This window comes from Neltuma alba, unplaced genomic scaffold (assembly GCF_004799145.2).
Source record: "Neltuma alba isolate B1F8T4 unplaced genomic scaffold, ASM479914v2 tig00012763_pilon, whole genome shotgun sequence".
NCBI lineage: Eukaryota > Viridiplantae > Streptophyta > Magnoliopsida > Fabales > Fabaceae > Neltuma > Neltuma alba.
The window spans coordinates 872160-933107 of NW_021637174.1; the positions used below are offsets into that span (position 1 = coordinate 872160).

Below are 60948 nucleotides of genomic sequence, written 5' to 3' on the forward strand. Positions count from 1 at the left end.
TGGGATTTTTCTTTTTTAATTAGGCACCCAAAACTGTGTCTCGTTAAATTATAGTACCACCTCTGATGCTTATTTTCTATTTTTGTATGATAAATTTATTTACTGTACAGAAATAAAAAATAGTTAATATCTTTTAAATCGTCTCGTCTTTTTAAAATTAGTTAAAACCATTATTTTATGGATATTTTTGGATTTTAGATTAGAGTATTAATTATTACCCGAACTCCACAAAAAACTTAAGGTAAATTAGGAAACTTTCAAAAAAACAATGACACTGAAAATAAAGGCGCACCCCAAAACGCGTGCATAGAGTCCGATCGCCGCTACCTCTCATAAACAGCCGTCACCTCTGCCCACACCATCCTTTCTGGCCACCGCCGTCAATTACTCTTGTTCTCTTCTCCGACCTCACTCCTTTCTGTTCGGAACTTCTCTACTTCGAAACCATTGTTGGTACTCCTTGTTTCTCTACTTGGACTGCACTTTCGAGTTTCGACTTGTTTCCTGAATTCTGATTCTGATTGCAACGTGTGGCGGCTTCTCGCTGTTGTGGCCGTATTTTCATAAAGCCGCCACTCCCCTAACGGAAAGCAAGGAATCAAGCTCTCTCTGGCTTAGTGGCGCGCTAACGACTCCTAATAGCTAGTGAAATCATCCAAACATAATCCGAGGGCCATGAAGACGCTTAAGTCGTGCACTAAATCAACTTCTGTTGCGAACAAGAAGAGGTAATCGTTTGAAACGATGTTGTAATTGCATGTAGTATAGTAGGAGACAAATGTATGCGTGCGAAGGATGCTTTGCGTTGTTTGTAAATGTTCTCTTTTGTCGGGAATCGTTCTACGCTGAGCGTTTCTGGTAGTAGAGTGTCATTCAACTTCCACTATTTGGTGAAGGGAGCAAATGCAATGCTGTGGCTATTTTACTATATTGTTCGTATGCTACTGCTGTAACTTAGAAGTATTGTTCTGGTCTAATTAAATCAACTCTTTATGTTGTAGGAGTTAAAATATTTTAGATTTGGAGCAAGACATGGAATTCTAGTTCCATAGGGGTGCCATGGGCACTTAATGCTCTAATATAATGTTCAAGAACTCTTATATTCTTATTTAGTTCTAATCAACTGTTGTGACTGAAGTAAACCAATGTAACATATGCCCTTTTGTGCCATATAAAAGTTATAATTATGCATTTTTTTACCTTTTTTTCAGGAAAAGAAAAGAAGGCAGAAGTGATAAAAAAAGGAAAGAAACTGATATTGAAAAACATCATAGCAAGCTGAACAATGTGTATGACGACTTAGAACAAGGTTTGATGAAAGTTATAGTTTGCGTTCCTTTTATATCGTAAAGTTTACATATCTACTTGCCAAAGAAATTTAAATTTTGTAGCAAATTGTCTTTTTCTTTGTTTTTATCCGTTTGCTATTCTTTTCTATAATTTCCTTTGTTACGTATGGATCTTTATTAAGTGTTTATTTTAATTATTGGATGGAGGTCCTTGTGAAATTCATTAGTTATTCATTGATCCTATTAGTTTAATCAGTCTTTCCTGATTATATTCTTGGCCACTGATTACTGGTTCTCTGTGTTCTTCTCCTCTTTTAGAAAAGCATATAGCCTTTCCCCCCTATGTAGAATTTTTTAATTCGATTTTAATTTTTAGTGAGTGCAGATTATCCTTATTATTATGTTAACATTTTCCCTTCTAGCATCTGATGATGAGTCTCCTGAAAGCAAAGATGTAGAAAGCATGTCAGAAGATCCTGAAGTTAATGATTCTGGACTTGGTGAAGGTTCTGAAAGTGATGAAGATCTTGGCCCATCTCTTTTTAATGAAGAAGGCATAGAGATCAACGGTAGATCAACTTCTGGGGATTCAGGGCATTTGAGGTCTGTTAACTGTTTAACATTAAGTATCTTCTTTTGTTTCATTTGTTTTCTTCAAATTCATCCCATTTGAAATTACAATTCATTTGTAGCTATAGTAGTTAGTAGGAGAGATATAAACAAATTTTGAATTATTATGTTGATTTGATCGTTAAGTTTAAAGTCTCTCTTTGTGGAATTGAATTCTTTGTATCTTCTATGGTCCCATTACATTTTGTGTATTTGAATTGAGAAACAGCAGCAAAATTACAATTGGCAGTAACATGATTTTACTAATCTTTTTTGTGATGAGGCACGTAGGAGCATGTGAATAGGCCTTTTGTAAGGTTTTGACCTTAAGTATCAGGATAATCTATGCAAATGATTTATTTTTTAAACCTTCTGTTTTCAGTATTGTTTCATTTTAAAATTTCTGTAACTCTTTGGAATTCTGTACTTCACTACTTACTCTGGCGAAGGACATTTTTATAATAATAATAATAACGAAAAAATGATGGAGAGGGAAAATATAATACCTGCTGCTGTTCTTTTGATTCACCATAGCGCTATAGTTTGAATGGATTATTTAAATCTTGTACCCCTTATAATGATTTAAATTTCCATATTCTCTTGCAGCTCCTTTGATATACATTTACAGCATCATTTATCAAAAGAAGAAATCAACAACAGAAGAAATTGGGAATTTAAGTGGGAGGTGCCAGTGAATGGTATGTCAAATTGCAAGTGGACAGGAACAGGGCAGAATATTTTAGAGGTATATATCTGCATGATCTTTTCTTACTATTCTCAAATTGAATGCTGGTGACCTTTTTTCAAGACAAAATTTAATTCAATTAGCTTCCGCAAAGGTTGGAAAAGGAATGTCTTGCCACAGAAATACTTCTGGGTTCTGTTTATTTGTCTTGTTCCTCTATTCTTTTTCACTATTCTCTTGCCCTCAAATATTAGATAATGATCTTGTTTCTAGATCTTGTTCTTGATTGTAAGATCTTAAGACCCTGCCTATATAAATCTGTCTTGGTCCTTAAGAAGATCAAAATCTACTTTGATTGCATTAGGATTCATGATCCTAATCTGATGCCATTCTGATGTTATGATTTTGTCCTAGGAACCAGCCTTTTGTATTGGAAACGAAAATCAAATATCAAGCCAGTTGTTAAACTTCTCTTTTCAACCCACCACATCTCTTTTCCCTTTATTTTTGCTACACACCTGTGGCGGTAACAAGTTAGGAGGAGAAGAATTGATTTTGGTTTTCTGGTCTGGAAGGAGGAGGAGAATTTATTCTACTACCCCTGGCCGCTTATTTACTGAATGGATAAGTCACTTTAGAGAGACTTCTAAGTTGTTTATAATGTATGGAATTTTGTGATTTTTGCAACTTAAGACTTGTGTTGTTCATCTTTGATGATATTTTGATACTGTTATGCTGATTTGTGAAAGTTTATAAAGTTTATTATGCATATTTCATTTTCTCTTCAGCTTTTTGTATTCTTCTTCTTCTTCTTCTTTTTTCTGGTTTTTTTTTGGGGGGGGGGGGTTCCGATTGCCATTTAAAAGTGGACGATATTGAATGGAGTCATATGATGGATATTTTGCTGTTAGGTGTTCTTTTACCCCTCTTGTGAATGACATTATGTCTTGGCTTTGTCATAGTAATATATTCTGTAAAATTATAATATTACTTTTGCTAATGAAGAATAAGCTTGTTTCCCAATGGGTGCAACCACATATTACATTCTTCTTTCATTCTTTCTCATTTAGGCTCTAGATATCAATTCTTGTGATGGTCTGAAGCCAAAGTTGTACCAGCACTGGATGGATGTTTACCAGAGATCTGGGGGCAAGGCTGTTAATTCTTCTTTACAAAAGATGTTTTTCTCCCTGTGTAAGTTTATAGAAATTTTTGGATGAATTATTTAGATAGCATTATCCAGTTGCACCTGATGATATGTATTGTAATTTTTCATCTTTGCCATCAGTCTCTCTAGAATTGTGCATCTTGATTGTTTGCTTCTCTGATGCGTGTTCATGACATAATTCCTTTCACATTCCTTATACCTTGACAAAATTATTTGTTATTTATAAAATTTTCTGCATTGAATACACTTTAGTTAGATGAATTTTGAGTTTGAAGTAGGGATTTTAAATTTGTAATACTGTTGTATTCTTAAATACGGAAACTGTTGGGTATGTGAGTTATCAAAAAATTATCTCTGGATACCAATTTTATATTAATTGTTCCCTTGTATTCTTAAATTGTTATCTTGTAACTTTAGGAAGTAATAGGATAGGATCTGTATGTCTAATAGAGTTTCATATTATTTTCAACCTTAACAATTGAATTAGTAGGCCTCTATGATTAGGACCCAAAATGTTGGGACTTTGTCAAATTGAAGTGAAATTAATATAGTTAATTCTTCCAATCCCTGTACTTGAGGCAATCATAATTTTCATTTTTACTTATGTTATTGGTAATGAGCTCATGTTTCAACCCGGTTCCAGGCAGCAGCTATAGGGATATACTTCACTGTAACAAAAGACCATTCTATCACAAGGGTTTGGAAGACATGAGCATCATGGATGCATACATAATGCATTCAGTAAGCATTTTGTCCTGCTGTTTTATATAAAATTTTGCTGCTTGTATACATTAATGACACAGTGACTGTTGTCTATATACTCAGCTGAATCATGTCTTCAGAACTAGAGACCTTGTGAAAAAAAATGACGCCAAATTTGCCAAGCTTGGGGAGAGTGCTGATGGTGATGAACTTCGAGATCAAGGCTTTACTCGTCCAAAGGTGAGGACCCTTGATGTTTTCTAATCCGACATCTTTCTGATTATAATTTCATTTCAGCTTCTTTAATCAACGTTGATTAATTTGAGGTGACATTGTACTTGAGGTCTATGCTTCTATAATTGTTCTTATATTTTGAAATTCAAGTGATTAATTTAGTATTTGTTTGAGACAAAACTTGTAAACAGCATGACTTGTTATAAATTTTATATTGATATTGATCGATGCTGATGTAATGATTTTTTTTTTTTTTGGCTTTGGTCATACCTTTATGGTTGTTTGCTGGGTGATTCGGTGATTCTGATTTTGTTTCAATGTTGTATGTTATTTTAATTATCTGGAGAAGGGAGTTAAGTATTCCAATACATAATTAGAAATCTGACAGATGAAATTGTTGATTCAGCTTTGTTTCCGTGGATCAAGCTTTTACCTTAACACTTGCTAAGCACACTTGACAGGTCATCTCAATGCTAGTCTGTAATCTTTGTAATATATTTTCATCACTTTATTCCTCAGGTTTTAATTTTATTGCCACTTGCAAGCATCATGTTCCGTGTTGTGAAGAGGCTTATACAACTTACACCTCCATCTTGCAAGGTACTGTAGCCTGATCCTCTTACCTTTTTTATAATTGATGATAAAGTCTTTTCTTACAATAAATTTTTTAGCATGGTCCTAAACACTAACAATGTCATTGCATGTTCTAGACTCTGGAGGGTTGCTTCAACTCTTAATCTGTGGCATTTGAATTGGGATTTTGGCATGTAATGGCTCAAAATGACTAACAAAAGGCTTATTATATTTTTGCCTCAATCCTTATGCTCCTACCTAGTTGTAATTTTCCCTTTTTCTCTATTTTTGTTTCTTCTTCTTCTTCTTCTTTTTCAAAACCAGAATTTTCACCTAGAGTTCCTTCTGCATTTTCTTTGGGCGAGGGATCTCTTCTATGCCTGTCTCTGTTCATGGTTTTTCTTTGGGGGGGGGGGGGTTCTCTAATTGGATATTAAAGGATTACAGAAGTCGATTGAGCAAATCTTGTAATAAAGAGAGCTCCTTGATCCCTTTGCTTGACAACCTGAGAAGTTCCTTAAAAGAATTCATGGGATGAGTGCTATAGAAGAGGCTATAAACAAAATTAATGACTGGAATGATATGCCAATGAGTCATACATTACTGAGATGTTTTCAACAGGCTATAGCATGTAATTGCATATGTCAGCAGTGTGTGTTAGTCAAAAGAAAATAAAATATGATTTTTGATGATAACAAGGTAATGTGGGATGCTGAAGTCCAACCTTGAGCAATGAGCAGCAAGAGATGCTCAGTGGGTTACTTAAGTGGGTTGACTTTCCCACCTCAAGTTATCATTTGCAGGAAGGTTTTCCATTCCACTTAGATGCCCGTATTTAGGATTAGAGTTGATGGTTTGTGGCTTTGAAAAAAATCTACGTGCTAAGGTTTTCCATGACAAGGAAACCAAGTGCATGAAATGTGCAGTTTTAAACCCATTTATTGATATCAAGTTTGATATATAACTTCATAGGCTTGGTTTTATCCACAATGTTTGCTATGTCTTTATGCTCAAGGTTGTAATTATTGTTGTGATTGCTGAATACTGGTAATGTCCATCATTTAATCAGTAGTTAGTTATTATTATGTTTTTTTCATAAGAAGTAATGAGATGCGTGTGTTTTACTTGTGCTCTAGTTGAGAAGATAAACAGGCAGTTTAATAGTTCTGTTTTGGTTTTCTCAGCTCAATGTGGAGCATATGGACCGTTTTTCCACCAAATTTGGAAGTGAAGACGATAAAGGCAATGATCAAATGGATGAAAATGGGCAGGAATCTGGAAATGCAAAACCCCAAAAGTCATATAAAGGTTCCGACTTTCAGGCACTTTTTGGTGGCAATAATGAGGATGACTTCATGATTGGCATCAAGTTTACACGGTAAATTAAATTTCTAAATAGTAAGTAGCTTAATTTATTATAGATCTTTTTTCTGGGAAGGGTGGAAGTTTTACTAAATTGACCATCAGCATTTGCCATTGGACTCTTTGCAGCTGGATAGTCATGCATAATTTTGATTACAAGGCCAAAGTTATCACATATTTTTTTGGGGTGAAATTCTGTAAATTAACGATGGCATGAGTCCTTTTCACCTGAAAAATTGATGTTCCCCAAAGAAAAAGTTGGGTGGAGTATAAAATAGCATAGTACTGGCTTCAGTTAGTTGTTACAGAACCAAGTCAATCTGCCAGTGTCAACAAGAGGTGATTGAAATAATAGCTGTCCTTGACATGTTAGTTGACAACTCCGGCAAGCTTAAAGAATGTGCTTATGATGCATTATTTCCTGGTTATAATTTAATAATAATCGGCCAGCATTTAATCATTCTTTGTTGTTATTGTGGGTCGGTGGGCAATTCCATTGGTTGGTTTCTGTGACGTAGGCATAGTTACATTATGGTAGCCCTTTGTTTTATGAGGAAAAAGTGGAAAGGAGATTTTAACATCTGCCTGGTCTTTAACCACAGCCTTCAACGTTTAAGTACAAGCACAAATGGTCTATACGTTAGCCCCTCTGAGAATTAAAAACATGGAGAGAAATATTTTGAACAGTTTTACCTACTCATTCCCTGTTAAAAAAAGATCAAGAAATATGAAAATGGACCAAAAGAAAGAGATGAGAACCATAATAAGAAACCCTATCTTTACGCGTTCAACAAGAACAGAGGAGGAATTGTGTGTTTTATTCGCAGAGAAGAATGAAACATATATAGGGGAAGATGAACGACACTCCTGTTATTCAATCCCCATGACCCAGCTGAGAATTAAATGAGAGAGTAATGTGGAAAGAGATCCCTAGAAATCAGGGTTGATACCATCAAGAACATTTACAGAAATAAATAAAAAAATAGAAAGGAAATATTTGCAGAATATTATTACTGATATTCCGCCAAGGTGCCTCATTATTTTTTGAGGTAGTATGTAGAACTCTGACGTTCCTTAAAGAAATCCAATCATGGAAAGAATCTTTTTGCCCTCTTTAGACGCCTCTGTACTAGCATACTTTGTCTTTACCTTCTAGAATTGACTGTTGAATGTAAAAGCTGCCTGTTTTAATTTTAAAATTCTTACATATATGGCTTGTTTGTGAAGTATCTTGAATATAAATAAAAAGGAGATCTAAAAATGGTTTTTTGGAGTGCTTGTCTTGTCCAAAGTTTAATTCTTTAGTTCTTTTTCGAGGCTTCTGTCTTGTTGCCCTTGTATCATAAAGCAATGTGAAATGAATTTCTCATGGCCAAGATATATTCTATTTCTTTTGTGCAGGAAAACAATCAAGTTATTTAGTGATTTTCATACCTCAGACATCATTGTTGCTTCACCATTGTGCTTAGTTAATGTAAGAAATTTCCATTTAAAATTTTAACCTTTGTTTTTGTATTTTAAAATTTAATGACTTAACTATTCATTGACCTTCATTAAACAGCCTAAGCTTTGAGTTGAAATGTGTTCTACCATTTTTTTCTTTAGATTTTGAAACTTGCATGCATTTAAACTGTTTTTTTTATTAATATATTTTGAAGGACTACACTGCTTTTGTATGCTAATGACTTGAGAATGTTCTAAATGCTAGAAAATCGACGAGGCTAAGAGTAATAAGGAAAAAGATGTTGATTATTTGTCATCCATAGAGGTAACCTGTTACTGTTTTTGAAATTTATGTCTTGATAATTCTGAATACGTATGTTGGTACCTTTTATGTACGAAATATGCTGTAAAGTTGACCTGGCGAATGAATTATGAGCAGGTTCTGATTGTTGATCATGCGGATGTAATAGCAATGCAGGTATGTTAAGGCTATTACTTGATATAGTTGCAACATTCGGAAAGTTCATGATCTTGAGCCCATAAATGAATTTTGTCTATCATATATCCCAAAAAATGGCAGGATTGGTCTCATGTGCATACAGTTCTTGAACACTTGAACCGCTTACCTTCAAAGCAGCCTGGAACAAATGTCATGCGGATAAGACCATGGTGTGATATATATTATCTTTCTCATGCGTTTTGTTCTGCCCATGAAAAATGATATTTTTAATTGAATACTTTGGGATTGGTTTTTGCGTGCACAATGATAGTTTATGTTGTATTGGGTAGCAACCATAACTGTAAGAAACAAGGGGTGCACAAAATGGAACTCCTCATTTTTTTTTTTGGGGGGGGGGGTTTGAAAATACCATAAGCACAAACCCACACAGGAGCTGTCACGGCTATCCTATGGGAAGAATTTTGACTGTCGAGCTGCAGGCTGAAAATCCTCGCTCATTGATTTAACCAAATTCATATGAGTCTCAAATGTGCACGAACTTCACAAAACCTTGTGAGTCGATCAATTCACAAAGCTTCCTTTCTTTTACAACCCAGTGGAGAATAAACTCTCGATCAATTTACTGCTTTACAAAAGCGTTAAATAACTTTCCAACAAGTTCCTAGCAATCTCGAAGTGTAGAAAAAGATTATTGCCATTTTCCTAACTTGTGAGTCGTGACAGATAATCCAGGCATTTGGAGACAAGGTCTTCACTGGCCCAGTTATTTTCCTTTGCATACATTTTTGTTCCTTGTTTAGTGGAGAGCCTTGAATAACAAAAAGACCTACAATGATATTTGGAATTGGCAATCAAATGCCATATAATAATTAATTTGGATCTACACTATGGTTCACTTTTAATTATGTGAGAGTCAACAAGGCCTCTGTCTTTACACTTTACAGACGGAACTTTTATCTCCCCAAGATTTTCCGTTCTTGTTCAAAGACAGAAAGACATATGTATATTTAGGTTAGTGAAATTATTTGACTTAAACCAACAGATATGGAGATCAACATTGATTTTTCAAGCTTCATTCTCCTATAATGCAATAAATATGATACTGTCAGTCAAATAAATTAATGAACACAATTGAATAGAGTTAATTTCAACTTTCTGTTTTAAGCTGAGACTTGTATGTCAAAGAGATGTAGGACATGACAATTAGAATTTTAGTTTCTGTTCTTAAATACGCTATTAGTGTGCTCGGCATGATTCCAGTTCCATTGTGATATCTTTGAAGGGACTGCCCTACTTTGTGCGTGTGATGTCTTATTTCTTTGTCACGTGAATTATTTATTATATTTATGCTTCTTAGAAGCGTGAGACATATGATATGCATTTTCTTTTCTTATAATTTTGAAATGATTTAAACTGTTTCTTGTGCAGGTATCTTGATGATTATGCTAAGTTTTACAGGCAGACAATTATTCTGGGTTTTTATTCAAATCAAGGTAATGGGTTTTTTTCTTCTAGCCTATCTTTGAGAACAACTTGGCATTATTGGTTTGTCTTTATGCTCTTTAAAGAAATCCAGGTGATATATGTTGAATATAGGCCCTTTCATTCTTCTTTCTTTTGCTCTCTTTGGTAAATGGGGAAGATGTTAGTTTGCTAGAAAATTTTGGTACTTATCATGAGTTATCAGTGCTTGTAAGCTTTTTGTAGCCATTTGTCTTCTTGTTAGTATTCACTTTGAATTTTTCTTAAGATGTATAGAGCAGAGCTGAACTCTCTTTAATTTCTATATTTGTTCCATCTTCTGAAGGTTTGTGGTTGATTAACCACCAGGCTATTTCATCTAGTCATTTGCTTGCTATGTCGTAATTAGACTCGGCTAAGTTTTAAGTGCCTTGTGATTTGCTTCAGCATCCCATACAGGTATACTATAACCTCTGCTGGTTTTTTGTTGCAGATATTAATGGTTCATTCAACCACCAATGTTCTAATTACCAAGGGAAGGTAGGTTTCACAGGTGCTTTTGCTTTTTATGCTTTTTCATGAACGAAGAAGACTGTATGAATTCTCACTGTTAGATTTCAATTTAATGTTTTTGTGCACTTCACTTTAAAAAAATGTGTGTATATTTTGTGCACTTAGTTTTGGCTTTGTTTCATATAGAATTCAATGCAAACTTATATTGATTTGCCTTGTGATAGAGAACTGTATCGAAAACCTTCTTCAAAAAGTAATTAATTCAGCTACTTTTGCAATAACACATAATAAAATAGTAATGTAGAAACTTTTATTATCTTATGATGTCAATGTTATTAATTGATATGTGCAGGTGAAGCTGATCTGTGACTACAAAGGTTTGCTGCATAAAGTTTTACCCCATGTACCACAGGTTGTTTTTTGTTATTCTGGATGTTTTAACGAATTTTCTGTATTTGCTCAATTTACTCAATTTAATTTGGGGCTATTTGATGCCTAGTGGCTCTATTTGGGAAAGAAATGATGCATCCTTTCTAGTTTTTGCCAATCCGTTGGTATACAAAGTCAGTAATGTGGGGAAAGGCCCCCTACCTCCCCCGGAGCACCCAAAGAAGGGTCTAGTGTCCTTGTACTGCTTTTTTTTGGCTCACCGGGGGCAGGGGCCCGCCCGGGGGGTGGATTTAAGGAGTTTGTTCTGGTTTTTTTATTTTTCATGGTTATTCTCACCAAGAATCTTTAACTATGCTGTGTCCATCTGCTATTTCTTTTCTTTATCTTGTTTATTGAGAAGGATGAGCCCTTTCTCCTATCAATTTTTCAATTGATCTTCCTGAGAACTTTGTAATGGGTCCCCAAGTGAAATGTTCTTTTGGGGGTTTTCATCCTTCCTTGCAAATAGTGTTATTTCTAAAAGTAGAATTGGCCTGATAGACTTAACAGGCAATGCATTTACTTGGCCTATAAACAGAATCAGATAAATTAAAGCTCTGCGACAATTATATAATAAAATACAACATAAAATCAGATTTGAGTATTTATATAAATTCAGATTTGGAACTTATTCCTACAGAGAAGTTAGGAATTCCAAAATAAATAATTAGATGCAGAAAATCACCCAAGGATTAAGAACCATTTCTTCGCTGTGGTTTCATACTATGACTGCTGGTTGGATCATAGAGCAGTTATAAGTGGGCTAACCATGAGCTGATGAAATTGATTTTGATAAACCAACTTCTGTGAAGTTGCAAATTGTGATCCATTATCTTGATTATTTATGCTTGTCGTTATTGTTTTTTTTCCCCTTAATTTAGAAAGTATTTTTAAATTGATTAATTTCTTAATTGTTGAGGTCAGATGATTCATTTTTCTATTTCTGGTGAATATGTTTTAGAGTCGTTTTTGTAGGTTTATACTGTACTTGATTTAGCTCAGGCCAAAAAAAAAAACTGTATTTTATTTGGCACCATCTTATCATCTTATCTCTTCAACCCTGTAGATTTATGAACGATTCAATGTAGACTCAATGGTAGATGCAGATGCCCGCTTTGATTATTTTGTTCAAAAGGTATGTATTTTGTAATGATGATCCTAGAAATCCTATATTTTGAGTGGGAGTAGTATGAAACATCTATATATTCTTTATTGTTTCTGTTAATTATTCTCGTCCAACCTCACTGCCGGCCTTAATTTACTTCATTGCCATAATCATATCAATTATCCAATTCTTTCTGTTCCCAAATAATCCCTCGGCCAAAGGTGACAAGCATCAACCTAGGAAGAGCTAAATGAACCACTATGTGTACATGATACAATTATTCCCCGAGGAAGTGGTAAAAGGAGAATTTCGTGCTCTTCCTTACCTATTTATGACACTTACTGGATCACTTTAAGACATGACATTACTATGTATTCTCTTGCAGGTTTTCCCAAGGATCAAAGAATCTGATCAGGTAGCATTTTTAATCTATTTTTCTAAATGTGTTTTTCTTTATGAGTAAGCTTTAATATGGTTGTGTGATCATTTGATATCATAATGTATTGATATATATATTTTTTGCAATGAAATAATTATTGTTGCAGGGAGGAATTATGATATTTATCAGTAGTTATTTTGATTTCATTCGAGTACGAAATTTTTTGAAATCACGGGATGCCTCCTTCTGCCTTCTTGGGGAGTAAGAAGCTGTCTCCATCACTGCTCCTTTATGTTTTTAGTTTATTGTGCTCATGGTTATCCTTCATGAGGAGCGCTTCAAAAGTCTTGCTATATAACATCCATAAGTTTCACCTAATTTATTCAATGCATTCTTATGTTCATTTAGGTACACAACCCAGAGTGATATTTCCCGAGCACGTCTTTGGTTCTTTGAACAAAGAAGGAAGATTATGCTTTACACCGAGAGATCTCATTTTTACCACAGATACAAGGTTGCTCACTTTGCTCTTATGTATAATTCCCCCCATCTTTTCCTTTTATTTTTGTGTGTTGGAAGTGCCTTATTTGTTATTAGTCCCTTTTTTGCCTGCCTGCTGTTTGTTTGCCATGTTTTGGCGCATATTGAAGTTAACCTTGCAGATAGTTTACTATGGTTATTTGAATAGATGGGTCTACACGTCCCATTCCAAGCATGTTTGATGATGCAAATTTGTGTATGTTGTGTTTTTCTAATAAGGTTAAAGGGTGTTTTTGGTTCTTAAGACTATCTTTTAGGGGCACTGGGTATCATAATTCATAAACTGTCAAGTGGTGCAATATTTTCCCCTCAAGTTATCAGAGCTCACTGACCACATTTCTCACGTTTCATCTGGCCTTTTCTCCCTAGTACTTTTCAGTATTCTTAAGTAATAAAATTTCAGGGACAGGAAATATCTTCCAGAAAAAACAAAAAAGGACAAAAAATTAGCCAAAGAGGGTGAAGATGCTAAAACACAATGACATGTATTAGAAAAGAAATGGCATTTAAGATACGGGCCATCTTTCTCCTATCAAAATATGCCAAAGAATTGCGTCTGCATGCGGACAAAATTTTGTCTAATGCTCTCTAGAACTGAGGCTATAAAAGATAGGAGAAGTTATTATTATCCTCTATCTTGTTACTATTCTACACAATATTTACTTTTTTAATGTGGCAGATTCGTGGAGTCAAGAACTTGATCATTTATTCACTCCCAGAGAGAAAGGAGTTTTACCCTGAGGTGAGAGGTTCTTTATAAAGTAAATTTTCTCCCATCTATTTGTTGGGTCTCAAGCAATTCTTCATCATTTCACAGTTCATATTTCATGTTTTTGTTGGTATTGGTATAAATTAGCTTTACATCTGATTCTATTCATGTCCAGATGAGCAAAAACACAGATCAATAATTCTAAACCTTCTTCGTTGCCCCTTCTTTCCTGTTGCAGATTGTAAATATGCTTGAAGGCTCTGACAACAATGCATGCACTGTTCTATTCTCTCGCCTTGACAAGTTCAAAGTAATATACTTTATTATTATTAGTTATATCGCTAGTTATATAATGATTTTATTTTTATTTTCCTCTTCTCATGCTTCAGTTGAAATTTTATCTGAGATCTGTTTCTCCTTCTGGAATGGATGTTTCAGCTGGAAAGAATTGTTGGAACTACTGCAGCCATTAGGATGGTGCTTGCAGAGAAGGGTGTCTTTGTTTTCTCTCATTAGTAACTTCTTGATGGAAAGTAGCTTTGCTTTGGTCATGACTCGTGAGGAGGGGCTGGGAGGGATTTTGACCAAAAGATGCAAAAATGGCTTTCCCATTTATGCTGGATTTATTTTTCTTTATATTAAGTTATTTTTAGTTTTATTTAACTCAGCTAATGATAGAATAGTGTATATATAGCACTTTAATTAGTGTTTCTTAATTGAGATTTGCCCATAGCTAGCTTGAAAATTGTTAGTTGAAATACATGGGATTAAAGTGGTAACAGCAGCGGCATTATAATTGTTGTCTATGCAACACTTTTTTCAAAATAGTTGATATCAGTTTACTGTGTTTAGCCCAATTTCTCTTGTGACATTATCATTTAACAGGCTTCAAGTTTTAAAAAATATTAGCACTTCAATAGTCAATAGCTTGACCTCATTGATGCATTGACAAAACGTAGCATGAGACTGAGTACAATAGTCGAGTGAAAAATCAATTCAAAACATAGGAAGTATCATGTTATACGATACATAGGTAAATAGTTCATTTTATATTCCCTATAAATATACGTTGTTAATATTATTAAGTGTGTCGTTGGAAAATCATTATTTTGTGAAACAATTATTATACATAAATTAAGAGGGTGTTTGGTAACTCTCAAAGGTACTTCTCAGAAATACTTTTTCGCAAAACGAAGTAAACTCTTCCACATATTTACTTCGTAAATTGTAAGAGCACTTCTAAAACTATGGTTTGGATTCCATCCAAATATCTTTTAAGTGTAAAACCCCTACTATGTTGTAGTTATTTTTGGGACTCGAGCCCGCTCGCAAGAGTTTTTCACACAAGTTGCTTCTAACTGGGGTGAAAAATGCAAAATTGTTTATTTGGGTTGCTCTTAATTAGGGTAAACATACTAACAGGGTTAGGTCTAACAAAAGAGTTAGTCCCTCATAACGTAGTGAACCAAGGTTTTAATTCCCATCGGAAGGGGTGCCTATATTTAGTATCCGACAATATTTCGAATAAAATTACCTCTAATAGGAGGATACCTATGTTTTAACTATAAAAAAAATTAGGGCAAACATTTTTTAATTATGTTTGGAGGTTTGAGCACTGACACAGGAACAGCAACACTCTCAGTCAAGCTCAAGTAGCATTCAGAAGAACAATTTTAGGTCGTGAATTATATGTCATGGAGCTTTTATTTATCTGACGAACAAATATATTAATTAAATATTTTAAAATTTCTTAAATAAACATTTTTATTGAATGTCATAATTGATTTTATCGGGCTTATATAAGTACCTTTTTTTTTTTTCCCGGTACATTATACGAGTATGATGACTTCAAAGAAAGTGATGAAATGGCAAACAAAAAAAGCCATGACCATGGGCCATGTATTATGGGCTCACAGGGATTCCAGTGGAATACAAAACAATCAACATGGGTTAAATGGGCATTTCAATATAAATAGCAGCTACCTCATTCCAAAAAATAAGAAAAAACAAAAAACCCACAACTAGGGTTTCCAAGTGGCACCTGCTATATATAATCAAGTAAGTTGTTAAGCATGCGTCTCGAACTTCTCTGCGTCGTCCATTAGGTTTTTCTTTGTAGTTTGTACTTTGAGAAGTGTAGCTATGGGAGTCTTCACCTTTGTCCTCCGTAACTGCGACGGCGAATGGACCGGCAAGCAGCTCTCCGGTGACATCGAGGCCTCTGCTTCCACCACATTTGAGATCCAGAGGAAGCTTGTCCAATCCACCCTCGCTGTCGATTCCTCTGGACCCGTTCAGTCCTCTTTCGCTACCGTCTCCCCCACTTCCGCTGTTTTTCAGGTTCTTTTCTTCGTTCGTTTGCTTTTCCAAATATCTTACTCAATTAGCGTATTACAGTTTAGTGCTGTGATTAATATAATTTCTGATATCAAACTCTCGTTGAACTGATCTTGGGATTTTGCTTCGAAATGGATCTGCGTAATCTGAATCTTTGTGGAGTTTGAATTTTATATGAGATGTGATTTTGATAATTCTTAGTTTTCTTCTTGATTCTGTGAATTAGTAATATCTAGTGTCTATGATTTGTTGCTGTGGCTTCATATTAATTACTAGGGTGGGGATATGGACTTTGTCTATCTGCTTTATACTATAATGTTTATGGATTATATTTTTACTTTGTTTGCTGTTGAAATGCATTTGCAATAGAAGCGCGGACTAAATTTTTAGAGAAGTTTGAATGATTTCTCATCTGTGTTCTATATGAGTATAATCTCTTCCCTTTTAATTGTTAAATTAGTTAAATATCTTCAGAAGTGTTGGTGGGATGATGACCTTACGACTAGCTTAAATTTGCTGTTAAAAAGGGACCTTGGTTGTGTTTATCACCCGGACCTGTGTGAATGTACACTGATGAACTCTTCTCTTGCCCCATTGGTTTGTTTAGGTGGTCGTAGGTGGCGCGGTATTCGTTGGTGGTGCTGTAGCCGCTGCTGCTCCTGCAGCCGCAGCCGGCGATGCTCCTGCAGCTGAAGCAAAGAAGGAAGAAAAGAAGGAAGAAGAAGAAGAGGAAGATGAGGATATGGGATTGTCACTTTTTGATTAGAGCATCAGTTATATTATTGTAATTCTCTCTGCTTTTTAGCTCATTTTTGATGGAGAAGTCTTTAGTTTCCAAAGAGACAGAAATTGTGTATTGGATTTGATCAGATAATGATTAGTGTTGGTTCTATGAAAGGATTATGTTCAGAACTCAATGACGATATTTATAGCATGGTGTTTTATTTCCTTAAGGGCTGATTAAGTATTTGTATTCACCTTACAGAATAACTTTCTTTGTAGCTTGCTTTCCTCTTTGACATTCTAATTATCTCCAGCAAGCCTGTCATTCATTAGAAACCTCAGGCAACCTCCTAGTTAGAAGAGACCAATTAGAAATGTATCTTAATTACTGCTTCATTTGCTTACCATCTTGAGTTTCGTTCATAGGACTTGTCTGCTTCCCTTGGAAAATTACCTCATTCCCATTCACTATACTGTTACAAGCTCCAGCAAATAGACTTGATGAAAAATGTGTTCTGTTCTTTTGTTCCAGTCCATTCTACCCATTAAAATGTCAGAGGCAATTTTGGTTCTAAATATAAGATTTCAATATATTTTGTCTCTAATATTTATGTTTTTTTTTTTTCAAAGTAGTTTTTTTAATAACGATGTTTCTAGTCAACACATTTGATTAGTAAAGATATTTTTTTAGAAAAACATCTATTTATTACAAATAACTAATTTAATTTATTTTTTTAATCTTTTCAAATTAGTTAATTTGTTTTTATAATTAGGACCGGAGGTAGTATTATTCTCTTTATCATTTCTAGTTCTATTCGTTGGACGTAACACTTCCTCTTGTATGGTTTCTTTGTGAGTTCTATCTCCTGGTCTATCCCGATGTTCTTGAGAGTCCTAAATGTCCAGTTTTTGTTATGTACTTCTGTTCCGTTCCGCTCAGCATATTGTCAAATCGTCAAAAATAATATTCCGGTCTTGAATGTAAGGCTCAGTTTGCAGCATATTTTATGCTAAATTGTATATAAATTGAGTTTATTTAGAGGTTTAACAATATAGTGTTAAGTGACGAAAATTCTTCGAACAATTTTTGCATGCAGCTAAAACTAATCTCTAATCTCTATCTCTAATTAAACTAAAGCTCGTGTGACTTATTTAATTTATATATTATTTTTTTATGCATTATAAGCTAATTCGCGTTTGCCTGAGTAAAAATTAAGAGTTACGAAAAATTACGCTCTTAATATTTTCTTTATGCTATCAAATTGGGGCGCGCAAAGCAATAAGACAATCCTTTATCTGTTGACCGTTGTGTCAAGTCATTTATCCTATCTCTTAAATTTGATTAAAAAAATTACCTTGAACTTCTAATCTAAATTTATATAGATAACCTTTGTTAATCAATCCATTATTTGAGTATCAAAGCAGGATTTTTAATTGATCATGTACCTCTTTTAAGTTTATTTTCGAAGCAAATAACTTCTTTAAAAATTTAAGTGGTGCAAATAAATTTCATAAATTTTAAGTTATATATACATATGAACTCTTTATTTACATTTCATCAATAAAAATATATATAATTTAGTTGCAAAAATATTATTTATAGAAACTTAAAAGCGTGAAAGGACTCATTGTCATATTTTATTTTGGGAGGAGCATAAATGAAATCGAGAGGATATTCAGGCCAAAAAGAATTGAGAGGATATATAATTATATATACGATTGAATTTTTTAAAAAGAATTTTAATATTCGAAACGTGGTCGTTTTGTGCTTCGGCCAGAACCCCTGCTTTCCCCCAAAACCCTATAACTCACTCTCTTACTTTCATTCGCGCCTTCTTCATCCTGCCCTCGGTTCCCCCTTGACGTTGTCGGTGCTTGGCTCTCTCCTCGGCGTCGCTCCGTTCAGTCTTCACCATCGTTTTAGAGCAAGAGAAGAGGAAAGGACTTCCAATCATGGCATCCAGGCCAGAGCTGCTCGCTCCGCCTGAGATTTTCTACGATGATACTGAAGCTCGCAAGTACACATCTTCTTCGCGAATTATTGAAATTCAGGTGCTTTCTCCTGAAAATCACGTTATAAGTGCTGGCTTCCTTTGTTTTTAGAAATCCTGGTGCTTTTTCTACACTTGTTGAATGTGTAAACGATAATTCGAGTGTTATCTTTTCGGTTTTGAAATTCTTAGTGGTCTTCTTTCGTGTGTTTATAGGCGGTGCTTTCTGAAAGAGCTCTGGAGCTACTTGCTTTGCCCGATGACGGCATTCCCAAGTTACTCCTAGATATTGGTAAACAGTTACTCTCATTTTGTCTTCTGCATTTATTCGGGAAACATCTTATTGACTTGTTATGATGAGACTTCCATGCAATCACGCTTTTTTTTTTTTTTTTGGTCTGCCTTAGTAAAAGGACCATACATATCTTTATTTTGTAAGTGCAAAATTTTCTTTTTGACGTTTTCGTAGAAGGTCACGGGGGTTTCACTTAAACTAGTCCTTATAACGTTCTCTGCTGGAAACTCTTTGCAGTCTATGGTATGGAATTGTTGCTATATTGCAATGCATTCCCCTTTTATATAATATAATATGATATGCCTTGTTCCATAGTTTTTCCACGCATTGTAGCTGATATTTACGTCAGATTTACAGTGGCATACGTCCGGGTCTGATGTGTTATCCAGTACTCTGTATATGCTTGGAAGACTGGAGGATTTCAACCCGTTACTTGAGTTCACATTTTTAGATTGTGCCATTAGGACTTCCCTGACGCTTCACTATTTTAAATTTTGAAGTTGACGGAATGATTCTGTGTTTTATTGTATATTGAATAAGTAGGAATACATCATATATATATATATATATATATAACCGAACAAGGATAACTCAAGATAGGATATTGCTATCTATCCCTATCTGATCTAAGACGGAAAAGATAAATGAGTAAACTAAAAAACTACTTAACAAGTAACACTAAGTCTATTTGGCTTGGGCCTTGGGCTTTGTCTTTCCAACACTCCCCCTCAAGCTGGAGAATAAATGTTGATCATTCCCAGCTTGCTCTTTAGTTCTTCAAACGAATTTCTCGGCAATGGCTTAGTGAATAAATCTGCTACTTGACTTTTGGTTCTGACGTAGGACAACTTAATGGTGCCTTCTTCAATTTTCTCCCTGATGAAGTGTCTATCAATTTCAACATGTTTTGTCCTGTCATGATGTACAGGGTTTCTAGCCATTTCTATAGCTGACTTGCTATCACACCATAGTTTCATTGGTGCATTGTGTATGAGTCTCAACTCTTTTAGAACTCTGATTATCCAGATCCCTTCACAGACTCCGAGAGCCAAGGCTCTTAGTTCTGCTTCAGCACTGCTCCTTGAAACCACAGGTTGCTTCTTACTTCGCCAAGTCACTAGGTTACCCCACAAGAAAGTAGTGTACCCTGTGGTGGACCATCTATCCAACCAAGATCTTCCATGGTCTGCATCAGTATAAATTTCTATACTTCTAGGCCCATCCTTTCCAAAAAACAATCCTTTTCCTGGATTCATTTTTAAGTAGTGCAGAATTCTCTGAACCGCGTCTATATGATGCTCTTGGGGTTTATTCATGAATTGACTTACTACCCCTACAGCATAACTTATATCTGGACGAGTGTGGGCTAAGTAGATAAGTTTTCCTACGAGCCTTTGATACGTTCCTGTGTCGACAGGTACACCATCCGCTTTGTATTCTAAGTTGCAATCAGCCTCCATGGGGGTTTCTGCAGGTTTGGCTCCAAGCATCCCAGTCTCTTGCAGTAAATCAAGAGTATACTTCCTCTAGGAGACACTAATTCCTTTTTTAGATCTAGCGATCTCCATCCCGAGAAAATATCTTAGTTGTCCAAGATCCTTCATCTCAAACTCAGTTGCCAGGGATTTCTTCAGTCTTTGTATGGTAGCCTCATCATTTCCTGTAATTACAATATCATCCACATATACTATAATGACAGTTATTTGGTTGCCTGCATGCCTTATGAATAGGGTATGATCTGACTGGCCTTGTGAGTATCCCATTTTTTTCATGGTACGAGAAAATCTCCCAAACCAAGCCCGAGGGGATTGTTTCAGCCCATACAATGACTTCTGCAGTTTACACACCTTTGGAGAATGATTACTGGAATTCTGTAATCCGGCTGGTATCTCCATATATACTTCCTCTTCGAGATCCCCATTTAGAAAAGCGTTTTTCACATCTAGCTGGTAGAGAGGCCATTCTAGATTTGCTGCTACTGATAGGAGGACCTTAATGGTGTTGAGTTTTGCTACTGGGGCAAAGGTTTCCTGATAGTCGATTCCGTAAGACTGTGTATATCCCCGGGCTACAAGCCTGGCCTTGTACTTACTTATGCTTCCATCTGGATTGTATTTTATGGTAAATACCCATCTGCAACCCACTGTCTTCTTTCCTGGGGGCAAATCAGTAATTTCCCATGTTTTGTTTTTCTTCAAAGCTTCCAATTCTTCTTTAACAGCCTGCTTCCAATTTGGGTTCTCAATTGCCTCATGGAATGTCCTTGGTATTCTCTCATTTGAGAGATTTGTAGTAAATGCCTGCATTTTTGGTGATAATCTTTCATATGAAATAAATTTACTAATTGGATGCTGAGTACAAGATCTTACACCTTTTCTGAGAGCAATAGGCCAACCAAGATCATCAGGATTTAACATTGGGTCAGAGTCCTGGTTATGCCTTGGAGTGGAAGGGACTCTACTTTCTTGTTGCTCATCTGCATCATCTGACTCAGTGTTTTGCTGCTGTTCCGCACTTGTTCCCAAGTTGGTGTGGTTAGGTTGAGAGTTCTGGTGTTGTGGGATTGTTGATTCAAGATTGTTTATTGGCTCAGGTTCAGGGACAGTAGTAGGTGAATTGGTAGGGATGTCGATGTTTAGGTGTGTTGCAGTTTCTATTTGCGTTGGTTTGGCAGTGAAATCTGGAGTTAGCCATTCGTTATAATTCTCCCCCTGAATGGGTATTTTGGGATAATAGGCGTCGTCCTCAGAAAAAACAGCATCTTTAGTGACATAGATCCTTTTTGTTGTCGGATAATAACATCGATATCCCTTTTGAGACGGGGAATAATCAAGAAAGATACATTTTAGTGCTCGGGGCTCAAGCTTGTTACCATCATTATGGTGTATGTATACCACACAGCCAAATACTTTCAAGGGAATGTCCGAGACTAAGGGTGAACTAGGGTAGGTTTCAAGCAATTTTTGTATAGGGGTTTGGTAATTCAGGACTCTCGAGGGCATTCTATTGATCAGGTAGGTTGCAGTGAGAATGGCTTCTCCCCAGAATGAGTTTGGAACATTTCGGGCAATCATAATGGCTCGAGTTATTTCTAGGAGGTGTCGGTTTTTTCTCTCAGCAATCCCATTTTGTTGCGGTGTGTAAGTACATGAAGTTTGATGGTGGATTCCTTGCTGGTCAAGGAATTCCTTAAAGGCTGTACTAAGGTATTCTCGCCCATTGTCACTTCTTAATATTTTAATTACCCCTTGAAATTGAGTTTTTATAAAAGCATGGAAACCTTTGAAGACTCTAAGAATTTCAGATTTTTCTTTCATCAAGTATACCCAAGTCACTCGAGTGTGGTCATCAATAAAAGTTACAAACCACCTAGCATTAGAGGTTGATTTAATTCTCGTGGGTCCCCAAATGTCACTGTGTATTAGGGTGAATGGTGCTGTTGGTTTATAAGATTGTTTAGGATAGGAGGTTCTTGTTTATTTGGCAAGCTGACAGGTTTCACACAAAAAAGGAGCTGAATTTTTATTAAATAAGTCTGGAAACAAGTGTTTCATATAACCAAAATTGGGGTGGCCTAGCCTAGAGTGCCAAAGTAATACATCTTTATTCAAAGAATCTGAACTAAATAACGCCTTGCTCACATATTTATCTGTGCCTTCAAGATAATAGAGTCCATCCCATTCCTTAGCAATGCCAATCCTCCTCTTCGCTGTCAAATCCTGAAAAACACAACCAACATCGTCAAAGATCACTCTACATTGATGACTCTTGGTTACTTTGCTTACTGAAAGCAAATTACATGCCAGTTCTGGAACAAATAAAACATTCTGCAGTTCTAATTTCTCAAGAATTTTGACAGTTCCAACACCACAGACTTTGGAAAATATTCCATTTGCAACTTTCACCTTTAGGTTCTCGTGGTGACAATACTTTAAAGTTTGGAATAAGGATTTATTACCGGTCATATGATCTGTAGCTCCTGAGTCAACGATCCAAGTGTTATCATTGGTCATTATGGCATTTAGAGCTATGATAGAATTACCTGACTTTACCAGATTTGCCTTTGGAGTTACGGATGAGTTATTGTGTCTCTCAAGGATCCGTTTGAGTACTTGTAATTCTTCCCGGCTTAAGGTTTCTCCATTCTTCTCCTCATCAACTACTGCAGAATAGCTCTTGCTTTCAGGTCTTCTTCTTTGTTTTAGATTAGCCGGTTTGCCGTGCAGCTTCCAGCATATGTCCCTCGTATGACCATTTTTGTTGCAATGATCACACCAGCCTTTTGAATTCTTCCTTCCTCTTGGTTCAGGTACATTACTGCCTTGCACTATCAAGGCAGAGTTTTCTGATGGTGTAAATACATTCTGAGTGAGTTGCTTCCTGCTCTCTTCACATTTTACCATGTTGAATGCTTCAAACAACGATGGCAGTGGCTTCAGTCCCATAATTCTTCCTCTCACGTCTTCAAATGCATCTATCAAGCCGAGCAAAAATTCATAGGTCCTTTCTTTCTCAACTATTTTTCTATATAATTGAGCATCACCATTGCAACTCCATTCATGGACATCAAACATGTCCAGTTGCTGCCACAAGCGCGTAAGGGCAGTATAGTACTGAGTTACAGTCATAGAACCCTGTTTTAGCTCTCTTTGCAGTTTCTTGATATGAAAGAGTGTTGCAGTGTTGTCTATGGCAGAATAGGTTCTTCTTGCTGCGTCCCATATCTCTTTTGCTGTATTAGCAAGTAGGTAGCCTTCACTAATCTCTACAGTCATCGAGTTACACAGCCAAGTCATTACAAGGTTGTTCTCAGCAAACCATGTATTATAATTACTATCACCCGGTTTTGGCTGTGGGGCTTCTCCTGTGATATATTCCTCCTTTCTTCTTCCTCTTAAATACATGAGAACGCTTTGAGACCACTGTAGGTAATTGCTTCCATTTAATTTATGGGCAATTATCATTTGTTGTGTCTCATTAGAGGTTACGGACTCGGTTCCCATAGACGAAGAGGAAACGGATTGCTGTGATGATATACCCGTTGTCAGTGCCGTGGGTGGCGAGTTGGAATTTCCTCCAGTGCGTCTCATTGATCCGAACAGGGGTGGAAATTCCTCAAGTGTCATCGTCGTCTGCTTCTGGGTGCGTCGAAGAACAGTGGCCGCTGTAGGTTCACGTCGCTGAGTTCGCCGAGTAGCTCTGGTCGCGAGTCAGTGTTGTCCACGTCGCCGAGTTCGTCTTCAAGTCGCAACTTCTAGGTGCGTCGAGGAACAGTAGTCACTGTAGGTTCGCGTCGAAGGGTTCGCCGAGAACCTCTGGTCGCGGGTCAGTGTTGGTTCACGTCGCCGAGGTTGCCGAGTCGTTCTGATCGCGAGGAGATTTCAAGTCGCTGGTACACATCCCCAGGTCCCCGACACGTCGCCGAGTTCGCCGAGTCCCTCTGGTCGCAGGGCGGCTTCATGCGTCTTCTCCAGATCGCGATACACAGGGCCGAATCGCACCTGCTCTGATACCATGAAGTTGACAGAATGATTCTGTGTTTTATTGTATATTGAATAAGTAGGAATACATCATATATATATATATATATACCGAACAAGGATAACTCAAGATAGGATATTGCTATCTATCCCTATCTGATCTAAGACGGAAAAGATAAATGAGTAAACTAAAAAACTACTTAACAAGTAACACTAAGTCTATTTGGCTTGGGCCTTGGGCTTTGTCTTTCCAACAAATTTCTTTCACAGAGTTTGGTTTTATGACCCTTGTTTTTGGGGAAAAAAAATCTTTTCATGTGTATAATAGCTTAAATGTATTATCGTATTGCCATTGCATTCTGTAGGTTGTGGATCTGGACTTAGTGGGGAGACACTTACAGAGAACGGACACCACTGGATTGGCCTGGACATTTCACCATCAATGCTTAGTGAGTCAATTCTTTTATATTGTGAACCACAACACTTGCCATCTGAATGTTCCCTTCAGTTTTTTTTTCGGCTTTTTAATTTATGATATTTTGGTTAAGTCTAGATATTGCATCGGAGCGAGAGGCTGAGGGAGACCTTTTACTTGGTGATATGGGTCAGGTATTCACGGAATTGGAGATTTATGAGTATTCTACTGCATTGATACTTGATTCTTTCCATAACGGTTTTGGAACTATCTATTACTGGATGGTTTGGGATTACCTATATCTGTTCATAATTGTCTGATAATCCCTAGTTATGTGAAACTAATAACTTTCTCCAAGAAAACAAGATGCTTGCTCTGTAATTTGCTTTTTCATTTTTTCCTTATCTTTCTTTTAAAATGGTTTCAGGGTTTAGGGCTTCGTCCTGGAGTTATCGATGGTGCCATTAGCATCTCTGCAGTTCAGGTTTGCTGCCACTATCAAATTATAAATTGTGAGAGCTTGCTTTCTGTTATTCATTTTGCAAACCTGCTGTTTGCACCGACAAGACTTGGGTGTAACTTTTTTTTCCCCCATGATTGTTGTTAGGTTCTCCAATCGCTGCATGTAATATGATTATCATTTAAAGAATGATATTACATGGTTGACTCCATTAAAGAAGTTCCTCTGCATGATGTGGTTTACTTGGAAAATTTGATAACAACAACCTAAATAACTTTATTTGTTGTCACAAATAAACACCCTCCTTTGTGGAGTTACTAAAATACAAATTTCATAAGATTGCTGGCAGGGGGTGAGCTAAGTGATGCAGAATCGTATGTATGAATGAGGGTGTTCTTGGACTAGGGAAACCTAACAGAAGTAAGTGAGAAAATTATATTAAATGAAATTACCGAAGGATAAGTATTGTGTCACTCTTGAGAAAATAGAGTTATGAGAAAAGCTCGTTAGACTATGAGGGAAAAAGAATTGTGGAAGATAACAGCTCTGTTCTATGGGTGGCTTTTTATATTTCAAATATATATACCAATGAAGCTAATGCTCTGTTGCTATACTTGATTGGGCTTGTTTGTCATTTACTTTCTCACTTACTCTCATATACTTCTATTTGGTTGCAGTGGTTATGCAATGCTGATAAATCCTCTCACAATCCAAGATTAAGATTGAAGTATGTTCCTGCTCTTATGTTTTGTAGTTCAATTTTATTACTTCATCCCTTTCATGTATATTCTAGCATCTGTAGTTGGTTTCTCCTCTTTTGCATTTTACTGTTCTAAAACTAGGCTATGGTGAAATTTTTCACTGTTCCTCTATGGTACATAACAATGTATCTTTTGAATTTGTAGGGCTTTCTTTACATCTTTATACAAATGCTTGTCAAATGGATCTAGAGCAGTGTTTCAATTATATCCTGAAAGTCTACAGCAGCGTGAATTGATTCTAAATGCTGCAATGCATGCTGGTTTTTCTGGTGGTATAGTCGTGGATTTTCCTCACAGGTGGTAGAAATATGGTTTATTCGTTTTATAGAAATGATTTTCTAGCAAAACATTTTCTGCATTTAATGGCATTTGGTCTGTACTTAGCACAATATCTTTGATCTTCCAGTGTCTTGTAAAGTAATCATATTTTCTTTTCAACAATAAGTTGCTCTTTATCTCCTCTTAAAAGTGCAATTAATTTTCTGAAACAAAGCCAACCCAAAATAGAAATGCATCGGCTAACTGGTTATCTGTGGTTCATGGTAATGTGGTGTATTTGCTTTCACTATGAGATTCTGTGTGAAAAACAGATCATAAATAGCATGTTTGTGTTGAAGTTTATGTTGACAAGCTCATCAATCTTTTTTTTTTAAAAAAAAAAAAGAATTTATTGGGACAGCCTGTTACTAGTCATTTAAATCGTGTGTACAGTGGGCTACTAGAATATATAGATTGGGTTTTTGCCTTTTGTTCGTAAAATAATTATGATGATAATCACATTCAAAAGAGTAATGGAGTATTTGTTTTGTGGACATATTCTAAGAAGTAGTTATGTTTGAACCAGAGTTGTTCCCTGTTTTTGGCTTTTCCCGCCTTTTCTTATGAAGAGCATCTTATAGATCAGATATTCTTTTTGAGCATGTTTTTGGTGTTGCACTAGCTGACGAACAATTGCATTGTGATAGTTCAAAGAGGAGAAAAGAATTTCTTGTCCTCACATGTGGTCAACGAACGATAAACACATCAGTAACCAAGGGCAAAGGTGAAGATGGGGAGAGTTGCTCTGACGATGAAAGTGAGGATGAAGAGAATAAAACGGTATTTCTTTTCTGGCCCTTTTTACTTCTCAAAATTAGAAAAAAGAACTTCTTGCAGTCCAGAATTTATACTATAACTTTGGCATTGGTTCGTGTTTTATTTGATTAGTCAATCATGGCCTGAAATTATTGATCTTTTGTAAATTCTGAAATTTTCAGGTCTGTATCTCAGATAGGCATAGGCCTAAGAAGAAACAGAAGCATAACAAGAGTGGGAAGGGAAGGGAATGGATACTGAGGAAGAAAGAGCAAATGAGAAGGAGAGGAAATGTGGTGCCTCCAGACACCAAGTACACAGGTCGGAAACGCAAGGATCGCTTCTGATCTTGTTTGTTTGGCACTTGCCTCGGAATTAATCAGGCACTAGGCTTTGCGTCCTGCTAAGGCCCCAGACAAGTTTTGTTCATTCAGTATATTATTTAATATTTTATCGGAGCATAGGATTCGGAACAATTTTGTGGGTTTGGATAATGTGTTTTCTGCTTTACCCTTTTTTTGGCTAATTAAGAGATTTGTATTCTTAATTTACCTTCAAATGGTTTGTGATCTTTGACTGTCAGATACATATCAAAGCTCATAACCAGTTCTGATGTAAATCGAAATTCTATGGAGGTAATTTTTGAAGGGAATAACGGAAAAGTCAGGGATTTGCTCATTTCCCCCCAACCGTTCGGATTTACTGCACAGCAGTACATACGAGACGGCATTTTGTCGTGCACTTCTGTATGTGTCAAAAGAGATTTGTATTTATCTTTGCAAAATTTGGACAATAATTAATATTCTTATCCAACATCCAAAAATATCTCAGGAAATAGTGGTTTGAATTCATTTTTATTTTCTGAATCAAAAGTCAAAAGCATATAATTTTGCATAAAAATTTTAGTTAATCATGTATTATCCTATTTTTATTTGAAACATATACATTTTATTTATTAAGTAATAAGCCTTCAACAAGAATGTAAAATGTATCTTTGTTAGAGTAAAACTAAAATGAAAAGAAAAATCTGAACAGATAGTCTATGATCAAATAATCACATATTCAAAAAGAATGGTACGGAAGGTAAGGAAAAAATAGTTGACTTTGTAGCATTCCGGTTCGACACATGATATACTAAAACTTATACCAAAGTTGCTAACCCAATGATCCTCATTCCTAGTCATGTTACTCCTACCAATTTTATATATAAGCTTCAAATAACTAAATCATGTTTAACAAACTAGCAATTAAAATTAGTTAAAAATAATAAATAGATAAAAAATGTATTTTTTTCCCCTCAAATTTGCCCTTATTAAGAGGGTAAATGAGAGAGGCAGTAAATAAAAAAAATGATAAAAGAGAATATATGAGGGTAATGTTAATGAGAGGAGGAGTACTAAATATAATTAACTAAGCAAAATAGGGGGAAAAAGTAATAAATATTTAGACAAACTAAAAAATTAAACTTATATTTTAAACCAGACTCATTTTCAAAAGTGAAGCATATATATAGGCTGTAAGGAGCAGTTCATAGGGTTTGTTTGGAGAAAACTGAGGCAGTTGCTGCGTCAATCATGAGATTAGTGGTCAAGGATAGTCCAAAATAAAGTTGCCAGTATTAGCAAATGTGATAAATTGTGATAGGAACATATTTTCAATAAATTTTTGAATCAATCCCACAAACTATTTAGTGGCTCATCAATTTCTTGTGAAAAAAATTCAAAATTTCATTTTAGATATTTCATATAATTTCTTCATTCAGATATTTCATATCATTAACTGTGTTAATTGTATCATTTCCTCATTGATCCAAATATTTCATGGTGCATGCTTTGATAGGGTTCTCTAACTCATCTAGCTTCCTCATTACGTCCTACTCTGACTAGAATGTTCTCTTAACCAGTGAGAAGCCGCCAATAAGTATAGAGAAGAGAGACGAATAAATGATAAAGAAAAAAAAAAAGAAAAATGAGAGCACTCACGATAATCTCCAAGTGAGGGTGGTGGATGCTCCAAGTGCTTAGGCAGAAGGAAAAGGACTTGCAACTGGATAACATTTAAACAAATGTATTTGCCATGTTCTTCCAAGTTTTAATGCTACGAATAGGAAGATAGTGTAAACGCCTCTTAACATTGTCCTTCAAGTAAAATGGAAAAAACCCAAATTTATGTCTCCATTGGAAGCGCCATTGACCTTGAATGGGGCGCAGAGCTGGAGGAAACGAGTGAAGTGAGGATATGATGTTAGATATTTTAATTAGTATTATATATATTATATTATATTATATTAGTTATATGCATATAGTTTGTCTTAAAGGTGGTATCAAAACTAGTTGTTATTGGTATATAATGGATGGAATAAAGTAATGGGTCGTTTATAGATTAAGGGATAAATTCAAAGAATTCTTGTATCTGTTACCACCTTGTGTGTTAAATATAAAAGGATTCTTGACTTCAATAAAACTTTTTTTTTTCAACGGTGCAATTCAAATTTCAAAGTTTGATCGATTCAAATTCAAATTCAGATGCAAATAAACAAGATTTGAGTATGCCAAGACAGATGCAAGTTGTCTGCAACAAAAAGAGATGGAGATGCCGCAGCTAGAATATGGACAAAGTTTCAATCCTTATGAGCCTTCATTTGATGAACTGCATTCAAGCATAGGATTATCTCCCATCCCTGCACTAGCTTTAAAATCTATTATGCCATCATCACGATTATCAAGAATCACTTCAATTTGAAGGCCTTCCAAATGAGAACCCTTATGAGCATATTAGATAGTTTTTAGAGCTCCGCGTCACATTTAAAATAAACGACACATATGAAGATGTCATCCATCTTAGGCTCTTCCCATTTTCTCTTCTTGGTAGCATCAAAATATTTAGCGGATATGTTTCTTTTCAAGTACTACCCTATATAAAAGATTACGAAAACGAGGTTCGATATTATGAGATTTTTTCACAAAAGAATAATGAGCTGCTATATGAAGCATGAGGGAGATTAAAAAATCTACTTTCTACTCAACAGATGTCCCCATTATGGGTTAGATGACCAGGAGATATCAAAATTTTTATGAATGTCACTACTTTGTTACGAACTATAAGGTGATTCTTATATAAGGGTTGTTTATTCACTGGGGAGGAGAACATAAAGGTGACAATATACCACCAAGTCTCATATAGTGGCCCATCAACTCCTCGTGAAAAATTCAAAATCTTAGTTCTTACATTCACAATCATTGCAATAAGAAAATATTTAAATAGAAACATATTTGTCATATCCTTACAAATGCTGACACTAGCAAGAAGATCATGTAACCATCTCTCAGCATTGCCTTTCAAAGAAAATGGGAAAAGCTTTTAGTATATGGCTTATTAGCTTTATTAGAAGTTCCATTGACCTTGTACGTGACAGTCACAGGAAATCAATGATGTAGGCGTATGTTGTTAGATATTTTAATTATTATTATATATGGTATTATACTATACTACTTATATTAACATGTTTTGGTGACGGATAGATAATGAATAAAACAAAGGCAGTAGTGATTTAGGACAAATTTAAAGATTTTTATATATAACATATTTGCACAATAGCCTTGTATTCTTTTTATCTTTTAATTATTTCCACGTGATTTTCTTAACAATTTCTTTCTTCTCACAGTTGTGTCAACGCGTCTCCCGCTTCTCGGCTTGAGATGAGCTTATTATTTGACCAACAAATCATGCAAATTTCTGTAATTATTATATATTATGTTGATATTTATGGTAGGCTTGTGTTATTTATTGCTTGATAATACCATTATAAATTTTATTTGATATTGATGCTTTTCTAATATTATTATTATTTAAGTATAATAAAAATAATCTTATGATCTTACTGCAAAGTGTTTCCAACAATGAATTTTTTTTCATCCACAAGTTTTATCATCTTTAGGTTGAAAGTATTTGTGACTTGAATTATTAGCACTACCCTTTAAGCTCGGTTTCCCCACCCCTAGCCCATACAAACGGAAATAAGGACAACTGAATAGCTCTTTGGAGAGCCTCACCATTCCGATGCCAAGTTGTAATTTTATTCGATGGATTTGCTTTTGGACAAAATTCAATATTTGGTGAAGATTTTACCGTCAAGTGTACCAAGTAAAAACGACAACTACGTATTTTCATAGTTCTTTCTGGTCAAGAAAAAACACTGAATTTCGTCCGGAAGCAAATCGTCTAACTTAAACTCCCACAACTGTTACCTCTACCAACAGGCAAGAATTCGGCAGCAGATGAGCTTCAAAGAATCCTAAATATTTTGCTTGTATCTTCAGGAAAACCACACACTTAACAAAACAGATCTGGCATATTTTACATCAGGAAGCTTTTCCTGCCAAATAATTATACTCAGAATGATAGTTTGAACCAATATTTCTGGATGGCTTACAATTACATGATTAAGTCTCAATATTTTATGTACGTACTAGTGCTAATAGAAGCCATCAACTGGGAAGCTGTGAGGAGCATATACAAAGCCCCAGAGGTAATATCAATGATTTATTCAGTTGCAGGCCCAAAGCTATACTTTATCATCTCTCTCCGGTGAGTGACATATAAGTTAACCGATTGTCATTTCATGCCACAGCAGGAGTTTAACATGCCTGTATTGCCTTCATGATTCAAGTGTCTGATTCTCTGCATGAAACAAAAATATAGGATAAGAAGCATACAAGGCAATACTTCAAGGATGATGCAATCAAAAGGATAATGTGTAAGGCTAAAGTCCTAATCGTTCAGATAAGATATTTAGTGACTTGAAATCAGGAGTTTTGGTTGCAGCATGTCTTATTAATCTTACTGACATCTGATTTCTGGGTGAAAATCTTACTAACATCTTTAGTCGACAAGTTGATATTCCCAAGTAGCTATCCCTACAATGGTCTAAATACTAGTTTCTGAACAATAAACAGGAATTCAATGGACACTCGACATCCTAATGAGAACGGGCAGGAAATTTAACATTATATAATTGCGGAGAAAGAGCATCTTCAGAATCTGTGATAGACTGATAGTGTACCACTAGTGAAAGATGACTTCAGTTCTGCCAATAAATCGATCCCGGGCATAATCAAATAAATCAGTTGAAACGGTGGTTTCACAAACTTGAAAAACTAAGGCTGCCAGTCTCCCCGCCGTCCGTGATTCTCCCCCCATACCACCAATTACAAATACATGGCCAAGCATAGTTCATTTATAATGAAAATCAAAGCTGACACTTTAACATGGTTTCGCTTTTCACCACAAGGAAACAAGAACCAGCCTTATCATTTATATAATCACAAGAATTTCACTTTCTTTATCTAAAAGAACCAGAACATACTTTTAACAAAAGCTTACCTTCTCCAAACAATTGTTCCATTCGAGCCACAATGTGCTTTCCATAAGTGTATTTCTTCAAAGCATGAGCATGAGCTTTTATACGAGACACTAAAACAGATCTTTGATTTTCAGAACACATGTCAATTATCTTCTGGACTACATAGTTTCCAAACTGGTCTTTCATCATGGTCTGAAACAAACATCAAAACGAGATTTAGCATGCAAAAGTATAAGCTACAAATTACATGTAAAATACCAGACATAAATTGAGCCAATTAGTTAGCATAATTTGTGTCGCATCTAATACTGAGATTTATGCCCCCGCGCATTGTTGCAAAAAATGATTCGTGTAAAAATTGTGGACCAAAGTGTGGTTTAATAGATGAATGACGATTAGAATGATACTTGACAACTCCAACAACAAAATGGTATTGATAAAAGCTTCCCCAAAGTAGACCGCAGCCACCTCACTCCTTCTATTTCAGTTTGGAAAGTCCAGCCACCATTTTCCATCAGGTAAATGGTCCCTAGGTTGATACAATTATGAAATGGTGGCTGGCTGCATCAGCCGAAATGACCATTATTACAACCCTCAAGTTTATTTAATTATTAGTGCTAAATCCAATTCCCTTCAAGGAGCATAAAGTAGTTGTATACCTTAAAGGGCTGCAGAAATATTAGCTACATTTACTACTGGATGCATAAATAGAAAATTTCTACATTGATAGAAACGTGTTGTATCTTGTAAGGACCAATGACAGCCAATAACATTTTACAAGATCAAGAAGCAAGTAGGCATTATTTAGCAGCAACATGTCAATTTCCTCATATAACCACGGGAAAAAAGTATTCCAGGGAAAAAGAAAATCCCCCCAAACAGTATATCACCATCATGCTCTTCATTAAGTAAATAAAAATGTTATAAAAAAGTAATTGAAAAATATTAGAAGACTTGTAAAAATTAGCATCTCCATCGATGTGCTAGGAAGCAAATCAGCCCAGATTTCTTTTCTTCTAAGGAATAGTTGAATATTTTAGAGGACTAAATTTATACTCACCAACAAATTGTCGTCGTCATCGTGCCCAAGAATCTCATTAATCAACAACTCCCGTTCAGTTGCATCACCATGCTTCAAACATTTTTCAACAACATTTGATGCAAACTTATGTTGGCTCAACTGCACAATATGTCCTGACAGCTTGCTTATAATTTGGCTCCTCTCCTGAGGCTTTCCTCTCTCCAACACATGCTGCAACATCATAAGAAACAAACTGTAACCAAGCAAATGGAACAAAAATTTACATGAAAATTTCAGAAGAGCGATTGCAGGAATTAAGCAATGCAGGAAGAGCACTTGGAGTTAAATACAGTCAAGATGCTCCCTGAATAAAGCACAAGAAAGATAGAAAAATGAATTGGCCCTGTCGAAGATGCTTCAACTCTCTTGCCCTATAAAACTGAGCTAGCCCTTAGCCAGGCAGTGGTATGGCAACACCTTTGATGTTTTTGTGATACATGCAAGGCTTGCACCTCAGGTGACTGAGGGAAAAACTGAGGCGGAAAGGGAAGAGATGGCATTAAAAGCCAAGCACAAGTATTTTATCAGTTACGATTAAATAATTATTAAACTTGAACAGAAATTTTAGGGCTTCATTGGTGCATTTGATGATTATTATGACTTATTACTTGATTATCATAACTGAATAGCTCATTCATACATCAAGCGTTGTTCCATATCTGCTATTATTTACTTTTATATATATAACATATTTAGCGCCCCCTTCCTAAATTTTAGTGCCTCGCTTCACACGTGTGTACTTTTCAATACCTCTGACCCAAGGCAATTCAGGGGTTTGGCCCCCTATGTTTTCATCTTTGACTACCTCGCTCAGTAGATGGTAGCCATGAAACCATGAAAGACGGGACAACAGCACTTTGATAGTGATGGAAACCACAGATAATAATCCAGAGTGCGTGGGTCTAACGGATCAAGCTACAAACAGTATGAAAATAGAAACAACCAGAGTAACACAGGAACCTTAAACCACCTATAGCATTCAAGAGGCTAGAGACTCTCCCACATACCACTCACGTTGTGCTTGCTTAAACCCTCCCCAAACGTCACTCCCCCAAGATATCCAACTAATAGCTCTTCTCTCTTGGTCATACACCTCACACACTTCATGTGACTAACTCTTGGCCCCTTAAATAAGAGCCTACTAGCCATAGGTCCACAGATAGACATGTGGGAAAAGCTGAAGCCTAGAAAACTGTTATGAAAAGTAAAGAAATAGGAGAGAGAAAGAGGAAAGAGAAAGGAAAAAGAGTAATAGAAAAAGAGAAGAATTAGAGAAGCGTAGAGGATCAAGAGAAACTGAATAATTTTCAAATCACAGTGCAAAATTGAGATACAAAGAATGGCAAATACTTATTTATAAGCAAAAGCCCTAATAGATAAAATATCCTAATATTATCTAAATATTATCTAGATATCCTAATCTATCCAAATCCTACTAATATAATTAAATACTATCTAAATCCTAATAATATTTATTTAAACCCTATTTATATCATATTTAAGTATTTTCTTATTTATAATTATAATTACATAACAATACCCCATTCCCCAAAAGACCCTTGTCCTCAAGGGTCAAGTACACAAAAACTCGTCCTGAACCAGCACCAAAGAGCATCTTGATTAATTTGCCTTTAAACCAAATCTGAGTCAAGCATGTTGTAGAAGAAACAGGAACAAGAGAAATCGAATTAAAATTGATTGATGATAGCAACGAGTTGTGACACTTTTCTTGAAAGAGAAGGCCCATAAACGCAAACACCATTCTTGTTGGGAGTTGCGTCTTTGATTTTTCCTTTGTTAAGCTTATCAAATATGTCATTAGCATGGGGTACGGTGTTTTTATTATATCTTGAACTGCCAAGTCTTCTGCTCGAGCATCGGAACTTTCTTTTTCACTTCTGTGCGCATACTGAAGATTTTTCTTGATGTTATCATCATACTCAAAAGGCTTTTGAGCTTCGACAAACACATCTTGAGTGGTGGTAATTGATTGCACGTTGAATCCCAGTGACTCTTGTAATTCGATGGACTCTTCGTGGTATGACATATTTGCTTCTTGAACTTCCAAACCTTCTACTTGAGCTGTCAGGCTTTCTTCTTGATCTTCTAAAGCTTTTCTTGCCTTTTCAGCTTCCCAATCTTTTCGCACGTCTGCTACCTCTTGCTTTAAGATGGGTAGAGTTTCACGCCATACCCCACTTATTTCTTCAAGCTGCTGAACCATGTTTTGGATTTGTTCCAGCATAGAATTCATTTTTGACATGGCAGCGGCAATAAAATCCATATTTTGAATGATAGTGGCCGAGGAGCGCAAGGCTCTGATACCACTGTTATGAAAAGTAAAGAAATAGGAGAGAGAAAGAGGAAAGAGAAAGGAAAAAGAGTAATAGAAAAAGAGAAGAATTAGAGAAGAGTAGAGGATCAAGAGAAACTGAATAATTTTCTAATCACAGTGCAAAACTGAGATACAAAGAATGGCAAATACTTATTTATAAGCAAAAGCCCTAATAGATAAAATATCCTAATATTATCTAAATATTATCTAGATATCCTAATCTATCCAAATCCTACTAATATAATTAAATACTATCTAAATCCTAATAATATTTATTTAAACCCTATTTATATCATATTTAAGTATTTTCTTATTTATAATTATAATTACAGAACAAAAACTCTCAAGGCTTGCTCTTAATTCCCCCTAAGGTAGGGGAAAAAAGAGGAGAAACTAATTTGGAAAGCCTTGGTATTAAGCAGGCATGCGTTACGTATATATGTAGTGGAGAAAAGGACGTATAGTTTGAGAAGCACCCAATATAGGACTTCCATCATCTAACAAAACAAAGAAGACATATACATTCTAACATCTATGCAGCTCAATGCAATTATTCGCGTAGTGACAGCATACATGGAAGAAGAGACACACATAACTAATTCCACCTTGGCACCACAATCACAAGATTAGTTATTAGTACTAAGATAGAGGAAGTAAGACCAACCTGGGTGACGTAATTGCCATATTGATCTTGAGCAAGAGTGCAAACAGACTCCAAGATTTCATGCACAATAAACTGACACTGAACCTCATCTGTACAATGCTCTAGAACTCTCTACAAGAAACATTATTATAGAAATGAATGGGCTACCAAGCAAAATTCAATTTAAATGCTAGGAGGAGAGGGAGCAGAGAATGAAATAACCTTACCTGTATGACCCGACAACCATAAGGATGCATAGAAAGAGTGGCAACATGTCCCCGAAAAGCAGATATTATAAAGTTAATCTTTTTGGTTGGGATACATTCAATGCACTTCTGTATTACATGATTCCCATTTTGGTCACGAACACATTTCATAACATGTCCATCCAGTTCACGGACAAGCTGGGCCATTTGTCCAAGATCAATAACCTCAAGTGCCTACCCAAGCATAAAACGAAAAGTAAAATAAATAATAATAGTACTGTCTCTAAATACAGTAAGTGTAGAAATTCAGCGTTCAATCTTCCTCTGAACTTATTTTATCACAAGGAAGAACATTATATTTATGGGGGACTTAAATGGAGGTCATACTCCGACTTAAACATATATATCTAGAAAGTAACACAACTTTATCCTAATCAAAATACGAGAACACCCACAAGCTAATCCAGAATGCATAGAACCATTATAAACAACTGGAAAAAAACAAATAACCCTTAATTAATTCAACACAAAAGAAGAGAGCAAACTGTTGGGTATGGGGTGGCATGACACTGGCATATTTGACATAATGGAAAGAAAAAAGATCCAGATTACAGCCACTAAGGTAAGATTCTTATGATAGCTGACAATAAGAAAATATACATTTGCAATAAGCTTTAGCCAATGTAAGAGTCGTACAGATCTAAAGGTTTAGATCTTTTGTAATGCCTGCTATGCGTTCTCTATGATATAATGACCAGATAGTGGTCAAGACATGCAATAGAAGATAAATGTATAATGACCAGATATGTTTTCCTGTGAATTGTGCAAGTTCTAAAAAATGAGCAGTACTATCCAAAACTAGTAAACAGTGTAGCCATAGATATCATCATAATTATTGATTATTGATTATTGATTACTGATTTATTGATTTCATAATCTTCAATGGATATGAACTATATACCTTCTGTATTACTCGGCAGCCATACATTTGCAGACTTAAAGGTAATATCTGACCAGTCAATTGGTTTGCAAGCTCTTTCCTCTGCTCAGGGCTTCCATGCTCAAAAAACTTAACACAGGGAAACAGGACAATTTAGCGCGGAACAGGATTCAAAGAGCCAAAAAGTTACTCACAAATGTGAGCAGCAATTTACGTCACCTTGTCTATATACCTTTTGAATAACATAGTTACCAAATACATCAGTCATTAATTTGCAAGCATGTGGAAGAATTTCTTTGAACACCAATGCCTTCTCTTCGGCACCACAACTTTCCAACTTCTGTTGAATAAATCGGCTCCCATGTTGATCAGAACTGGAGCAGGAAACCATAGTAATCTTAATTTTCAAGGACAAGAAATTAGCAATTTAAGATAGCTTGAAAAGTAATTGAAAATATCACTTGCCTGAACTCAACAATATGTCCAATAATATCAGACAGCTCAAATCTACGACCTTTGCCAGACTTTAACTCCTCAAGGAAATTATCAATTTTGGGGTCATGACTGCTGTCAAATGCTCTCTGACCTTGCCATCCAGAAAACATACCTCCACTTCTACCAGATACTGGAGAAAATTTCATTTCATTTCTTCTTCCTGGATGACCAGTCCCACTTTCTGGGTATCCTGACAATACTGGACTAGGAAGTGGAGAACTTGGATATTGCATCACAAAACCCATGTTTGGTGGATGCCCAAAATAACTAGGCACCATAAGCCCACCTCTTCTTGAGTCCATATTAACACCACTTCGTTGATGCTGTAACTTCTTATCATCCAAATAAGCGACACTACTAGCTCTCTTCTGTGAATCAAGAGGACCAACTTGGGCACCGGCACTTGCCCTAGAAGCCAATTGATCATAATTACCAGAAAAACCATATCCCTCCACCAAGGGTTGTTGATGATACTGCATGTACATGGGATCACCAAAAGAGGGTTGCAGTGGAAATCCAAATTGTCCGAGAAACTTGCTTGCATGGACCATTTCAGCTCCATGTGAAATGCTTCCCGCAGATGAAACTGCTGGTGAATGTGGAGTAAAACTGGAACCAGTGGCTCCATCAACAACAACTGGTACGGCACCATGGGGAGAGTATGCAGCAACATAAGGAGGAATAGGAGAGGGATTAAAAGTATATCCGCCTACATATTGAGGAGAATACATGCCCGAAGCCTGCAAATTTGCATAATATGGATTTGCTGATGTCATGTATGCTGCTGCTGTGGCATATAGCGGGGGTGTAAACCCAGATGACTGCAGTAGTGGCTGGACATCAGAGGAAAACTTGCTGGGATTAAGAGCAGACTGTTCCATGCCAACATATGCACCATTTACTCCTTGAGAATTGACACTAGGAACTTCATATGGATTGTTTCGCTGCTGGTGCATCTGGGGTTGAATCATATTATTATGGTAGATGTGCTTCAACTTTTCTTCATAACTCTGGTTTTCTGTATTTGGCAGATTAGATATATTAAGAGCCTTAAGTTGAGACTCAACAACGGAAACATCCAGATCATTAGAACCCATGCTGCCAGTGGAAACAAAAGATGATGAGCTTGCAACATGGGCAGATGTATCAACAGTTGATGACAGCCTCATATCTTCTGCATTTGCAGTGAATTTAGCACCGTCTACTGTGGTGACAAGGGGATCATGGGAAGAACTCGAACCAGCATCCAAGTCAATTGCTTCCTCCACCATTCCATGATTTACTGAAATAGACTTGCTATATACAGGTGATGCAGTACGGGGAAAATCTTCCTGAAATATTGAATTTTGAACCAAGAATTACACATGCACAATCTCATAATTACGCTGGTGGAGGAACGAAAAGGTAAGTGGATCGGTAACATTCAACTTTCAAACTCAAATACAAACAAAAATGCAAAAAAAAAAAAAAAAAATCTCAAAATGGCATGGTTACCGCCCACTGCAGCAGGCAAAAGATATGGAAAACTAAAAGAGCTAAAGGTGGAGTATCCAAATATGATTGAAAACGTAAATGAATATGAGTTAACATCAGAACAATCACCTGTATCAAATCAACCATATTTTTGTGCTGAGATCCCGTTGATGCTGCATCCAGTCTCTGCCAGACTCCACTCGTCTTGTCAAACTCATTATCATATGGCTGTTGTGGTGATTGATCATCCTCAGACTCCTCCTTGTGTGTTGTAAGAGTGCCTCGTGGCAAATGTAAAGAGCCTTTACCGCTAACATCTGCATAGAAAATCTCCAGTTAATGCTAATGCCGCAAATTAGATATAACCAACGGAAATTTTCCATGAGATAATTGGGGAGCAAGTCTAAGGTTCAGCCTCACATGGAGCAGCAGTAATATGCCATAGATCAATATAAATGATTTTTGGACTCACATTTTTGCACGGGTCTGTTTAGAGTTTCCAAAGTTGCACTCTGGGTGAAGTTCTGCCGAGATAATAGGTTTTCTATGGCAAGAAATGAACCTTCCATGTTGGGAGGTGCACTGCCACTTCGGCTGGGTATCACATCCTTCCCAGCACTATGGAACCTATGTCCCTTCAAAAGCATGCCCAAATCCTCTGCTGCCATGTTATGAGATGGTGGAGCAAAGGTTGCAGCTTCCTTAAGGGAGGGCCATTTGCTCCCAGCTCCTGAGATTCTAATTGGACTCTCAGTTGCCATATCACTCAAACCGGTTTGTGCCTTCTTTTGCAATTAAATTGAGAAATGCCCCATCGTCTCCTAAAGTGGAGCCATAAAATTTTCAATTGGCATTAATGTCTAATGAGAAATCAACTTCTTACATTAGTACAGAAATTGAGAAAATTTGCACCAAAATACTGACAAAATAAGAACACTAATGACTTTGCATAAACTTTCAGTATCACTTCAGTTTTGATGTAGCCACATACCAATTTACATAGAAAAAGTCATTATTATGCTTCTTAAATTCCTGCCGATCCAAAGACAGTTTTTTAGCATTAAAGCCACAGTGAATCAGAGATTTGATATGATATTATACATTCACAGTCATTTTTCATGCACCACAGCGATGCCAGGTCACTGCAGTTACAAGAGTGAATATTTCAAATATGCCCCACGATATCAAGGCAATTTCACCCAAATTCAAATTAAAGAGATAGACATGATAAAGTAAATATACGAAGATAAAGCATCATAGATAGCCAAATAGATAAGGGAAATCAATTTTTAACAAAATAACTCATAATTCATACTGAGCACAAAACATAATTGCTTCATGTGCACGTGAAAGGACCAAAGCGGTCAAACCCTGTAATATATTCAAGTATAAGCACCAGCAGTGTGCGTAAATTCCACAAACCCTAACTAGTCAAACCAATTTTCCCTCTTTCGTCCTTCCCAGAAAACAGACAGGAAGGAAGTAATTCAGTTGAATTTTGACTAATTGATTCTTCGTTGAACACGATCAAAACAAAAAGATAACCAGCTCATCACCAAAGACAAGCCTGCCGACCCAGCAACCCCATACCATCGACCAATTCATGTAAACAAGACAAGCAACACAATTCACAGTATGCGAACACTGAACAGGGAAACAACCGACAATAACTCACAAAAGGGTCAAAGAAAACAACCAACGAAGAATTCATACATGCACATGCTAATCAAAACAAGGAAGCAGTTGAAGCATGAAGAAAATGACACAAACTCACATAGAGCTTAGTTGAACTTCCACCGCAGCAAAAATAGAGCAACAAGTCCAAAACCCTAGATTCTTTCCAAAGGATAAACCTTTAGAGAGAGAAGCAGATGACGACGACGACAACGACGACTACTATGAAATGTATTGAGGAGGAGTAATAAAAGGGGCTAATTCCAGTCTCCAGACAGGGTTTTGCTAAGTCTCGGCTACAAGAGGCACAAAGGACAAATTCGGAAATGGCCAAAATAAATATGCGCTCTGATAAATGTAAATTTGTTCAACGCACACTTTCGCTTGACACGTGTGCGCTCTAGTGCAGTACACAGTACACACATTCCGAGATTCCAATATAGCCTCATATGATTTGGGTTTTGTTTAATCTTGTACGCTTCCAACTTTGTTTAGAGAGAATTCATAAAATTAAGAATCTTAACTTTGTAGGTTTTATCGTCTTATTATTTTATTATGAGAAAACACGCAACGCAAAAATCCACTACATATCCTAATTAGAACATTTTATTTATAATTTATAAATAAAGTCTTATAAATAAAACCGTAAATAATACTCCTCCGGTCTTTAATATAGGACCCAATTATTGAGTTGGTTTTGGTCCTAAATATAAGACCCATTTCTCACATTTATCAATTTTCTCTAAATTACCCCTATGGATACTCCCTCAACCATAATCAAGTAGAAGAGGGAGAGAGGGTATTAAGAAAGATGATTATGGTATTTTAGGAAAAACATGTCACATTTTTTATAATTAACTAACTTACCTAATTTCTTAATCTAATCAAATTAGTTAAATGGGTCTTATATTAAGGATCGGAGGAGTATAATAAACCCTTGTGTCTTTTACGATACAAGTCTTATTCAAAGTATTAGGCTTTATTCACATTATGCAATGTATTTGCTATATGTACAAATTATGTAACCAATTTATTAATTATTTGTAGTTTTTCTAAAATACTTTTTTAATTATTAGAATTTGAAATCAGCAATTAATGAAAACCTTATATACAATTAATAAAGATTATATAAAAAAATTAAATAAATTTTAAATAAAATAAATTAAGGACTTACATTACCAAAATAAATATATCAATTAAATTTTATATTTATAAATGGAAGAGTATTAAGCTCATAAAATGAGTTATGTTAGCATCTGGGAAAGAAAGAATTATGTTACCTATTCAAATTGGCCTAAGTGGTACAACTCTCATAATGGATGAGATGCCAAACATATTGTGACTCAAATACCTTATGTTTATATGGTTTTAAACGAATCATTAATAATTAATAATAAATTATGTTGATAAGAAGCCCATTTTAATTTTTTTTCTTTTTTGATAAAATTATTTGATACTCAACATTCCAAAATTTTTCAAAACTTGTATCCTGTTTTTTTTTTCCCTCACAATTCAAAAATTTCTAGTTAGTAAGGAATTTAGTTTTTTTTCCACTCAAATCATCATGTTAGATTAATGTTGATTGTATTTTTTACACTAAAAAATTCAAATTAATTGGTTTTCATTTTTAAAATTGATTTTTTTCATCTTTCAAAGGGGGAGGAGAAAGAATTAGAGGAAACACTAGGCCCAGTGGGCTCCGTCAGGCCCAGATTTGGGTGAATTTACCCGAATGCCTCGGACGGAAAGCAACAACCGAACCAGGACCCAGAAAGCAGGGCCGACAAGAAAAGCAAGAGGAAGAAAGAACCCGTCTTCTTCTTGTTTATGCTGTTGCGAGACACGATCTAAAATCTATAAACCCTATTGCCAAAGCGCTTACTTTCATCCATTACTGTTTTTTTTTTGTTTATCTTGATAAGTTGAATTCTATTCTTCTGCATATTTTTGTGCATGGCGGAATCGAGTGAGAGAGTAAGAAACACCCTGGTTGTGAGGAAGTCCTGCTTTGGCCTCCCAACTGGATGTCCTCAGTGCTTGTCTGCTTACATCTATCTCAAGTTGGCTCAAGTTCCATTTGACGTGGATTTCCACTTGAACTATCCGGATTCTGGTATTGCTTTTTCTTCATCTCTTTCATGCTCGATTATACTGGTTTTATGTTTTCACAATTTGTGTCGCCTCACATTTACTGTGTTTGTGTTGGTTATTTTGCTTCCTTTTAATTTCTCCATAGGTGTTTTCGAGTTGGCTTTCTCGTGGAGGATCAATTTGATAACCTGTTATTTTGTACCTTGTTTTTACTGAGTAAATATATTTATTGTACATTGTATTGCTATTCTACTTGCAAAATTAGTTAGGGTAATGCTAAATTATTTTCAAGTTACGGTTTTTCAGTCGTATCTTCTGTTGGGGGCTCGTGGACCTTAATGCGCATTTGTTATTGCATGTATAGATGTTTGCTTACTGAATTTTGAGATATGTTTCTGTTCATTTACATGTTCAATACTTACTGTGGTTTCCTTGGATTGTGGTGTCTAGATAACATCCCTTACTTTGAGGCTGGTGATTATGTGGCCTATAATAATGAGACGGGTGGGCTCATTGAGTCTTTGAAAAAAGATGTTGTTGATATAGACGCTGGGCTTTCCTCAGTCACAGACTGGATACCAATGAAAGTGATGCTCACCACTTGGCTTGCTGATGCACTTGCATTTGAACTCTGGGTGGGAGGTGACAGTTCTTCTGCTTATAACATTTATTATTCTGGTCTTCCATGGCCTATAGGAAAGCTTCTATTCTGGAAGCAAGCTTACTTGCTAAAGCTGCAATACGGGGTAAATAAGGAGAACGCTGAAGTAAAGGAGGAAGAGGTCAGTTTCTCTTATGTATTTGATGCTTTATTTGAGGATACCTGATGGGATGGAGAGTTCCCAAAAATCTTATCAGTGCTCCATTTGCTAAATTGTTCATTTTTTGGGCCTTTCTTTCCCTTCTTATGTCCAATACTTTACATTTTTTCCAGTTTATATTTTTCATGATAAATATCATTTTCTCTTGAATTTGGTTTTATATGTAGTATTACTGAATGACAGATTTATTCAAGAGCTAATTCTGCGTATGATGCGCTGTCAACATTTTTAGGGGAGCAAAACTATTTCTTTGAGAATAGGTGACGCTTCTAGCTTTTTTTTCCTTAATGTAACCTCACCTTAGTTATACCAATATCTTGGAATATCATAACGTATTTTTTGAGTTGTGAGTAAATCTAATTCTGGCCTCCTGATTATGTGTATTCACGTGCCTTCTTCTACTTATGCAGGCCATCAAGCTTGGATGCTATTTTTCTTGCACATGCTCTTATCACTTTACAAGCTTTGCCTGTAAGTTACATTGTCAGATTTCCCACGATCTTGATAGCTTAATCTTTAAAAGTCATACCGGATATTCTAAAGAGTATCATATTACACGGACATGCAGACTCACCGAAGCCTAAAAATTGTAGCACATGACATTTGTGCGTGGTCTCTAATTGCTGAGCAAATAGTAAATCATAATATCAATTCTTCCCTACGCACTTATGCTGCTGGACAGGCTAACAGAAGTAGTTACAGTACCCAACGGACAACTAAGCATCGTGATTAACATCTAACAACCGTTTCCCCTCTTGACAAGTATCAATCATCAGTTGGTTAAAACTCATAACCCGGCATATCCTGCATCTTAGTTCCCTTGTCTTGTGGAGTTTTTCTTTAATGATGACAAAGATTAGAATGAATACATGACTCTTATCTTGCTTCTTTTAAATACCAATCTTTTCCACAAGACAAAGATGAACGTGGAGAATTAATAGTGAATTTATAAATTGGGGATCAGTGAATTTTGGCTTCTACTTTTCTTCTTATGGAGAACTATCACGTTTCCTCTCAACTTTCTTTGATATTGCCTTCATTTTAATTCAAAATTATTTTTTTAAAATACTTGTGTCATAGCTTCAGTGTTTTGAGCATTTAAAAAAAGGTTTTTGAGCATTCTGCTTTTGTGGTGGGCTATAATCTGGATGCGATATAGCTTTATAAAAGTTTTTATGACGTTCTTTTTTTTTTTATTTTTTGCTTATACGTACCATCAGGAAGCATCAGTGCTACGGACCAAGCTTTTGGAACATGATAATTTAGTGAGATATTTGCAAAAATGCAAGACAGAACTCATAGATTCTGATCCATTTCCGACCTCTGACCTGCCTTTCCATAGAGATGCATCATCATCAGCTTCAAGAGGCCATTCAAATTGGAGTAAGATTTTTTCAGGACCTTGGTAATGCATACTTTCATTTTGTTTTATTTGAGGAATGATTGAATCATGTGCTTAATATATGATCTCTGAGCGGAGTAAAATGATCTTGTCACTAGATCATGTACTGAGCATAATGAAACTAGTTATTAGGGCAAGTAGCCTGGTAGAGTATTAGAGTGATAGTAATTATCTTCTGAGTTGACTTTTCTCGTCAACTGTCTTAAACATGTTACAACCTGGCTTCTGGCTGCACAGAAAAGCATGTGAAGTTGCAGACAGAAGTTGAAGTTTCATGTTAGATTCCCTCATATTGAAGTTGCAGACAGAAGTGGGGGAAGAATGTAAATGAGGGGTAGATATTGTTCTAAGCAGATTATTCAAAGTCACTGGGTAGAAATACAATATCTGAATTTACTGATACACTAAGAAAATCCTCTAAATAATATTTATAACTGAAATTATAGGTTGTGCTTCCATTAACTCTTAGTAGGCTCTATAGGCAAAGTACACCTACTAGGAAATAATTTCAAGTTGAGCTAGTGCTAGAAGCAAGTATGTAATATGTGGCTAGGTATCTAACTTAATTTCTTGGGGTCTTTGCACCTCACTATTCCACCTCTTAGTGTTTTTGGCTAGAAAGTTTTTGTGAAATTTAGAAAGAGGAAAGTAGAGAAGAAGGAAAAAGTATACCTCATGCATAGTTGCTGACATATTTTGCTCTTTGTGTGGCACACTCGAATTCTACAAAAGCTTTCTAAGGCAGTACTCTAAAAGGGGTGACCTAAGTCTAGCTGACGTAGTGAATGTCCAAACTATTTTTGATGTGGGAAAATGGAAGATACTCTAAAAGGATGTTTACATGTCTAGTTATGCTAGGAGGGGTTTTAGTTGAGAGGGGGCAGAAAATGACTTGAGCTTGCTATTGCTTGACCAACTCTGCTGTAATTATCTATAATTATGAAGGAAAAAAAACTTGCAAATCACTAAATATAATCACAACAAAAAGTTACACCAAAAAACAATACATTATAATGATTGACTCCTTTTGTCCTGCATTTGTGGTACTACTAAGTTAAAATATTTAGGTGAAAGTATCTATTTTCCCTGTTGCTGTCAATTTTACTAACCTCACATTGTGGGATAAGACTTGCTGTTATTGATGTTATGATGCTCCATCTTCTTTTAGATTCATTTGTCATGTTCATGTTTATTTATCAGGTTCGAAGCCTAAGAGCAGGAAACCAAAGCGGGAGAAAACGAAGGAGGAGAAAACCTTTAGAAGAAGGGCTAAATTCTTTTTGGTAGCTCAGGCAGTTGCAGTTGTTCTTTTCCTCACGCACATTTCTGAAAGACATGAAGCTGAAGCAGAGCTAGATGATGACTATGAAGGCTATGGCTATGATGAATGAATTTTGTTCTGACTACGTCTTTCCCTTGTTATCATGCAAATTGAAAATTTTGGTAATTAACCATCAATATCCATAATAGGATCAATTTTTCCCCTTCCAGTCATTTTTTGTTAATTATGCTCACCACATCTTCGGATTTTGTCTGAGTCGAGTCTCATTTTCGGGGTGTATCTTAACTAGGTGCATTTAATATTTTGCTGAATGTTATTCAAATAAATTGTTGGAAAAAATATTATTATATCATTTTATTAATTGAGAGAGTTGTTTAGGACAATACATATTACAGTTAGTTAATTAATTTGGACAGATTAAAAAAATTTGTTACATTAGTTATTTATAATAAATATGTTACTCCTCTGGTCCTAAATATAAGATTATTATACACACTAGTATAAGGGTTTTATATTTAGGATAATAGTTTTATATTTAGGACCGGAGGAGTATTTTTTTAAAAATACATTTGCTAATAATGTGTATTGATTATGACTACTATTTAATGAGACATTTAACATGTGTGATTATTATAAGGATTTTTTTAAAATATCAAAAATAAAGTAAATTAAAGTTTTATATTTATCATCAAATTAAACTAGTTTTAGTATTATTGGTGACCCCAAGCTTATTGATCATTGTCTACTGAAAGTGGTTTTATGCTTTTTTTCACCATTGCATTGTATGCTGCGGTTTACAAGGGCTAGGACTCATAAGGGCCAGTTTGCCTTCACCTGAAGAAGCACTTTTTCAACTGGTGAAAAAAAAAAAAGAAGAAGCATTTTTGTGCTTTAAAAAATATTTTTTATATATTTATTTTTTTCAATAAATTTTTATATATTTATTTTGTATAAGATAAAATCACTTGAAGATCAGTTAAATCAAACGACTTCAAGGTATTGCCCAATCGGGGCAATGTTAGCACTAGGGGGCCTAGATTTTTCTGGGCCAAGACACTAGGGGCTTATTTTATATCTCGTTTACTTGTTATTTTTTTAAATTAATTTCGAATCATATTTATTATAATTAATTAATTAATTTGGTATTATCTACACAAATTAGTAGTTTAACAGCCTCATGTTATGCTTAAAAAATTCATGTAAAAAGGAAAAACTTCACGTTAAAGCCAAATCCAAATGCTGGTAAAAAAAAGAAAAGAAGCCAAATCCAAGTGGAAGCATCCTCTCACTTCACTCCTACCCGCTGCTTCACAAGTTCATCGTATCTCTCTGAAGAATCACAGGCAAACTCTGCGAGTGAGCTCATGGCAACCGACATTCCTCCACAAATAATCATAATCTCATCTTCAACCATCGTCTCTGCAATCACAACTTCTTCTGCTTCAATCGCTTCCATATTCCCATCGGATTTCTTCCATCCTCCTATCTTCCGTCGAGAATCTTCTCGAACCTGTTGGGCACACAGGGACCTCACAGTAGCTGTAAAATACTCTATTCCTTCAAGAACTGAAGCTTCGTCGATCGCTTCTAACTGCCTTGACCATTCCACGCACAGTCCAATTACTGGATGGTTTCCGATGCTGGATCGACGAGGAGAAGCGTCATCGGATCTGACGCACCTGAGTAGCCAGCCGGTTAGCGTTTGAATGTAGGATCTCTGAGCTGCGATCCATGACTCGAATCTGGCGCGCCAGTTCTTCAGTTCGGTTTCGAGGCGGGAGGCTGAGCCGGCTGGCCTGTGTGGATCGGGTGATGAAATTGAAGACTGTTTTCTGGGTAGGAGAGTCATGGCTTCTTCTAGGATTCTCCTCTGTATCCAATGACACTCTGCCATCACTTTCCACATCCTTGCAAGGCTGTCGGAGTTGTTCAATTGCAGGATCAGCATGATGTGTCATGCAGGTATGGAAATTTATGGGATTGCATAGCATATACTAAAGGGATAAGATTTAGGTAAAAACTAAAAATAACTCTTTACTTTGTATATAAGTGTTACATGATTGAATTTTCAAATGAGAATTTTGTACATTTTGTTTTGGTTAGATTATCTAATAACAAACACAAAAAGAGCTTAATTCAATGCCGTTGAAGCATTATCCTACGTAATTATATGCACATCTTGTGTGGGCGAGATATGCATTATAAACAGAATATTTTACAGATAAATACTAACTTCATGTCTCTTCTTATTGATTTTTTACAAATATCTTCTGTAAATTGAGTTTTTTTTTTTGGACTGAATACTGTAAATTGAGTTTATCTAAACACTTTTTATTGCATGTTAGTATCACTCCTCCTATGGTTTTTCCGATTAGGAAAATCAATTTATATAGAGTGATAAGAGAACAGTTGCTGTGTGTTCAAAGAATTCAGTTTTTGGAAAAAGTAGTTTAAAGCTTATCTGGAAAACCAAATTGTATGGGAATAACGACTTTCACCCGTACCCTTTCACCAGCTGAAGCAGTTGAGGATGCAGCTCCTTATCCCTTAGAGTTTCGATTCTTTTGGAAATCACGTCAATTGAGTGCATTGAAACCATCATCTGAGTATGTAGATCTCTAATGGTCACCCTTGTTTTATCCACTGAAGAGGGATCATCTCCTTTTACATCTTGATCCCTGAATAGCATACAATTCTTCTCATATGCGATTCGAACCCGTTCTCCAGACTGTTGAAGAAAAAGGTACATGCTTATCAGTTAGAGATGCATTTTTATTCTTCAGATGTTCTTTAAGCTGGAACTCTTGCCTGATCTCATCAGGGCTCAGGATCATTAGAAATTTATAATGTTCGTGGGTAACAACCTCGACAAATAATCATTAATAATTCAACAACGGCTACAAAATTTTACTTTTGACAATGCTTTGTAACAGTTCTGAAAGGGTTGCCTAATGTATAAATAAGCAACATGCTGTTGATTTTTCAATTTAAACAATAAATATTTGGCAACACGAGAAAACTGTTCCCTACAATAAAATAAACAACAGTTTCTAACTATTGAAATGAAATTTTCAAATAAACAACATATAAATTGTTGCCTATAAGACTAGTTTTAGTATACATCTGAAAATCATAAATCCAAAAGTTATTTTGAAAGTTGTGTCTGTATATAATATTTTGTATTATATTATCCGATAGTGGTGTTGGGAGAGTGGTTAGAACTTATAACCATCTATTACTTTCAAGAGTTGTAAAGTTTTGCATATTTTGCCTAAGTGGTAGAAGAAATATTAAATTTTGCCTATTTTATGTTTAGGCAACAATTCTTTTTTTTAATGTTCTTTAATGTTGCCTATTCCTACGTAAAATCAACACTCCAAAATTGTTCCAATAGGTTGGCATGAAAACTGTTTCCTATTCCCATAAAATAGGCAACAATTTTTGCAAACTGTTGCCTGAAAAATAAAACTGCGCTTGGGATTAAATGTGTTGCGTTATCAAAGTCTCTTTCAATTTTCTTCTGTATTGGTTTAATTTATCTTTTCACAAGCCAGCTCATAATCAGTTGTTTAATATTAAGTTATATTTGAAATTGTTAAATTCAATTGAGGATTATTTTTTGGGTCAAATAAATTAAGGATAATATTCTCAAAGTTTTTTTTTTTTTGGAACTGTCACTCTTTGAAAGGAATTGGGTTCTTTTAATTTGACCTAACCATTCTTGGTAGCTTGTGCGTGCTTATTCAAGCACAGGCCTGTAGTTATTTTGACAATGTTATCTTTTAAATTTTACTCCTCATAATAATTTTTAACAAACTTTTATATCTTTTTATTGATTATATATTAAATAAATTGTGCCGTCTTAATAATCTCTTGTTGAAACCTTGCCTATGTGGTATTGACACCTTACAGAGAGAAGTTAACACCCTTTTGGGTACTGTTCAACAGTATAGAGGTGAAAGTTCGGTAACATACCCGGACTTCCTTGTATAGTTTCTTCTCCCATTCATATAATCTCTCCAATGTCGATTGATGACTACTATCAGAGAACATGGAGGGGTCTTCTGGGAGATCATTTACTGCTATCGTAAGCATTGTCTCTATCTCCAGTGCTTGAAGAATTTAATAAAACCCTTGATGAGGATGAACATGATGAAGCTGAATGGAATATAGCTATTGGGTTTAAAAATTTTCCTGCAAAATAAATAGATTTAGTCCTAAATAAAAAATCGGGCAGTTACATTTTTACTACTTTCTTGCTCAGTTTAACAAATATACTGTAAGTGTTCAAACATGAAGAGGGTGGCATTATATATAAATTGCACTCTTCCCAACCAAAAAAAACCTGACAGATCATTAGATGTCAATAAATACTGATCTTTCTCACCCTGTAACAATTGTGATACATCATTTGCTGCGTTGCAGACTACTTTGAATTGGGATCCCAGATCCCAGATCACTTCTGCCATGCTTGTGGGCCTTCGGTCCATATAGACAGGAAAACCTGAAGTTTCTTCATTACCATCTTGATCATTAATCTCCATCATCTTTTGTCTAGTTTCAACACGACCTGTACTTAGAGCATTTGACACATCTAAACTTGCTCTGCCCTGGCCTTTGTCTGAGCAGTCGACTTTATCTTCATCAACATCATCATCACCACCACCATCATCATAAACTTCGTCAACTGTGGTTTCCATGGCGGAATTGATACCGAAATTTGTTCTTTCTTCTGCAAATAATCTGTTCCTAGTAAACTCATCTGGTTCAGTTTCGTCCTCTTCCAAGTCAGGTATTGCCTCTTCTTCTCTGGTCTCATCATCCGTAAGTACTGGGTCAAGGTTACTTCCAGTGGGGTAGCCATAGTAGTCCAATGATGAAAATGGGTTCCAGTAGAAATCCCACTGGGAAGCTTGAGGTGATGGGGGAGGAAGATTTGGTCTATTATTGGGAGAATAATAAGAATAGAATGGAGAATTCATAGCAGATAAACCATCAATACCAAACTTGTACATTGGAGAATACGCTTCAACTTGAACCATCTCAGGAGATTGAATCCTCTCTTCAACTGAAACTACAGGGTCGCCACTTGGCCTTAGGTAGTTCACCTTCATTGCCACTGGACTGGGGACAAACTCTACGGTTGTGTCGGGTGTGAATGAATGGAAGAACCCTTGAGGTTCGTGATCTTCTTCAATGTAATTATGAAGAGCAGCTGACACTTTTTGCAGGGAGCTTTCTGTGTTTTAAGAGCTGAACTGCTTCTTCATCATCCAGCCTTGATTGAGAACATCCCATATCTTACAAGAGATTTCCCTATGATTCTATGTGCATTGAGTGTCTCAAGCTTTCATTTAAACAAAACGCCAGATTCATGTAGACTTCATCTACCTGTTGACTGATAGAAGTATTATATTCTGAAATGACATCAAACATGAATAGAGTAAGAGAATTAGTATTGCCTTTGAAGTTTGAACTAAAGAAACTTGTGAACATCAATAGGCAGGATGCTTTTCTTTTTTTTGAAGTTAGAAGGGAAATTTTAATTTCAGATTTGAAACATTATAAGCAAGTAATGGAGATTCTTGAAGTTCTTTTTCTCTGTATTTTGGAGTATCAGAATGTATGTGAAGTAAGCATTTAACTTTTGATGCGGGAATTTTTTTTTTTTTCATTTTGCTTCTCTCAAAATAAAACAGGAATTTTCTGAGAAAAATATCTCAAAATGCGAGTATTTATATTACTGGCTGGACTGGAAATATAACGTTATTTATAATCTGCATCAAATTATTATTAATTTATTATGTGCACAGATACGAGGTATATTCTCTAAGAAAAGTAAAAGAGACAATAAAATATTCTGAAAATGAGGAAAGGACAAACCAATATGAGTGAATTTCAAAATTTTAATTCATAACTTATACTATTTTGAAATTTTTAAATCTTACTAAATAACACAAATGCCCATCATTTTTCCTTTCTTTTTTAAAAAATGTTATCGCCTCAGCACCCTTAATTGGTTTCTAGCTATTAGAGTTTCGGCACTGGCAACCTTGCTAGTGGTCGGTGGCCAAAGCTCTGAAGACATGTCACCAAAACTCTGATGATGGGTCACTAGAGTTCAGATTACTACTCTTTCTTATGTATTGACTACTTTTTTTTTTTAGTTATTGATTACATTTGTTTTTTAAATTTCGATGGCTACTTTTGTTTAGCTACTAACTAATCTAGTATTGTGATTGACTACTTTCATTTCGAAAAATTTAGTGACTATTTTTGTATAGCTATTAACTATTCTAATTTCATTATTGACTACTTTTGTTTCAAAAATTCAAAAAATGCATTAAGTGTTGTTGTAAATCTAGCGACTATTTTTTGTTCAGCTATTTGCTACTCTTGTATAGTCAATAGTTATATAAAAATAGTTACCGGAATTTGGAAAACAAAAATAGTCAATAATTAAACTTGAATAGTCAATAGCTATATAAAAAAGTAGTCATTAGAAGTAAGGGCAACGTTATCATTTTATAATATTTTAAAATTTTAAAATAGTATAAAGGTTTAATTTGAAATTTTGAAATTCATCCATTTTAATTTGTTTTTCAGCATTTTTGAGGATATTTTGGTATCTTTTTCTAAAAGAAAGTTTAGGAATTTGGTGAAATAATGATACAAGTAAAGGGTTTACATAGCAAAAATGAGCTTTTGTTAATTAGAAATTTGAGAAATTGGTATAGGGCCTGGAAAGTTAAGTAAATCATGTTTAGAATATTTAATAAATATCTAAAAATAGAATTACCTGCAGATACTATTTATAACAAAAAAAATTAATCGCTATTTTGAAATTGTGATTGCGTATTAGAAAAAAACTCATAAATAACCGAAATTTTTAACGAAACATACTCATATTTTATCTACCTTTATATAATACTAGTCCATTAATGGGGTAATATAAACATTGATTCTATATCTTAATGCCATCTGCTTTGTACTGAAAGTGTCAAACTACCGACTCAATAAAAGGGGAGGAGGAGCTTTCGATGCTTTAACCACAACATAAGCTAAGTCCATGTTTAGTTTCAAAATGAAAACCACTAAAACTATTATTTTTAGTATAAGTGGATAATCAATACTACTTCCAGTCCTAATTATAAGAGCTAGTTGACTAATTTGAGGATATTAAGAAAATAAATTAAGTTAGTTATTTGTAATAAATAAGTGTTATCTTTCTTAAAACATCCTTACTACTAATTAAGTTTATTAGCTAGACCTATCATTATTAAAGGGATTACCTTAAAAAAATACATAAATATAAGAGACAAAGTGGAATGGGATCTTATAATTAAAACTAAAATAAAAATCAAACAATATCTTATATTAAGGACTGGAGATAGTATTAACCTGTTCTAAGTTAAGATTGGTTAAAATATTTTGTTAATGATCCAACACAATGACTTGGCTCATGAATTAATTAGGTTAATGCATAATATCTTAATCGACGATGTTGCATGGGTTTCTTGCGTAAGGTGTACTTCTTTATGGAAGCATATTGCACATGTTTAAGTTAGGCCATTATGTTTTAGGAGATGAAAGAACCGACCGACTGGGGGGGGGGGGGAAGCTCTTCTGCATTTTACATACAGCATAAAATTATTTAAAATAAGCTAATCCAAATACCCACATAAATACATTAGGATTTTTAACTTAGCTTCTTCAACATTCATAAAAATACAAATGTTTGTAGGTTTTTTTTTTTGCCAACAAATGTTTGTAGGTTTTAACCTAATGACATGGTTTGACGACCAGAGTTGTGCTTTTGATTCATGTGCCCATGGTGGTCTTCATTTTCCTTTATGATCTGGGCATGATAGGGCAGTACTGGCTGTTGCTTGGTATTTATTTCTGTGTTGGCCTTCAAGCTTCATGATTTCAGTTTTTTGTCATAGGTTTTTTTTTTATGTTCGTTTTTTGTCCTATTCTTGAGCTTCAAAGTTGCTTACTCCAATAACTTAGCTGTTGAAATTTTTTGCATTGTATCATTTTATTTATTACCTCCTGTCACTAATATAAAACTCTGTTTGACTTTTATTTTGATCATAAATATAAGATCCCAATACACTTTGTCTCTCATATTTATATATTTTTCAAAGTAGCCCTTCTAACAATGATAGTTCTAGTCTATACACTTGATTAGTAAGGATATTTTTAGAAAGACAACACCAATTTAAAACATAATTAACTCAACTTACTTCCTTAATATTTTCAAATTAGTCAACTGGTTCTTATAATTAGGACCGGAGGCAGTAGTTAATAATAAAATTGTCTTTTATTTTTTTTATATAAAAAAAACTTAGTTTCTTAAATTTTCAGTGGACACTTCCATAATTTTCAACGTATACGTGAATAGAGGTATTTAATTTTACGAATTAACTTTTGAAAATTCTAATAAAAGATAAATTTTTAACTTCCGAAAAAAGGTGCAAGTCTATTTTTTCGAGGAATTTTTTTATGTTTTAAAGTTTTATTGATATCCTAAAATGTCTTTTATTTGGGGAAAATGATTTCCAATTTCAAAATTTACAAATAGTCACTTAAATAAGCAAAATTTAGTTTAGACATAGGTAATCAAATTAGGATTTATAAATTTGCTGAAATAGCCATGTTGCTCTTTTTTAAAAAAAAAAAAAACCAAGCACCTTCACTAGCCAACCGGTTACTAAAGCTCCGGCGACTGACAACTACTTTTTTTTAAAGATTTTTATAATTTCAGTAATGCAGTTAGTAAGTTTTTTAATGTTATTAACAAATTTGATATAACAGTTAATAACAGATTTTTTAGAAAATTAAAAAAATGACATTTTTATAACTTCAGTAGCATACTTAACAAGTTTTGTAACGCTATTAAAATTTCAATATAATAGTTAACAACAAGTTTTGTAGAAAATTTAAAAAGTGGTATTTTACAATTTCAGCAAGTTAGTTAACAAGTCATATAAAGATATTAACAACTCCAATAATAAGTCATGTAATGATATTAATAACTCTCATAATCATAATAACTGCCTAATAAATAGAACAATTTTGATGCACAACCTTCATAGGCAGCTAATATTAAAACTATCAACTTTCATAGGAAAATTTTGTTAATGGCACTATCAGAGTTGTTATATCATTACATGACTTGTTAACTACGTTACTGAAATTGTAAAAATACAATTTTTCAAATTTTTTCAAAAACCCGTTATTAATTTCTCCATCAAACTTGTTAATAGCATTACAAAATTTGTTAAATGCATTATTTAAGTTGTAAAAATGCCTTTTTTTGAATTTTCTAAAAAAAACTTATTGTTAACTACTATGCGGAACTTATTAATAGAATTAAAGAATTTGCTAACCAAATTACTAAAGTTGTAAAAATTCATAAAAAAAAATAATAATAATTGTCGGTCATTGGAGCTCCGTCGACTGGTTATCAGTCAGCTGTGGAGCTCCAGTGACAGTTACCTACCTAAACCCTAGCGGCCACCGTCGGCACCGAAACTCCAATGACTGGCTAGTGGGTGAGAGTGCTAGGTAATTTTTTTTAAAAAAAAAGATAATATGATCATTTCAGTAAATTTATAAATCTCAATTAAGTCATTTATACCTAAATTAAAATTTTACTTATTTAAGTGAATATTTAAAAATTTTAAAATTTAAGAATAATTTTTATCTCATTTTTTTTTATTTTCCATATAGTCCCAAAGTATCATTGCCCTTTTTCAAAAAAAAACAAACGCATGATTTGACAAGCATCATGATAACGGTTGTGCGGCTCGACTCGACCAAGCAATGTTTCGCATCGTTGAGGGATATCTCACAATAAAATCACCCAATAACATAAAATTTACCACAAGTATTTGTAGTATTTGACTTTTTGAAGGACCAATAACATTAAAAATAAGATTTACCACAAATATTTGTAGTATTTAACTTTTCTTTTGGACTACAATATCATTTGTTCATGGATACTCCCTATAGCCACCTATGTTTTGTTGTAATTGCCTATTTAAGTAACAAGGATCTTTATTTGTTGGACCAAAAAAAAACAAGGATCTTTATTTGTTATTTTTTAGCCAACCTACGTGGACAACTTAAAAATTCAAGAAAATTATTTTTATATTTAAATCATATTAAAATATGCTAAAAATTCCTAAAAGAGCTTTCAAGGAGCCCAATAAAATATTTTACAAAATTAAAAAGAAGAAAATACCATAGAATTTAAGAGTAGTGGCATAGTTTATAAACTAAAATTCATAATTTGGATGGCTTTGTGCCATATTGGCGCTATACATCTCTCTTAAATGTTTCTTAAGTGCGATGTTTTGTGATTTATGACCCTGATTTTTTCTTCTTAAAAAATGGCGTGTGTTCTTTTTTTAATTAAATAAAGAATGACCAAAAAAATTAAAATTACTGCGAGCTAAAAATTTTCATTTTAATTTGTATTTATAATTAGGATCATTAAGTCACAAATTCCGAAGTCAAAAGGTCATAAAGATGAATCTTTGAGCGTGGATTGATGACAAATATGCACTACACATTGTTTGGCAATTATAAGACGCCATCTTTAGTGCTTATGAAATTCTCTCTCACCAATGAGTGCCAAATCATAGCAATCCTGAGCATTGCATATCTAAATATTATTTCATATGATAATCAAAGAAATTAAGCTCCACAATTATACATCATCCCGTAGTAATGTTAACACATTTTTAGTATATTTCACATATATTAAAAAAACATTAAATTGTATTGATTCTTTCTTAAAATATACTACCTCCGGTCTTATTTATAAAATCTCATTTGTAATTTACAAATAAGGTCTTATAATTACAACAGGAGGTAGTAACAATATTACAACTTTATCCTTATTTGATATATATACCTTTAAAGAAATAACTATCTGTCCCATAATAAATAAAGGATAAAATAATATATTCATGCTCCTTAACAGTGCACATAGAGAGAGTCTTGTGGCCAACACCAAAGCCCCTTCAAAAAGTCTATAGTGCGAGGAAATTAATTATTGCTACTAATAGTGGATATCCTGAGCTTAACCAAAAAAAAAAAGTATATTCATGCTAAAAATATAATAGAATGACTTATAAATAGGATATAAAAAAGACCAAATAAGTATTTTACTATTCACAAATATATTCTTTAGCCATCATTATTAGTAATATTTATTTCTAATGCTTTATGGGCATTCGAAATTTAGTATAAAATGAAAGAGGTTTTAAGGAAGAAAGATGCCAAGAGAATTCCTTACTCATAATATTTTAAATATAATTAATGCATATTTATAACCATGCCCTTCATCTAAGAGATGAGTAGTTGGAATTATTGTAATAAATAGCCACACACATTTATCCCAAAAAAATAATTTTTAATGGGAGGCCCCCCCTTCTCTAGCTCAATTTTCATGTTATCAAGGAAGTCAACCCAGCTAAATAATGCTACCTCCCCCAAATTACGATTCAGAAATACGAGTATTATCTTTAATCATTACTAGTATTCCTAATGCTTTATCTATGTGCCATGCACATTTATCTCAAAGGCATATTCTGGGTATTATTCCTTTCTCTAGTGCCTTAGTCCCACCTTTTGTTCAAACTTGAATCATATAGGCTCTTTAATTTGCTTCCATTTTCACTTTCTTTCTCTAAATAAAGCCCATTAATTCATCAAAATGATGCTAATAGTGGGCAAACTTGCATTTGTGCTCGATCTGTAGACTTGATGTTAAGCGTTAAAGAGTATATGTGGAGACAGATTTTTGTGAGCGGGTTACCCTAAGAAAGAAGAAAAGTTTTGGGGAGGGACCATTATTTTCATGGAGGCATATGATTGCTTACTTGAAAGAGAGAAAATAATTAAGGAAACTGTAAAAAGAGAGTCTTGTATTAGATATAATTGACTTTACCCGATGTGTTAGATATAATTATTGAACAAAAAAGAGATAGGTCTAAGATAATAATGCATGCATGAAGATGTAGCAGAGAAAATCCAATCAAAATTCTTTTGAAATGTTCAAACCCCAAATCTATCCTCCAAATTCAACAAATCCCAGATCAATACAAAGAAACCAGTTTGACATTTCGAAATGTTGTGCTTTTACCGCAATGTCCCTTGCTTTTTTGAAGAAATTGGTTAAGGGGAAATTTGATCCCACCATCTTTCAGTTTCTTGAAAAAATATACTATCTCCTATACTTAAAATAAAAATTATTTTGACATTTTATTTGATCTTAAATATACAACTTAAATCCATTTTGTCTCTAATATTTATTTATTTATTTTAAGATAGTTCTTGTAATAGTTGTATATGTTAAAAATTTCATAAAATAATAGCTCTAGTGAATACACAAAATTAGTAAGGGTATATTTTAGAAAAAATAACACCTATTTATTAACAATAACTCACTTAACTAATTTTTTTATTTATTTAAATTAGTTAACTAACTCTTATATTAAAAATCGGAGACAATATAACCACTAGGCTACTAAAACTTCTTGTGAAAACGGAACAAAATAACATATAAGATAATTATCAAGTTATGACCATGCTAACAACAAATTAGTCATTAACTACGCAAAATATAATAGCTAAGGATCATAATATATTAGCATTACCCGTTATATATAATTCTGTTAGATGTTGTAGAAAGTAGTCATGCAAGGGATTGAGTTACAACAAATTAGTGATTAACTACAATAAACATTTTAACTCTTTTAATTCAATAATTTCAAATGTTTAAAATAATAGAAAAAAGCATTTTAGAATCCTCAAAAAATTATTTTAACCATATAAAAAATTAGAGTAAAATATAAATTTTTCGTAAAACTAAAAGCAGTGTTTGATTATAGTTTTAATTACATGCAAAAAAATTTTTTGGTGATAATTACGTGCAAAATTTTGGTAAAATTAAATGTAGCTTTTTAATAAAGCTAAAATTAGTGTAGATTTTGAACAATTGGAATGTTTCTGGATTTAATAAGTAAGACTAAAAGGACAGGAAAGTATTTCATTTCAAAGTTTTAACTCGATGACTCTCGTCAAATCTTTCTATATAGTATTTTCTTTTATCAAAATTCAATACAGAAAGACTTTCAATATATAATCATCAGGGCATTTAAAACTCTTACGAATTCTAACACTACTCACACATAGATAAAGTCAAGCCTACCACTAATTATTAATTGAGCTCCCTTTTATATGTTCCATTTAAATAAAGGTGTGTTTCTTTTTATCTTTATTACTATAACGCCCTTCTAATCACCCCATCTTCTGAACTAAACTAAAGAGACGTGGTTAAGTCATTAATTTTATCTGAAAATGGACTAACATTTTTATTTTATCCATACATATTTAAAAAGAGACTTTTTTTTTTATTTGTATGATCATATTTTCTTCCATAGTTAATAACTTTAAACAGAAATGTTATTAAAAGAATTTAATTAACATCTCATCAAGCCAAGTAATGGCCTATGATAAAAAGTCTCTATTTTTTTTTTGTTGACAAAGTGTCTTATCATAAAGATCGAAAGAGGGTAAATCTGATTCATCGACCACAACATAAGAAAAAACAAGACAAAACTAATCCCCACGATCTCAGTTAAATTAATCCAATACGAAGTCAAGTTAGGTAACGAATAAGTACTGCATTATAGTTGGTTGGGTTAAAGGGAAATTTTTTAGATACCATGTATCAGATAATAAGATTAATATGCTATTATCACCTTTTCTTCCCTTCTTGCTTTATTAACAAGCATGCATATGTCCCTTTATTCCATTTATTAAATAAAGTGCCAATGTGGAACCACTAACTTCTCAAAGTGCTCATATTAAAGAATGAGAGAGAAAGATATCATATATAAATGGGAATATATAGATTCATATATTTA

The 60948-nt window shown here is 34.6% G+C and overlaps 7 protein-coding genes across 8 annotated transcripts; 4 read left to right on the forward strand and 3 right to left on the reverse strand.

Annotated features, from left to right (window-relative positions):
• The first annotated feature begins 319 nt into the window (after positions 1 to 319).
• Positions 320 to 14518, forward strand: LOC114730798 (U3 small nucleolar RNA-associated protein 25). The gene is made up of 23 exons (XM_028917913.1): positions 320 to 728; positions 1212 to 1309; positions 1712 to 1892; positions 2505 to 2643; positions 3654 to 3777; positions 4395 to 4492; positions 4577 to 4693; positions 5207 to 5287; positions 6445 to 6638; positions 8024 to 8096; positions 8331 to 8390; positions 8505 to 8543; positions 8646 to 8734; positions 9954 to 10018; positions 10480 to 10526; positions 10852 to 10911; positions 11995 to 12063; positions 12419 to 12448; positions 12579 to 12673; positions 12821 to 12926; positions 13632 to 13694; positions 13900 to 13971; positions 14100 to 14518. The coding sequence occupies exons 1-23, from the start codon at positions 676 to 678 to the stop codon at positions 14175 to 14177; spliced, it is 2031 nt and encodes a 676-aa protein (XP_028773746.1). The 5' UTR covers positions 320 to 675; the 3' UTR covers positions 14178 to 14518.
• A 1209-nt stretch (positions 14519 to 15727) lies between these two features.
• On the forward strand, positions 15728 to 16965 carry LOC114730720 (60S acidic ribosomal protein P3). Its single transcript, XM_028917828.1, has 2 exons — positions 15728 to 16001; positions 16606 to 16965. The coding sequence occupies exons 1-2, from the start codon at positions 15804 to 15806 to the stop codon at positions 16762 to 16764; spliced, it is 357 nt and encodes a 118-aa protein (XP_028773661.1). The 5' UTR covers positions 15728 to 15803; the 3' UTR covers positions 16765 to 16965.
• Positions 16966 to 18566: 1601 nt separating this feature from the next.
• Positions 18567 to 27859, forward strand: LOC114730769 (18S rRNA (guanine-N(7))-methyltransferase RID2). The gene is made up of 9 exons (XM_028917878.1): positions 18567 to 18773; positions 18929 to 19004; positions 24853 to 24936; positions 25041 to 25096; positions 25330 to 25386; positions 26040 to 26089; positions 26268 to 26420; positions 27089 to 27221; positions 27380 to 27859. Exons 1-9 carry the CDS (start codon positions 18675 to 18677, stop codon positions 27542 to 27544), a joined length of 873 nt encoding a protein of 290 aa, XP_028773711.1. The 5' UTR covers positions 18567 to 18674; the 3' UTR covers positions 27545 to 27859.
• Positions 27860 to 31475: 3616 nt separating this feature from the next.
• Positions 31476 to 41690, reverse strand: LOC114730766 (pumilio homolog 6, chloroplastic). The gene is made up of 11 exons (XM_028917875.1): positions 41507 to 41690; positions 40205 to 40553; positions 39862 to 40049; positions 38230 to 39590; positions 37997 to 38138; positions 37786 to 37893; positions 36846 to 37058; positions 36640 to 36750; positions 33620 to 33811; positions 32580 to 32751; positions 31476 to 31877 (listed from the first exon to the last, which is right to left on the reverse strand). Exons 2-11 carry the CDS (start codon positions 40491 to 40493, stop codon positions 31855 to 31857), a joined length of 2799 nt encoding a protein of 932 aa, XP_028773708.1. The 5' UTR covers positions 40494 to 40553; positions 41507 to 41690; the 3' UTR covers positions 31476 to 31854.
• A 1487-nt stretch (positions 41691 to 43177) lies between these two features.
• Positions 43178 to 47359, forward strand: LOC114730767 (mitochondrial outer membrane import complex protein METAXIN). 2 transcript variants are annotated; one of them, XM_028917877.1, is made up of 6 exons: positions 43178 to 43519; positions 43948 to 44279; positions 44502 to 44578; positions 44729 to 44789; positions 45539 to 45723; positions 46921 to 47078. In XM_028917877.1, the coding sequence occupies exons 1-6, from the start codon at positions 43360 to 43362 to the stop codon at positions 46931 to 46933; spliced, it is 828 nt and encodes a 275-aa protein (XP_028773710.1). In that variant the 5' UTR covers positions 43178 to 43359; the 3' UTR covers positions 46934 to 47078. The 2 variants fall into 2 exon arrangements, with proteins under 2 accessions (XP_028773710.1, XP_028773709.1); XM_028917876.1 differs by having other exon boundaries at positions 43186 to 43519; positions 45539 to 45701; positions 46921 to 47359.
• An 896-nt stretch (positions 47360 to 48255) lies between these two features.
• On the reverse strand, positions 48256 to 48958 carry LOC114730771 (uncharacterized). Its single transcript, XM_028917880.1, has one exon. The coding sequence runs from the start codon at positions 48948 to 48950 to the stop codon at positions 48288 to 48290; it is 663 nt and encodes a 220-aa protein (XP_028773713.1). The 5' UTR covers positions 48951 to 48958; the 3' UTR covers positions 48256 to 48287.
• Positions 48959 to 51235: 2277 nt separating this feature from the next.
• LOC114730770 (uncharacterized) lies at positions 51236 to 52625 on the reverse strand. The gene has a single exon (XM_028917879.1). It carries the CDS (start codon positions 52114 to 52116, stop codon positions 51268 to 51270), a length of 849 nt encoding a protein of 282 aa, XP_028773712.1. The 5' UTR covers positions 52117 to 52625; the 3' UTR covers positions 51236 to 51267.
• Between the last annotated feature and the right edge of the window lie 8323 nt (positions 52626 to 60948).

Excerpts from the sequence above, each read along its gene's own strand:
- LOC114730798 (XM_028917913.1), top strand. The coding sequence starts at position 676 with ATGAAGACGCTTAAGTCGTGCACTAAATCAACTTCTGTTGCGAACAAG. Across the intron at positions 2,644-3,653 it reads CAGGGCAGAATATTTTAGAG|GCTCTAGATATCAATTCTTG; the intron begins GTATATATCTGC and ends TTTCTCATTTAG. Across the intron at positions 8,097-8,330 it reads CACCATTGTGCTTAGTTAAT|AAAATCGACGAGGCTAAGAG; the intron begins GTAAGAAATTTC and ends TCTAAATGCTAG.
- LOC114730720 (XM_028917828.1), top strand. The coding sequence starts at position 15,804 with ATGGGAGTCTTCACCTTTGTCCTCCGTAACTGCGACGGCGAATGGACC. Across the intron at positions 16,002-16,605 it reads CCACTTCCGCTGTTTTTCAG|GTGGTCGTAGGTGGCGCGGT; the intron begins GTTCTTTTCTTC and ends TGGTTTGTTTAG.
- LOC114730769 (XM_028917878.1), top strand. The coding sequence starts at position 18,675 with ATGGCATCCAGGCCAGAGCTGCTCGCTCCGCCTGAGATTTTCTACGAT. Across the intron at positions 26,090-26,267 it reads AATCCAAGATTAAGATTGAA|GGCTTTCTTTACATCTTTAT; the intron begins GTATGTTCCTGC and ends TTGAATTTGTAG. Across the intron at positions 27,222-27,379 it reads AGGATGAAGAGAATAAAACG|GTCTGTATCTCAGATAGGCA; the intron begins GTATTTCTTTTC and ends TGAAATTTTCAG.
- LOC114730766 (XM_028917875.1), bottom strand. The coding sequence starts at position 40,493 with ATGGCAACTGAGAGTCCAATTAGAATCTCAGGAGCTGGGAGCAAATGG. Across the intron at positions 39,591-39,861 it reads ATATGGTTGATTTGATACAG|GAAGATTTTCCCCGTACTGC; the intron begins GTGATTGTTCTG and ends TCAATATTTCAG. Across the intron at positions 37,059-37,785 it reads GCTGCCGAGTAATACAGAAG|GCACTTGAGGTTATTGATCT; the intron begins GTATATAGTTCA and ends ATGCTTGGGTAG.
- LOC114730767 (XM_028917876.1), top strand. The coding sequence starts at position 43,360 with ATGGCGGAATCGAGTGAGAGAGTAAGAAACACCCTGGTTGTGAGGAAG. Across the intron at positions 43,520-43,947 it reads CTTGAACTATCCGGATTCTG|ATAACATCCCTTACTTTGAG; the intron begins GTATTGCTTTTT and ends TGTGGTGTCTAG. Across the intron at positions 45,702-46,920 it reads AAGAGGCCATTCAAATTGGA|GTTCGAAGCCTAAGAGCAGG; the intron begins GTAAGATTTTTT and ends TTTATTTATCAG.
- LOC114730771 (XM_028917880.1), bottom strand. The coding sequence starts at position 48,950 with ATGCTGATCCTGCAATTGAACAACTCCGACAGCCTTGCAAGGATGTGG.
- LOC114730770 (XM_028917879.1), bottom strand. The coding sequence starts at position 52,116 with ATGAAGGTGAACTACCTAAGGCCAAGTGGCGACCCTGTAGTTTCAGTT.